Below are 70,465 nucleotides of genomic sequence, written 5' to 3'. Positions count from 1 at the left end.
GGTATTCTTATTTCTTATACAGTGGCACATTTGATTTGCATAGATAATACTTCCTCTGTTCCTAAATATAAGACGTTTTGGCAGTTCAATTTGAGCTTCCAAAATGTTTTATATTTAGGAACGGAGGGAGTAGATTAGTGGTATATAGAGCAATGTGTTTTCCTGTCCATGTGTTATCTGTACACATATCTGGCTAATTATTAAGTTCTATCTAAATATGTAGAGGCCATGAGATCAAAGTGGCTCCTTGGGATGATCGTGCAGCTGACTTCAAAGTTGAGGCCTTGAGGGGGGTATGTATTAACCATATTTTTCCTTGTGGTGCAGTCTTTCACTCCTCTTGATGTCTATGTTCCTCAGGGCAGGATGCTCTTTCAGCCCGTGTTGAAGAACCGGTCGAGAAAACCGTCAAGGAGCAATGAGCTTGCTGAATTTGATCCTCTTAAGGATATCTCCTTTGTTTCCCTCCTTGCAATGCTTCTCTTCCTTGTCACTTTTGTTTCTTATACCGTGTTTCCTTCTTTGTACATAGAAGTATAGAACAAGCGATTCTTCTATATTCCTACAGAGATTGCTCGTGTATTTTAACTTTATTTCTTTGGGGGATTAGGGTCACATGAGGATAATTATGTAGATGAACCTTCGGGCTAAAATTTTGAAGTACTCAACGTACTTTTATTTGTGGTAGTTTTCCAGGAACTTTGTATGAATTAAGATTAAGGGTATGTGCCCACAATGTTTGAGAAATCGTTAATCGTTAACTTATCGGTCGGTCTCAAAATGGAGATTAATCGCTTATCGGCCGATTAATCGATTTTATCGGTCTGATATTTATCGGCTTATATTTTTACAAAACCTAATTTTCGGCACTAAATTTTCTATAATATGCTATGTAAAAATAATATTGGAGCATTGAACATAAGTATTTACCTTGATTCCTTGCATTTGAATCAATAAAATGGAAAATTTGAGCTAATGCACAGTTCTATAAGACAAAAATATCGACCGCTAGATCGAATTCACTGAAAATCGGCCGAATATCGATGCAGGCGATAAATCAGCTGATATGCGAAAATCTTATCGATTACCACCAGATTCATGATAAATCGGTATCTCGGTCGATTTTTTGAACAATGTGTGCCCTTATTTTATTATTTACTAGGAGAGCTGTTATTCTGTTAACAATTTTTAGTGGTGACAAGATTTGAGATGCCCAAAGATATTTTTAGCTAGCTCAATGCTTATTTCTTTAATATTGCCTGCAGTTGGGAATAGGAATGTTTTCTTTGCTTCTGTAAAATAGATCCAGTTTAAGTACTGTCCAAGCTATAAAGCTAGAAACGGCTATATATATTTTCCGTAAGAATTTTTTGTGTTCAGTAATTTTTGCCTTCTTATCTATGTGTAGTTAATGGGAGCATCATTAGAATGTTACCTTACAGTTTAATCAACATTTAAGTATATAAACTGGTTGCCACAATGAGACCATATACAAGGTTTGAAATAGTTGATTCTATCTTACCCACAGAATTTCCATGCCTCTTCTTTTATTCTTTTTGACTGGTTATTCGAAAAGGTAACGACTAACAAAAATAGTACAGCCCAAACAAACTTGCGGCTTCAATTTGAATTTGGAGAATGTGTACAATGCCTGATGTTTAATTGCATTTCCTGCTAAGAAGGCACATGTCTTGGATAGATAGGAGGCGCACCTTGTCGCATGGCCCTGGTAACGGGCAAGGCGATTACTGCGGACTAGCCGTATAGAGCACATGGCAGACAATGCGATGTTCATGCAGCCATGGTACAACTCTTTTAGAGCCTCGATCCGAGTCCTCTTCACTTGAATCCTGAGTATCGTTACTCGCCATCGATTTGTTTTAATTATCATAAGGCTAAATGAACTTTGGTGATTTTTTGATGCACCTGCACTCCATGTTGATCATTTCATTGTAAAGAAACAGGGCATCATACTGAATTAATATATTTATGTTGTTGATCATGATGGAAGGTGGCGAACGACGTATTGTGTTTAGCCGATTCATCTTGCTTACACTATTTGTGCTGGTATATCTAGGCTTTGGTGCTAGTGTGATGATATGGACGCTGGTCTTGTGAAATCAAATTGATGAGCCGGTGACTTGTCCTTGGCCATTGCAAACTCTTGCAAGCATTTAACTTATCGTTTCTGTGAGTACTGACCAACCAGTTTACTAGTATTTGGTGCCATCATCAGTGTGTGGCTTCTTCCGGCTCTTGCTAGCTGGTGCCATTTCTGTTGCTAAATTATTACTAGTACCATTATAAACAAATTCGGCCGAGTCGGCAGCTGGCCGGAAAGCTGCGTGGGCGTAGCGTTCCGTCCTTCAAACCATTTCCCGGAAAAAAGGTTACGCTGCCTGTGCTGCTTGCGATCTAGTCAGCGTCTGTGCGATCGCCCGGCAGGCCGGCAGCATGGTCTGCGTCCTCACCAAGTCATGAACTCATGATCTACCTACCTATCTTCCAAAACGAGTTGCTGTACCATGAACCCATCATGACGCTACCTCGCCCTACAGCGTTCCTTGAAATCAGGGGGGATTTCCATACTTTTGTGCCTTGACGAAACTGGGAAGCAACCAACTCGTAGGTTGTAGCGACCATGTGGTACTAATGCGCCGATGGGTCCCCTGAAGCCATGCCGGCCGGCCGGCCCTCTGCACGGCCTCACCGTCGCCGGCCGTCCCCAGCTCCCGCTCGCCAGATGCACACGCATTCGAAATGCCAGTGTACCGCCACAATTTAATTGCGTCAACTAGCCGTTCAGCGCCCCTAGTTTTTGTTCATAGTATGATCTGCTCACACGGTGGTGTGCTTGTGCAACGTCCCAGTTACCAGAGATGGATTAAACATTGCAAGTTTGCGATGAAAAGGTCACCTTAGGGCTTGGAGGCGTGGCACACCATGGCCTCTTGTCGGTTGGAGGTTTTCCGTTCTTTGTTTAGTTTTTTTCGAGTGTCTTCTTTGAGATGGTGAAGCGGCGGCTAGATCTTGAAGTCGGAGTCATCGCTACGTGGTCCAAATACCTATATATAATTTTTATTACCTTTTAGATCTTTTACCATTGTTGATGATTATTAATAGATCGACGAACTTTTTGCAAAAAAAATGTCGTTAAGTTTGACGTGCCCAGTGTTGGTGTTGCTGGCTTAAATATCATTGTTTCACATCTTTCTGAATGGCCATTGCGCATCGCTAACTCCAATATCCTGAGAATGTAGAGCTGGTTTCGTTGTAATTTTCGTTTTTATTAAGGTGATTTGTATTGTTTGATATTTCTCTTAATGCTAGGGTTCTAATCGTAATTTGTTTTATCTTCTGCACTTACATGTATTGTATTACTGTATATTCCTCTGTTTATTAGGATGTTCATGTCCCCCCCCCCCACATGGGCGACCGAGGCATCCCCAACTTCCGCAGCCACATCCCTCGGGCTCTCCTCGTCCCCCACCACCATCGGGCAAAGCCCGGGAGGCACCGATGGCTGCAGATATCCATTCCTCACGCGTTAGGAGGGTCCCGCGGGGCAGTTCTCAACCTAGCAGCCCCACCAGCGTAGTTCCAGCTAGATGCGGCGGAGGCGTCTCGCACGACGCCTCTGGCCACCGGAGGTGGCGGGCGTGGGCTTGCGGGTGACGGCTAGATCGGGGAGGGGGAGCGGGGTCTTTGAGATCCGAGGGTGGTCTGTAGGTCCAGTTTGTTGCGGTCGTTGTAGGGCATCCTCAGCCACCATGTCTTCTAGCAAAATGTTTGTACGCGGAGCCCAGCTGGTTTTTCAAGGGGCTTTCGACAGGCTGGCATCGTAGCTTGGTCGACGTCCTACACAGCTTTCTGGGGTAGGGTCCCTGGCCCGGCGCGTGCTCGCCGAGGTAGACAAAAAATGTACGAAAGCATGTTTGCGCATTGCTAACTAACTTAACTGAGTCTGTAGACAAAAAAATGTTTCTCCCCAACTTAACGCAGGACAAAAAATGTACGAAAGTATGTTGGCAACTCTTATCTTTGCTTTGGTGAACTCACATCTTTCTGAAAACTCAATTTGCCCTACTTCGAGAATGTAGAGCAGGCTATGCTATAACTTGTAGTACAGCTGTACGTAGACGCCAATGAATTCCGCATACTGACCAACGATGGACGCCGATCGGCACATAAAAGCAAAGTCAATTCGGGGATGCTGTTCCATTTTGAATTCGTATTTGGTCGTTGGAAACTTAGATCAAGCTCAGGGGAGACAAGAAGTTAATTACAGCTTCTAAGTTGTAAAAGAACATAAGCGAATAACGTTCGAAAGATACCTGCCAAGTCCAAGTGCAGATCTTTCTTTTTTTCCATGTTCGTTATGTACAAATATGATCTATGACGGGCTTCAAAGTTGAACGAAATTTCTGAATCCCTGATAATTTCGATATCTTCAGGATATTGCTTCCCTGAAATTTTCAAATTATATCGGCAATTTTAAACGAGTTTCAAGTCAGACAGATTTCATACAAAAACAAACTCGTAGCTAGGGTTTTATGTGGAGGACATTACAATCATGTATAGAATGATCTTATAAAAATTGTCCAGGTCCCTTCCGCAGGGAGCCGGATCCTCTGACTTACAATCATGTGTAGAATGATCTTTTTAAGTATATACTAATTATCTAAATTAATTAATTATGGCACATAACAGGGTACTTAGGCTTTGGTACCCTGACTCCCTTTACTTGACTTTGCTCTTGCTCGTTAGAGGATCTGGCTCCCTTCGTCAGTGTTTGGGCATCCACAATGTAGGTCCCATAAACAAAAGTGTGATGGTCATTGTTATTACAATCACGACAGTCGAAAAAGGAAGAAGTAGATTGAACAAAACACGGAGCACTGCCGTGGAAAATCCCTTTAGCATGGCGAAAAAAATATCACGGGTGATTTTACTATTGTGGGAAGAATTAGATTGAATAAAACTTGATTAACTCTCATTCCTCTCGTGGATGTTGTGATCTTATAGGTTGTGAGTATTTTCAGAAGTTAAGTGGGTCCCGACTTATGAAAACGAATCAACCTTGCACATTAGTTGTGTACTTTACCAAATATATGAGCCTTAGCTTATAGCAAATGTGATCTTATAGGTTGTGAGTATTTTCATAAGTTAAGTGGGTCCCGACTTATGAAAACGAATCAACCTTACACATTAGTGATGCTCACAGAAAAACCGCTTGCTCTGATGCGCAATAGTCCACCTCCACTTCTGTATTGCTCAGCTATGTTACTCCCACGCCAACTAGTTTTTTCTACGACGACTGCCCCCTCGAGCACCCATATGTCTCTTTTGTCATATCTCTCCTCCCTCACAATGAAGGTATGTTGCCATGGGTGGCATCACATGGTTGGAGCTCGAGTAACGCCGCCGAGCTCGGGAAGTTGGAGTGCCAGAAAGGTCGGTAAATCGGCAACGAAGTGGCTCAGGTAAGTTAGATTCATCGCCGCCGAACTCGGGGCCAACAAGCTTGGTGCTCCAAATAGAGGTCAATAGATTCATGACTTCTGTGTCGCATAGGTTTTTTCACATTTTGTAAACTCTTGTGTGTTTTGCAGTAGACAGATATAACAATGCTACGATTACTCTGGTTGTGCGCTGCAGCTTTTTGCGTTCATGTTGTAAGTATTTTCTTGCGTTGGCTTTTATGTTGCATACATGCAATAAATTTTAGACAATTTGCGGTCAAAGATGGGGAATTATTGTATACAAATATAACTTTTTGATCTGTTTTTTAAAATGCATTTCGTTATTTTTCACGCTTTGGCCAAAAGACTCACATTAGGCTTTGGGGGATATATTTCAGATTGATCTAGGTTTTGCTCACATGTCGCATGTAGTACTGGTTTGTCATTAACTTGGGAGTTTTTTTTTTCATGTTCCACCTGAAAACGCAAAGGTAGGTTTAGAGGCATCTTTCTCCACTTATTTTTAAAAGATACGAGTAGTATTGTAGCTATTTGTTGGAAAAAGGTTTGCAACACCATTATAATCATTAAAATATGCAATGCAAAGATTTGGAAGAGAATATATGCATTGTTAGGTGATAGTACTCCATCTGTTCTTAAAAATATGTTAAAATTTATCTAAGTTTGAATGTATATATACGCTAAGAAAGTGGCGAGCTGCGTCTAAATTTAGGTAAACTTAGGACATCTTATCAACAGAAGCAGTATTTCAATTTTGTTCCAAAGTATACATCTTGAAAATCTTAGAGTTGTCTGACCGGATGACTTTCATTTTTTTTTTAAACGCGGCCGGATGACATTTTGCTGACAAGCAAAGATCAGACCACTAAGATGCGACGGCAACACAGAACTCCAGGTCAAGGGGCGCGTGAATAAAGACGCTTTGCGATCTTCAAACGCTACGCACAAGGGTACAGCCTACAGGGTAGTCTCTGAAAATGTATGTCGCATCAAATCATATCACATCTACTGTTTGCTTTCTTTCTATACAGACTTTTTCGGGAGATTAAATGATCCCTGTATCTGGATAATGTTCATGCAGGTGCAGTGAACAGGCTTGGTAACAAGGCACAGTTGATCAATCAGCAAAGCTTAAAAAATGGCGCAAACATTTAGCCGGCAGTATAATGTGTCGTTGTAGCAAGCAAATGTAAGTTTTGAAATCACTTTGGGATTGGCTTCTTTGTTTGTAACATGTCTAATCTAGTGGTGCAAGTGATTGCACATCACATCACTTTGAGTCATATGACTTATCGCTGTCCCCAATCACGGAAGCAGAATTGGTAAATAAATGAAGATACAAACACTTCAACTATACGAGTAGTATTATTTATATATCTTCTAGTGTCGTCTAGCACTGAGCTACCCCTTGTCAAGTTACATGAAATTCTACAAGATCAAAGACCAAACTAAAACAGAAAGGAACCAGTAGCATTTTTGTCAAAAGAAAGTACACCCATTTGCATGATACGAAATATGTTTCCGAGATCAATTCACATTCTTACAGAACCTCTGCGAGAGAGCTGAAAAGAAATGTAGAATCCAGGCGTGTGTGTGCAGACGGCCGATTTGCACAAAAATAACCTAAAAGTGAAAGAAAAGCACAGACTGACCTTCCGGCGAAACTATTTCATCCATCTAACCCTTTTGTGTGGCGTCCCACACATCGGCGCCACACATGCCAATGTGGCGCCCCTCCTGCCGGCGCCACACACTCAGCCGACGTGGCGCCATCGACGCTGAGCTGGTGCGCCCATCCGACGTGGCAGCATGTGTGGCGCCCCTCCCATCGGCGCCACACATGCCCTTACAATTGCCCAAAACATACTGTGAGACAATTCGTCTGGGACTTAGCCGTTTTGCGAGCCTCTACGTGTGGCGCCGATGCCACGGGCGACACACTAGCATGTGTGGCGCCGATGCCACGGGCGCCACACAAAGAGCATCGCCAAAACGGCTAAGGACTTATCGTCCGGAGCCCCTGGATGTTTTCGACCCAATACTGGATATAAGTTGGCATGTGTGGCGCCGATGCCGTGGGCGCCACACAGTGCAGTGTGGCGCCACTGTGGAGGGCGCCACACGTTGACTTGTGTTAAAAACATGAAAAATCCTACCAAACTCCAACAGTTTTGAGTACAACATTGGACACAACAAGTAGCAATTTCAGAACATACACATATAACACTTCATAGCTCACATCGTAGGAAGTAGATTCAAACAACAAGTATCATTACAGACATGGTTCGAAATGACATAGGGTTCACAACTCGATACTTATGAAGATATAGTTCACAACAACACGGAGCACATCCTAGTGTCGTCCTCGACGTGTCGTCCTCACGGGCTGCTTCCGGACGGCCATCCTCTTCGTCCGCTGCCGTGGCTCTTGTTGCTGCTCCTCCTGCTGCTCCTCCTGCTCATCCTGCTCCCGCTCTGCTCCCATATAATCTCGCACTGCTCCCATATAATCTCGCACTCGTCAGCTGTTTTTTAGATCTCCGGCCGCTGTGACAAACATAGCATACACAATTTAAGCGAGCACATGGCAATCTAGATGATGTACTAGTTAATGAGAGAATCCATTACCACGAAGTTCAGCTTGGAAGCAATAGAAGTCGATCTCCCTCTGCGAGCATAGGTGTCGTGCTGGCTTTGCGCAACCTCATCGAACTCGATGGGGTCATCCAAGATGTAGTCAGCATACGCGCGCTTCACTAACTCAATACGCGTGTTTTCATGGAACCACTGGAGGTAGTTGTTGAAAGCGGCCAAGTCATGAGGCACAATCTCCAGAGGGCCAGCAGTCCGTGTCGCTTCCAAACAGTGTTGGAACGCTGCGATGTGGCCGCTATGGTGGACTGGCCAATTTGTGATCTTCCTCTGCCGCTGCCTATCAAGGCTGCAAGAATCAAGAAGTTAGATTCTACCTCTTCTATCAGGAATCTTCCGTCGCATGATTCCAGAAGTTTACCTATGAAGCACCTTGTCCGTGTCTTGCCACTGAGGTGGGCACTCCTGATACAGCCCAAACTGTCTCATCACTCTGTGCGGCTGGTGGTGTTCAACTAGCCACATGCATATGAGTGGGCAGCGCATCCGCCGGAACAGCGCCTCCTCCGTGCACTTGCGGTTGAGGTCAGCCATCCCCGCGCCAATACGGTAGTAGGTACCATATGGCTCCCATTCCACCTGCACCATACAAATATTTCAGAATTTAGAACATGCCAGTACAATCAATGAAAACTAGGATTGCAAAAGAGTGATCGGTTACCTGCTCAGCGGTAAGAGTGTCCAACTCCGCAGTGTACTGCCTGTACATGACCATTGGATCGCTTGTCATCTCCGAGACATTGTCCCAAAGGTATGCCCAAGTCGGCTCCCGGTCAGGGTTGTCCGGGTGATGATGCCAATGCCTCTCGTGGAGTATCCTAGGCTGCCCAATGATACGTCTCCAACGTATCGATAATTTCTTGTGTTCCATGCCACATTATTGATGTTATCTACATGTTTTATGCACACTTTATGTCATATTCGTGCATTTTCTGGAACTAACCTATTAACAAGATGTCGAAGTGCCGGTTCCGTTTTCTGCTGTTTTTGGTTTCAGAAATCCTAGTAACGAAATATTCTCGGAATCGGACGAAATCAACGCCAAAGATCTTAGAATCCCCGGAAGCATCCAGAACACACGAGAGGGACCGGAGGGGGGCACAGGCCCACCACACCATACCCCGGCGCGGCCTAGGGGGCCCGCGCCCCCTAGGGTTTGGCCAGCCCTTCAGCCCTCCGCGAGCCGCCTCTTCGCCTATTTAAAGCCTCCGTCGCGAAAACCCCGAGGCGTTCGACGAAAACCACAAAAACCTTCCCGAGCCGCCGCCATCGCGAAGCCAAGATCCGGGGACAGGATCTCTGTTCCGGCACCCTGCCGGAGCGGGGAAGTGCCCCGGAAGGCTTCTCCATCGACACCGCTGCCATCTCCACCGCCATCTTCATCACCGCTGCTCGCTCCCATGAGGAGGGAGTAGTTCTCCATCGAGGCTCGGGGCTGTACCGGTAGCTATGTGGTTCATCTCTCTTCCATGTACTTCAATACAATGATCTCATTGAGATTCATATGAGTTTGTATCACTACTATCTATGTGCTACTCTAGTGATGTTATTAAAGTAGTTCTATTCCTCCTGCACGTGTGTAAAGGCGACAGTGGGTGCACCGTGTTAGTACATGGATTATGCTATGATTATGATCTCTTGTAGATTATGAAGTTAACTATTGCTATGATATATTGATGTGATCTATTCCTCCTACATATGCATGAAGGTTACGGTGTGCATGCTATGCTAGTACTTGGTTTAGTCTGTTGATCTATCTTACACTAAAGGTTACTAAAACATGAGCATTATTGTGGAGCTTGTTAACTCCGGCATTGAGGGTTCGTGTAATCCTACGCAATGTGTTCATCATCCAACAAAAGTGTAGAGTATGCATTTATCTATTCTGTTATGTGATCAATGTTGAGAGTGTCCACTAGTGAAAGTGTAATCCCTAGGCCTTGTTCCTAAATACTGCTGAGTTACTACTGCTTGTTTCTTGTTTTTCTTGTGTTACTACTGCTGCAATACTACCACCATCAACTACACGCCGGCAAGCACTTTTACGGCACCATTGCTACTTGCTCATACTTATTTATACCACCTGTATTTCACTATCTCTTCGCCGAACTAGTGCACCTATTAGGTGTGTTGGGGACACAAGAGACTTCTTGCTTTGTGGTTGCGGGGTTGCATGAGAGGGATATCTTTGACCTCTTCCTCCCCGAGTTCGATAAACCTTGGGTATCCACTTAAGGGAAACTTGCTGTCTGTTCTACAAACCTCTGCTCTTGGAGGCCCAACACTCGTCTACAAGAATAGAAGCTCCCGTAGACATCAAGCACTTTTCAGGCGCCGTTGCCGGGGAGGAAAGGTAAAAAGGCACTCATACTACGGTCCCAGGTAAAGTATTTTTCCGGCGCCGTTGTGTGTGTGCTCAAAGCTATTTCCTTTAGATCCTGCAATTGCATCTTTTTGTTTCTTGTTTACACTAGTTTGGCATAATGTACAAGAGTGAGCTTCTTATTCTGTTTCCTCATTTAAAACATGGATTGTTTGATGCGAAAATTAAAAAACCTATGGAATCTTATTTGCATGCTGGTAGTAATATTAGTATGAACGCTTTGAACACCATTGTTGATAATGATATAGAAAGTTCTAAGCTTGGGGAAGCTGGTTTTCATGATATTTTTAGTCCCCCAAGCATTGAGGAGAAAATTTTCTTTGATGATACTTTGCCTCCTATTTATGATGATTATAATGATAGTGGTCTTTTGGTGCCACCTACTATGGAGAGTAAATTTTGTTGTGATTATACTATGCCTCCTACACTTGATGAGAATAATAATGATAGCTACTTTGTTGAATTTGCTCCCACTACAACTAATAAAATTGATTATGCTTATGTGGAGAGTAATAATTTTATGCATGAGACTCATGATAAGAATGCTTTATGTGATAGTTATATTGTTGAGTTTGCTCATGTTGCTACTGAAAGTTATTATGAGAGAGGAAAATATGGTTGTAGAAATTTTCATGTTACTAAAATGCCTCTCTATGTGCTGAAATTTTTGATGCTACGCTTGTTTTATCTTCCTATGCTTGTTACTTTGCTCTTCATGAACTTGTTTATTTACAAGATTCCTATGCATAGGAAGCATGTTAGACTTAAATGTGTTTTGAATTTGCCTCTTGATGCTCTCTTTTGCTTCAAATACTATCTCTTGCGAGTGCATCATTAAAACTGCTGAGCCCATCTTAATGGCTATAAAGAAAGAACTTCTTGGGAGATAACCCATGTGTTATTTTGCTACAGTACTTTGTTTTATATTTGTGTCTTGGAAGTTGTTTACTACTGTAGCAACCTCTCCTTATCTTAGTTTTGTGTTTTGTTGTGCCAAGTAAAGTCTTTGATAGTAAAGTAAGTACTAGATTTGGATTACTGCGCAGAAACAGATTTCTTTGCTGTCACGAATCTGGGTCTAATTCTCTGTAGGTAACTCAGAAAATTATGCCAATTTACGTGAGTGATCCTCAGATATGTACGCAACTTTCATTCAATTTGAGTATTTTCGTTTGAGCAAGTCTGGTGGCCTAATAAAATCCATCTTTACGGACTGTTCTGTTTTGACAGATTCTGCCTTTTATTTCGCATTGCCTCTTTTCCTATGTTGGATGAATTTCTTTGATCCATTAATGTCCAGTAGCTTTATGCAATGTCCAGAAGTGTTAAGAATGATTGTGTCACCTCTGAACATGTGAATTTTTATTGTCCACTAACCCTCTAATGAGTTGTTTCGAGTTTGGTGTGGAGAAAGTTTTCAAGGGTCAAGAGAGGAGGATGATATACTACGATCAAGGAGAGTGAAAGCTCTAAGCTTGGGGATGCACCCGGTGGTTCACCCCTGCATATATCAAGAAGACTCAAGCGTCTAAGCTTGGGGATGCCCAAGGCATCCCCTTCTTCATCGACAACATTATCAGGTTCCTCCCCTGAAACTACATTTTTATTCGGCCACATCTTATGTGCTTTACTTGGAGCGTCCGTGTGCTTTTGTTTTTGTTTTTGTTTGAATAAATTGGATTACATCATGCTTGTGTGGGAGAGAGACACGCTCCGCTGGTTCATATGAACACATGTGTTCTTAGCTCATAATATTCATGGCGAAGTTTCCTCTTCGTTAAATTGTTATATGGTTGGAATTGGAAAATGATACATGTAGTAATTGCTATAAATGTCTTGGGTAATGTGATACTTGGCAATTGTTGTGCTCATGTTTAAGCTCTTGCATCATATACTTTGCACCTATTAGTGAAGAATACATAGAGCATGCTAAAATTTGGTTTGCATATTTGGTTTCTCTAAGGTCTAGATAATTTCTAGTATTGAGTTTTGAACAACAAGGAAGACGGTGTAGAGTCTTATAATGTTTTCAATATGTCTTTTATGTGAGTTTTGCTTGTACCGGTTCATCCTTGTGTTTGTTTCAAATAACCTTGCTAGCCTAAACCTTGTATCGAGAGGGAATACTTCTCATGCATCCAAAATACTTGAGCCAACCACTATGCCATTTGTGTCCACCATACCTACCTACTACATGGTATTTTTCCGCCATTCCAAAGTAAATTGCTTGAGTGCTACCTTTAAAATTCCATCATTCACCTTTGCAATATATAGCTCATGGGACAAATAGCTTAAAAACTATTGTGGTATTGAATATGTACTTATGCACTTTATCTCTTATTAAGTTGCTTGTTGTGCGATAACCATGTTCATCGGGGACGCCATCAACTACTCTTTGTTGAATTTCATGTGAGTTGCTATGCATGTTCGTCTTGTCTGAAGTAAGAGCGATCTACCACCTTATGGTTAAGCATGCATATTGTTAGAGAAGAACATTGGGCCGCTAACTAAAGCCATGATTCATGGTGGAAGTTTCAGTTTTGGACATATATCCTCAATCTCAAATGAGAAAATTATTAATTGTTGTTACATGCTTATGCATAAAAGAGGAGTCCATTATCTGTTGTCTATGTTGTCCCGGTATGGATGTCTAAGTTGAGAATAATCAATAGCGAGAAATCCAATACGAGCTTTCTCCTTAGACCTTTGTACATGCGGCATAGAGGTACCCCATTGTGACACTTGGTTAAAACATGTGCATTGTGATGATCCGGTAGTCCAAGCTAATTAGGACAAGGTGCGGGCACTATTGGTACACTATGCATGAGGCTTGCAACTTATAAGATATAATTTACATGATGCATATGCTTTATTACTACCGTTGACAAAATTGTTTCATGTTTTCAAAATCAAAGCTCTAGCACAAATATAGCAATCGATGCTTTTCCTCTATGGAGGACCATTCTTTTACTTTCATTGTTGAGTCAGTTCACCTATTTCTATCCACCTCAAGAAGCAAACACTTGTGTGAAGCTGTGCATTGATTCCTACATACTTGCTTATTGCACTTATTATATTACTCTATGTTGACAATATCCATGAGATATACATGTTACAAGTTGAAAGCAACCGCTGAAACTTAATCTTCTTTTGTGTTGCTTCAATACCTTTACTTTGAATTATTGCTTTATGAGTTAACTCTTATGCAAGACTTATTGATGCTTGTCTTGAAGTGCTATTCATGAAAAGTCTTTGCTTTATGATTCAGTTGTTTACTCATGTCATACACATTGTTTTGATCGCTGCATTCACTACATATGCTTTACAAATAGTATGATCAAGATTATGATGGCATGTCACTCCGAAATTATCTTTGTTATCGTTTTACCTGCTCGGGACGAGCGAGAACTAAGCTTGGGGATGCTGATACGTCTCCAACGTATCGATAATTTCTTGTGTTCCATGCCACATTATTGATGTTATCTACATGTTTTATGCACACTTTATGTCATATTCGTGCATTTTCCGGAACTAACCTATTAACAAGATGCCGAAGTGCCAGTTCTCGTTTTCTGCTGTTTTTGGTTTCGTAAATCCTAGTAACGAAATATTCTCGGAATCGGACGAAATCAACGCCAAAGATCTTAGAATCCCCGGAAGCATCCAGAACACACGAGAGGGACCAGAGGGGGGGCACAGGCCCACCACACCATACCCTAGCGCGGCCTAGGGGGGGCCCGCGCCCCCCTAGGGTTTGGCCAGCCCTTCAGCCCTCCAGAGCCGCCTCTTCGCCTATTTAAAGCCTCCGTCGCGAAAACCCTGAGGCGTTCGACGAAAACCACAAAAACCTTCCAGAGCCGCCGCCATCGCGAAGCCAAGATCTGGGGGACAGGATCTCTGTTCCGGCACCCTGCCGGAGCGGGGAAGTGCCCCCGGAAGGCTTCTCCATCGACACCGCTGCCATCTCCACCGCCATCTTCATCACCGCTGCTGCTCCCATGAGGAGGGAGTAGTTCTCCATCGAGGCTCGGGGCTGTACCGGTAGCTATGTGGTTCATCTCTCTTCCATGTACTTCAATACAATGATCTCATTGAGATTCATATGAGTTTGTATCACTACTATCTATGTGCTACTCTAGTGATGTTATTAAAGTAGTTCTATTCCTCTTGCACGTGTGTAAAGGCGACAGTGGGTGCACCGTGTTAGTACTTGGATTATGCTATGATTATGATCTCTTGTAGATTATGAAGTTAACTATTGCTATGATATATTGATGTGATCTATTCCTCCTACATATGCATGAAGGTTACGGTGTGCATGCTATGCTAGTACTTGGTTTAGTCTGTTGATCTATCTTACACTAAAGGTTACTAAAACATGAGCATTATTGTGGAGCTTATTAACTCCGGCATTGAGGGTTCGTGTAATCCTACGCAATGTGTTCATCATCCAACAAAAGTGTAGAGTATGCATTTATCTATTCTGTTATGTGATCAATGTTGAGAGTGTCCACTAGTGAAAGTGTAATCCCTAGGCCTTGTTCCTAAATACTGCTGAGTTACTACTGCTTGTTTACTGTTTTACTGTGTTACTACTACTGCAATACTACCACCATCAACTACACTCCAGCAAGCACTTTTCTGGCACCATTGCTACTGCTCATACTTATTTATACCACCTGTATTTCACTATCTCTTCGCCGAACTAGTGCACCTATTAGGTGTGTTGGGGACACAAGAGACTTCTTGCTTTGTGGTTGCGGGGTTGCATGAGAGGGATATCTTTGACCTCTTCCTCCCTGAGTTCGATAAACCTTGGGTATCCACTTAAGGGAAACTTGCTGCTGTTCTACAAACCTCTGCTCTTGGAGGCCCAACACTGTCTACAAGAATAGAAGCTCCCGTAGACATCACCCAACCGATATGCGGTCCCAGCTCCATACGGAAAGTAGGAGCAAGCATCCACCAATACCGCCGCTCCCAGTCCTGCGACAAGCTTCGTCCAACTGCGTACATAAGACATTTGGTTACTACTTTGTCTACCACACTACTATAGGAAAATAGTACATAGAACAAATCATACAACTCTCTCCTTTGGATTTGCTGGCGCCGGAGGAGCCCTGCCAATAAGGTCCTCCATCTGTCTGCGCCACCCATCAGAAGCTGTGTTCATACACAGTGGCTCGCCCTGAATAGGTAGTCCAAGGATCATGGAAATATCCTGAAGAGTAGGGGCCATCTCGCCGGCCCTCAAGTGGAAGGTGTGAGTCTCCGGCCTCCACCGGTCGACAAGGGCGGTGAGTGCAGAGGGGTTCATGTTCGGCCCCCACGGCTTACAAGGGATATGAACGGCATAAGACCGGTAGGCTGGATGAACTCCGTGTACCTCTCGTCATACGGTATATCCACTGTGCCATGGTAACGAATCTTCAAAGGGTGAAGATCCGTTCCCCTCTCCGTCATATGAACAGCCCGGTGCTCCTTGTCATACTCTTCATCCAGAAGCCACACCATCCTACATGTTTACACAACCATATTATGAGTCATTCCACTAACAAAAATGAGCAACACATACATGAGAATATATCTAACTTTCGAATCACCTATACATCACACATACATGAGAGTTCATATCCAAATACATCACACATATGAATTTCATAAGACATACCATTCCTAGGCACATAATAGACATATGTAAGACAATAGAATGCATTTGCTAAGCTCCAATTTTGCCTTTCACCACATACATACATAAGGTTCCATACATACACACATACATCAAATACATACATATACATTCATATCTAGGGATAGAACACCATATGAGTTATTCCTTCACATACACATTCATGAAATTTGATGCCTAGGGTTCCTCCACAAATCTAGGATACATACATATCTAGGGTTCCTTCAAACATCTTTGGATACAATGCATATAATCTAGCAAAATTTAACATCTATGGTTCAAACACATGCATATAATCTATGGTTCCAACAAATCTATGGTTCAAATCTATGGTTCAAACACATGCATACAAATCTATGGTTCAAACACAACCAACATTTCCAATCTAGGCAAAACGGCTAAATTGAATTAAACCGGAGCAAATCTTGGATGAATCGAAGGGGAACGAAGAGGAATACCTTGAGGATTGTATGGGGATGGATTTGGCCGGCCAGATCTGTCCAATCCGTGGAGGATTTGGTGGGGGGCGACGGAGAGGCGGCCGGCGGCGGCGGTTGGAGGAGAGAAAGAGAGGAGAGAAAGAAGAGAAAGAGAGGGTCGGGCTGGAGGCGGGCGCGGGCGCCACACTTAAGTGGATGTGTGACGCCCGTGGCATCAGCGCCACACATGCTAGTGTGGCGCCCGTGGCATCGGCGCCATAAGTAGAGGCTCGCCAAAACGGCTAAGTCCCAGACGTCCGGAGCCCCTGGATGTTTTCGACCGAAAACGTGATATAAGTTGGCATGTGTGGCGCCGATGGGAGGGGCGTTGTGGCGCCGGCAGGAGGGGCGCCACACTGGCATGTGTGGCGTCGATGTGTGGGACGCCACACAAAAGAGTTAGATGGGTAAAATAGTTTCAGCGGAAGGGTAGTTCTGTGATTTTCTTTCAATTTTAGGTTATTTTTGTGCAAATAGCCTGTGCAGACATACGTACTCTGTTCACGTCCTATCGCATCAGATCAGAGTGGCACCCATTTCCATGCTGCAAAGAAGAAGTAGCATGCAAGAAACCGAAAGGAGGCAAGTGCCGCAAACCCAAAGAAGAAACATAATTTACATACTCATCGCGTCTAGTCTACAACTCCAACATGTACGTACAAAGTAATCACATTTTATACAGGGCGAACATACGTGCTCTGTACTTCTACTGACGGGACGCCGCTGCAGCCTTGCCCCAGCTCGTCGGCTGCAGTGCAGGCTCGGACGCGACGGCGCCGTGTTGGCCGTGGGGCGGTGGTTTGGCGAACACGGCCTCCCACACGTCGCCGAAAGCGTCGACGATGTCGCGGCGGTGGCGCTGGTCGTTGAGCGCGAGGAAGCAGCGCAGCAGGCGCTCGAGCCCGTCGGCGTCGTAGATGCGGCGGGTCACGACCATCTCCGCCATGGACCGCCGGAAGTCGGCCCGGGGGTCGTCGGAGCGCTTCACCACCGCGAAGCTCCCGGCCACGTCCGCCTCCGCCGCCGCCACGGCGCCGGAGCTCCCGGAGGAGGTCTCCGTGGCGGTGGACGTCACCACCGTCGTCTCCGCCCTGCCACCGAAGCCGCGGCTGTACGCGTCGCCGGGCTCCTCGTCGGTGCTGAACCAGCCGCTGTCGCCGGACGAGAAGCTCGCGAGGGCCGCCTTGCGGTGGAGGCGGCGGCGGCGGCGGGAGCGCCGCAGCCGGCGCTGCGCGTCGATCTTGAGGCGGGGCGTGTCGTCGCCGTCGGTGGCGGCGGCCTCGATGACGTGCCAGCGGGAGCTCTTGAGCCAGCGGTAGGCGGGCGTTCCGGGGGCCGGGGGGAGGTCGTCGGCGGAGTAGTCGGCGGCGCAGCCTCTGGCGCCGAAGGAGTCCGGTGGGAGGGAGCGGCGGCGAGGGAGGACGCGCGGGCAGCATGCCCCGGCGGGGGGCGTGAAGGGCGGCGGGTGGTGCTGGGTGGTGGGGATGACCACGTCGGCGGCGGAGGGGGAGCGGCAAGAATGGAAGAGGCGCTTGGCCATGGGGAGCAACGCACACGGTGTGAGCAGTTGCACTAGAGTGGTGCCGTGTGGAGGTGCTGTAAATGTGGCGGGGTTTTGGGGAGTTTTTATATCGGGAAAATGTGTGAGGCGAGCGAGGATGGGGTTTGGAGGAACCGGCAAGGGGGACATGGCCTTCGTAGGACAGGATGGGAACTGGGAAGAAGTGATCCGTGATAGCGAGTGTCTTTGTGGAGTGTTTTCGTTGTAGCTCTACATTCATACTGATTTTGCTGGTACCGAGATTAAATAAACAGTGAGTATGTCGCCTACCACTAAAAATGGAGTATCCATCTTTGTGAGACACACAAGATGTTTGATTTAGGCTTTGATCCAACGGTTCTGGTAGTTTTAGGTTGACTGGGAGTTAAGTTAGAGCTTACTCAATCTGGAACCGTTGGATTTGCACTGTGATTTATGCGCATCGAAGTTGCACCAGGGTTGATAGCACATGGGATGTAATTGTAGCCAAAATTTTCCAATTGCACAATCTATTTCCATGTTGTCTAAAAAACATGTCCCTTTTTTAGAATTGAATCGAACAAACAACAATTTACTATTGGTCCCACTCCATCTAAGGAACTGCCACGATATGAAAATACCCACTAGAAATGAGAAAATAGTAAATGAAAATAAATTTGGAAATTGATGTATACTTGGAGAGTAAACCAAATTGAAAATAGAAACTAATAAACATTTCTTCATCGTGTTGGTGAAGTTGTCCTTTCTTTGTTTTGAATGCATTTTAGGCTGTAAACTTAGCGGTCTGAGGTGATTGAGATTTATGATAATTTCACAAAACTGGAAATAGAAAAGTTTCTAGCGAAGTGATTTATAGTTTTCAACTAATGAATATATTTGCAATAATATTTAGTAGTAAGTGATTTATAGTTTTCAACTAATGAATATATTTGTAATAATATTTAGTAGTATTGTAAATAAGGACAACCTCATTTACTTAAACCTTATTTACAAATATATTTGTTTAGTTAGCTATTTGTGGTAATATGTAAAAAAAAATCCATGAATATATATAAATAAATCTTCATGCTTTTGAAACGGGGAATAATCCCAGCCTTTGCATCAATTGATATACACAACATTTTTAATGGAAATTTATCATTCAGAGTATTACTTTTGTATGGCGAGGCTCCTCCATCGATGGTTCAAAAAAATTGGAGGAGCATTCATAAGTTTGAGTAGTGATGTGTATCAAGTAAGTTTAACACAAGAAAATTCCGCAACATCACCATCAACGAGTTTATTCGAAAGATGCATCATTTAATTTTATGTCAAAAAATATGTACATATATTCTACTGCTATGGTGTTAAAGACGGGAAAAAGCATGACCAAACGTTAATACTCATGAAGAAATGTAACTTCGTATATTGCTTGATTTATTTGTCGTGGCATGTATGCTTTGATTGTGTGGAGTAATTCATCCTTCCAATTGTTTTGCCATGCCCAATAGTTCCATATTATTTTTAATAGTTGCCTGATTTCGTGCCCGAGCATGCCTATATTTTCACTCAAGTATATATTCGCCTAAATCAACCAGAACCGCAGTTATAACTTTTGTATGTAAAAGCGTATATTCTATCTAATCGAATGGCGGTATGCTTCCCTTTTCCTAAAGAAACAGTAGCTGACCAATTTTTCTTTATAGGAAACCCCCATCCTAAAGATATATGAGTGTTTCAGCAGTCATCCGTTTATGAGCGCCAACTGGTCTCAAGTACTCCGTATGATCTTTTGCTGCTTGGTGCGTATTTGCTGGCCAGTAGTTAGTTTAAGATGATCGGTTTGTGTGGTTGTTTCTTTCTTTTTCGTCGGCTAGTCCCTCTCTAGCTTCTACCTCAAACGTCTTTTTTCCTGCTCGATTAAATGGGCAGACACCTGCCATTTTCCTCAAAGAAAATAGTATGGTGGGCAACCAAACACAAGGCCTTATTCATGTTCACACTTTTACAAAACATATTTGGACAAAATCAGACCCAAAATCAAACTGCCTAGTTGTGGACTTGGCATGGTGAGGCGTCTCAATCGTCTTCCTAGTATTGTAGGCGGTGGATAGAATCTCACGCATGTGATGCCTCCGCACTCGCATGCCTGTTTTCAGCTGTATTCATGCAAAGGAAAGCTTGCATTTCCTAATGCTACCAGTTGCAGTCACTTATCCATAGCCAATCGTGGTTCGGTCACAAGAAGAAGCTGACTAGATCTAGAACATCTGACTGACTGAATCAACCGAGAGAGAGAAATAGGTGTAACCGTCGCCCAGCGTCACCGTCAGTGAGAGCTGGTACCGTTCCCGTTCTGAAGCCTTTGTTGCATGAGAACCGCGATGTCCCGTTGCCGGACTCCCCGGCGACGAGCGTTTCTACCGCTACGATAGGAAGCGTGGCATCGTCTCTGAGATCTAACTGAACAGCTCGTGGTCCCTTGTCAGCTATCACCATTTTGCGATGCAGCTCACGATCCACTCGCTTTCAACGAGTTATTACTGTACCTGCCAACTCCGCCGCGTCGGCCATGGTTAATTTCCACGACAAACCGGATTGCCTCGGCAGCAAACCGTCCTGCTACAGCTCGATCTGCAGGTGAAAATTTCGAAATTGAAAGGCTCCCGTCCTCGCCATTTAACTCCCCGCTTTCATTGCCTAGATCTCGTTTTGCGCCTGTACTGCCCACACCGCCGATCCGGCAGCCGCGGTAACATTTTTGCCCAATCCCAGCTTAACTGTAGAGCGATTGCAAGAGAGGGCGAAAAAGGACGATGGGCTTGATCATTTTTCCAGTATCAGGAATGGGCGCGATCACTGATGCAGATGCACGAGCGCGTCGCAGAGTGGTGCTCTGCAGCTAGGACTCACAGGAACGCAGCGAGCCCCGATGCTCATCAGTCCCTTCCAGCTGCAAAACCGAGCGTGCGCGCGCGTGCGTTCGGCCAGTGCGCGACTGCGCCGTCGGCGTCGCCGTGGCGGGCGCTTCCATGGCGGATTTGATCGGGGCAGGTAGCAGCAGGCAGCAGCAGCGCCCGTGCGCGCGCGCGCTCTGATGCGGTCGAGGCCCTCGACCTGTCCCGGGGCGTTTGTCCGCGCTCGCTTGTCGCTGGTGGCTGCGTACGTCGCGGTCGCGCACGGCCGGCGCTCCAAGTGGACACGGCGGAAGGCGCGTCCGGGTCACCCCGGCGGCCCGGGCCCCCTAGTCGTACTCTGGGCTTGGTTCATGGTTGTGCGTACGCCGGGAGGGAGACGGGGCCAGGTCCGGAATTCCAGGTTCCATCTTGGCAAGCGGCATCGGAACCGCGGTGCATTCGCGCGAACCTGGTACGAGTGTGCTCTGTATTCTAGCGCGCCTGAGAAATTTAGAATTTCGAGTGCAGCTGTCCACTGTCGTACCAGTCAAGATCGATTATTGAGTCAACTTACTCGAAGGCAGCAGATTGTTGGAGTGTTGGGTGGCCAGACTACAAAGGCAAGCGATTTTGTTGAAACTGAACGCAGAATACAGCCGCATCCTCCTATACGATCTCCACAGCCTCTATTTTATCACCAACCAGACGAAGATCTTGCATGTTATATCATGTTATAATTGCAACGGAATTGAGTTCATACGAGTAAACAATTTCCAAAGAGCGTCACAAATAACCTTGGCAACATGGTGAAAACGATGCAAAAAAATAAAGAGTTGCATCGTCGCTATAGCATTTGAGAACATCCGCCGTGAGGGCTACAACGTGCTAAATTGCGCTATTTTGGAGGCAGTCAAAACTGAAGCCCGTCTATTTTACACGTCATGCCAGGATTTACTTGGATATAAGGACATGTGCATTAGAGCCAGGGACGGAGCCAGCTTTCAACCTTGAGGGGGGCAAAATAGTGTGGTAAATTTCATGAGGGGGGCAGAGTAAGCTAAATCAGCAAGAAATTACAGTTCTAGTGAGAAGTATTCTTCATAAAATCCAAACCATAGGGGGGGCTGAGCCCCCCCTCGTCCCCCCTTGTCTCCGTCCCTGATTAGAGCATCTCCGATCATGCCGTCGCAAATCACTGGAAATCAATGTCTAGCAGACCAAAAAGGGCGCACGCCGGCCGGTATTACATAGCCACGGATATCAAAGGGTGAGATCATCCATTAGGGTAGTAGGCACCTCCTCCGGGGTTGCCGATGGCGGAGTAGCTGTCGCGTGAAGGCTCGATCACTGATGGAGTCGAGGTTACCGGTGGTGTAGCGGTGCTGGCCTAGGTTACTGGTGGAGCTCTACACTCGGACATGTTCGTGGCGTGCTTATCCACGCACCACATGCTCACCTCGTCGTAAAAGCCCCTTGTGTCTACCAGCAACATAACCAAGTCCTCCCTCCTCTACTTCGCTGCCATGTTGTCCTTGATAAGGTCAAGCTTGATGTTCTTCCTCTCGATGATTGATGCCCACCTTGCCGTTGTAAACTCCTCCATCTTTGCAGCCCGCTTTGCCTGCTTGGCGGCGTGCGAGGTAACGTTAGCCATGCACACAATGATGGACGAGTGCAGCTTCTCGATGGTCGGCACCGCGTCTGCCGTCCCTTGGTGCGTTGGACTTCTTGTTGCCAATGGGCTGACCGTTAGAGGTTGGCGTTAGCATCGCGACGGGGTTGAACATGGTGTTGGCCTTGGCGAGAGCAGTCCGCGTATCCATCCACTTCTCGCATGTGTCAATCCGAGCGAAGACATGGATGAACTTGAATTCTATGTTGTCGCTGTCCTCGCGGTAGCCGGCGATCATGGTGCGCATCTCCAATGGACGACAATGTAGCATCACACAACAACCTCAAAAATGACCGACAATGCACAATGGAGGCTTGTTTGCTTACTTGATCGTCGAAGTTGGTGTCGCTAACATGGACACTGCGACATCGTGCCACTTGTTACAAGAATGTTGGCTCATATGCCAATGGTGATACATGGCCGAGTCGTTGCGATCGTGGCGCAAGGTCTTGAAATATGGATCCAAAATCCATCTCTTGTGGAACGCCGCCTTCACCCTCTTCCAATAGCACTCAGAGTTTTTGTTGTTAGAGCCGGTGAAAGGGTCAATGCTCACCGTTTTGGATTTTCTTGGCAGCCCAGCAAGAACGAGAGAGATGTGGTGCGTTGTTACCTTGGCTTTCTTGGAGCACCGGGCCTAGCGCCGGCGAGGGCAACGAGACGCTACCTTGCCCCCTCCCCCCCTCCCAAGCGGCGAGGATGTACTGGGGCGGTGGCACCACCGTCCCTGCCATGGCAGCGGCCCTCTGCACTATGGTCGCCTCCACCGCCAAAGACTTCAGCTCCCTCACCTTCTGATGCCTCTACCGACGTCTTCTTCTTAGGCTTACCCTTCTTCTTCGGGGGCGCGTTCGCCACCGCACATGGGGGAGGGGGTACGTACCTTTTCGGCACCATGGCGGCGCAACGGGGTTTCATTTGGTTGGGGGAATGGTGGGATTGGACGGCGAGGTGGAAGAATAACGGGGTGACGTGGAGGAGGTTTGGAGGGAAATGAAATGATTTTGGAGGGAATAATTGCAATGTCTCGCAGACACGGCTAGACTGCCCACTTTTTGAGCTCTAGTTGGCGCCCCCGCTAGGGTCCCTCCGGATTAGGTTCGGCCTAGGGGCACCGAATAAATAGTATTCATGCGTCGTTGCCAATACAAAATTGAGAGACGCGGATGGGCACGATTTTTAGCGCCAACGTGGACATCCGCGGCAGCATCCCGGAGTTGATGGCAGGCAACATCACAACCATCTTCGCAACTACAAGTATGCCACCAGTACATGCAGCCAAGTTCTTGTTGGGTACTCGTCAACCCTTTACGTGACACCTACGTCATGGTCATTTCAGGCCCGGCCCTACGGTTTTCCGGGCCCTTGGGCGAAGTCGATAAAAGGGCCCCTTGAGGGTATATATATGTAGGTACAACTAGTAGATATATAAATGTATATGTACCTATTTTCATTTAGATAAAGATAAGAGTTAAAAATATAAGCAGACATACTTCTGTAAGATGTATATAAATAATATCACTTAAGAAATAATAATAATAAAATGGTAGCAAAATATAAAAATTATTTCCTACTAGTTTGACTACCTTAAATAAAATGAAATTACATTGACTACAACGATAATTATGCTTCAATGCTTCACAAAAAGGATTCTTCATTCATTCCTAAATGCAAAATTATTGGCCATAATTTTAAGATCAATGTTGTCCAAGATATCCTCTCAATACAACATGTAGCCAATCCATTCAATGTATCTTGTAACATAATTGACCTCACATAATTTTTCAAAATACTTATTTAAATATTCTCTTTTCGATTCAATAAACTGATTCTCTAGTTTTTTTTCACATCACTAGATACTTGATTTGGCATTCTAACTGATATAATGGTGAAGGAATTTACATCAAATTAGAACCCTAATTAGGGGTAAATCGTTGATTAGATGGAGGGCATGGACTTACAGGGTGGCATGCTACCGATCGGCGAGCGGGTAGGCGAGGCCGAGGCGATCTGGCAGGGAATCGATCGCTGCATGTAGTCCTGCCTCATTTTTTTTCCAGATCAATGTAGTACTGCCTCGTAGGAGAGATGGGGCAATGGACCGATCGGGTGCATCTTTCTTTACTGGGTATGTTCACTTGTATTAAATATTTTCTTCAGCCCATACTAGAGAAAACCTGTGATTCTGGGGCCCTCCATGGCTTGGGCCCTAGGCGGCCGCCCATGCCTGCCATGGGTCAGGGCCGGCCCTGGGTCATTTGTGATGTCGGTCCATATAGAATTTTTATGTTACTCTCTCCGGTTCACAATAATTACTTAAAAACGTATCTATTTGTACATATTTTACTGCATTGAATCGAAAAAAGTACTTTGTTTTTCACTACAATTTTAACATGAGACTAAGGCTTATCTAAGTCTAGTACTCCATCCATGTCAAAATGTGTATGCGAAAAAATGATGCGACATGCTAAAGATGCGGCCCCATGGTGAAGTATTGTGACCAACCTGAGAGAATCGGGACATGTTTGACACTTACTATAGTTACGTGTGAGCTGGTCAATTCTATCCTGCAAACCTCGGTTTGTGCAGTTGTTTCGAGAACCGTCCATGAAGATATCTAAAGACTAAAATAGACAAAACATACAAAAACCATAGAATGAATCTTTCGTTTGTAGATTCATGAGATTCTATTGTTATTATGTTTTACTCTACATAGATTCAAGTGGAGTTCAATTCTCGAAGCGCCCGCAACAACACCAAAAATCTATCGTCCCTTGCGTCGCCTAACCTAGGCGACTCGGGGGCGATCTCCGCCGCCGGCCGCCTGCCAGCCCTCTCCGCGCCCTCTCCCCCTCGCCGCCGCCGGAAGACCCGCGGGGCAAAGCCCTGGCGGCGACGGCGGCGGCGGGGGCTCCGTCCCACGCGCGGTGGCGACTCCCCTGGTGGCGGCGGCGTGCGCCTCCAGCGGCTGCGACATCGAGATGCCGTGGCTGTGCGGCGGCGTGGTTGTCTCCACGGTGGTGGATCGGCTTCCTGCGTGATGGGATCGCCCTCCTGGCGACGGATCTTCGGACCGCCGGTGGTGGGGGCCCCTAGGGTCTCGGGAGGCGCTGCCGAGATGGTGGAGGCGGCGTCGCGTCAGAATAAAGGTGCTGGAGCTCGGTCCCCATCTCGGCAAGGCCACGTGTGGCGGCGCCGGCGAGCTGCTGGCCTGGCTTCCTATCGGATCGGTGGATCTGGGGAGCGTGGTCTCTCCGGGCAGGGTCGTCTGTCGACTCTGTCGTGGAGCTTTGGGAGTCGGAGGGTTGTTGTTACTGTTGTCTTCCCCTCGGCCGGCCGTGGAGGCGAGGGAGTGGAAGGGTACGGTACAATCGCCTTCCTCGTTAGGGTTTTTAGGGTCTTTTTCTTGAGATGCGACTGTCGCGTCATGAAGCTTTCTCCGGCCGGCCATGGTGGCGAGGGGAGGAGGTGGCTTGACGTGGCGTCGATGGTTGGGACCTACTGCTCGGGGTCCGTGGTGATGTAGCCCCGCTCGCCAACGACACTACATCAAGGCCAACAAGTCCCCCAAGTGGACCAATGACACGGGCTCGAGCCAAAGCCATTCATGACAAGGTGAACTCGCTCCTCACTACCCTCGACCTCGATACACCATTGGATGGAATGCTACCTCATGCCGAAACACTTTGTGTGATTAGGTACGTGGAGCATCAAGACCCCGGAGAGTATGAGACGCCATGGTCAAGGAAAGGAGAGGAGCAGAGGAACCTGGAGATGAACATGAAGCCGAAGCCGACGTCGCCCGAGGAGCGCCAAGGAAGAGAAGGACGCTGGCCGGTCCAGAGCCCGGTCAGACCGGACCCACGACCGGACGCCCCAGTCACAGGCCCGGTCAACCGGGCGCCAACCGGGCCAACTCCCTCGTACCGGACGACGACCGGACCCAGGACCGGACTCTTCGCAGAAGCTCGGTTGGCGGCCGGTCGACCGGACCCATGACCGGACAGCCCGGTCACAGGCCCGGTCAAACCGGACCCCTGACCGGACAGCCCGGTCCCAGGCCCGGTCTGACCGGACGCCCGACCGGATCCGACGGGAATACCCCACCAAACTGCCTTGACTTATCCATTCGCATACCTGTTCGCCCTTGCTGGCTGTGCTTGCCTATTTAAGTAGCTGGGACCCCTCCTTTATTCCTTAGACTTATTTAGAACTCAAACCTAACTTTGAGCTTAGTCTCCCTTGGGTATCATCCCTCTGTAATCAAGGCAACCCTTGTTGTTGTTAGGTGAATTGCTATGTGAGATTCTAGTGCAAGGCACTCTCTCTCCCCTACCAATTCCCTTGCTCCAACACCGATCTCTCCTCCGGGATTCTACCTCGAGTCTCTCCCGGGTGATTCTATTGGCGTGGTCCATCGAGCCACGAGGGTAAGTATCGGTTGTATCGGGTCGGTGTGCGTGCGTGAGTCTCGTGTTCCTCGTGTTCCTCGTGTTCCTCGCGTTCTCCCACCTTTTCCCCCTCAAACCTTGGGTCAATTCGCGAGATCGGGCCAAACCCTAGATCTCAGATCTCATCATATGGTATCAGCAGCTTTTGGTTTCCGCGGATTTGACCCTCCACCCACCCAATTTGGTTTCTAGAAAATTTTCCAAAAAATAGCCCAAATTGCCTTTGGACCGATCTGTGATTTGGTTGAGTTTTGAGTGGTTTTGCTCCGTGGATCTGGTGTTGTCGTGCTCGATCTACTATTTCCCCAACTTTTAGCCTCCAATTCCTTCGTTTCCTCTCGATTTGGTCGATTTGGTTTTGGTTTGGGGAAGAACAGGAGAGAGAAAGCTCCAAATCGACGAACCCGGTTTCAAACCCGGTCAACCGGCCCCCAGACCGGACCGCCCGGCGCAGAACCCGGTCAACCGGCCGCAAACCGGAGCAGCCGGTCCAGACGCCGGTCAACCGGCCCACCAACCGGAGCAGCCGGCGCCACTCCCGGTCCGACCGGACCACCGACCGGGCTCCTCGTCTTCGACATCGTCTAACACCACCGCCGACCACCACCACCACCACCATCTCCACCATCGCAGGTATAACTTGCAGTAACCCTTGTAGCCCTCTTCTTTTTGCGATCTATCCCACGAGCGAAGCTTCCGAGTGTTGCGAAACATCGCACGAGGTCCCGACCGTGAGGGTGTGCGTTGTGTGAGCAAAGCTTATAAGTGGAGCTCGTGAGTGGCCAGCAAAAGAGTAAGAGCATAGTGTGCTAGTGAAAAAAAAAAAAAAAAAAAAAGAGAGAAAAGAGAAAAGCAAAGTGCAAAGTGCCACCGATACAAAAAGAGTAAAAAGCTTTTAAGCAAGCAAGAGAGATAGAGAAGAGAGACCACGTGCGAATCTTGGTGTTTCTAATCTATGCAACCTAGCTTCGATCTCTTCTTGCGTTAGTGTGACATTGAGCACCCTTACTTAGGGGTTTTTCATTTTTCCGCTCGTTCCTTGGTTGCACTAACCCCGTTCATCTCGTGTGTGAGTTCCACATTCTTCCGTGTTTATAGTGATCACCACTTTGACACTTGGATTTTTGGACCTTACCCACTCTTAACAACATACTCGATTTTGGATTTTGTCTTTTGGCTTCCCACCATCCACTCCTAACACCATATTTGCTAGCTTTTGCGTGTGCATTTGTGTGTGTGTCCCGATACAATTGGTCTTACTTTCGGCTTGGTTGATTGCCTCAATACTATCTTACCACGGTAAGAGTGAGAGGTAGTCTCCTTCCACTAACATCCACAACATAGTTCTTGTCTTGTGATCATGGATAGGCATGGAGACCAAGCAAAGGAGGATGAGGTCCTACGCCCCTCCGAGAGGTTGGCCACCCAACACAACCTATGGGTGCAACGCCAAGAGTTCAAGGACCAACTCAACTTGTTCGAGACACGCATCGATGAACAATATCAAGAAGTGGCCCACAACTTCGGCCAAGTGAACCAAGATATGAATCTTCTCCGTGAAGCTACGGACAACTTGCATGACCAAGTGACGGCCAATGATGCGAACATGGAGCGGCGCATGGATAGCCTCGAGCGCGCCATCAACAACTTGGGTCGTCGACATCGACATCGCTCTACTTCCTCATCGTCATCGACATCATCACATGATGACTACTCCCGTGATCGCCATTCGTCCTCAAGCTCCGACTCAAGGCATGGAGATCATCATCACTCTCGTCGACCGCACGCTCGTCATGATGATTCTCGCTCCAACTCAAGGCGCGGAGAGTTTCATCGCCATGCTCGTCCTCATGAACGTCCGCAACAAGAACAAGCTCTTCACCAAGATCGTCATCAAGCGGCTCGCCATGCCCACCATGGGCATGACGACCAACCCCACGACAACGTCCTCCACAACATGGACCCGGCACCTCATCGTCAAGCACATGTGGATGCTCAAGACCAAGGTCATCAAGATCCACCAAGGCGTGACCTCCGGAACCATCCTCGCCATGACCAAAGGGGCCGAGGACAACCTCAACATGATCAAGATGAGAGAGCCAACATTGGACAACGTCAACAACCTCGTCAAGATCCGCCACAAGATCCTCAACATGAGCCAAGTGAAGCTAGTGTTCACCTCCAACGCCAACCCAATGCTATGGTTGGTCGTGGAAGACCTCCTCTACCACCTCAAGTCGCAAGAGATGAAGGCATCCGTCCTCGCCGCCGCAACTTGGAAGATGAAGAGAACATGTATGGGAAACTCAAGTTCAACATGCCCAAGTTCAAGGGTGAAGACGATGCCGAGGCCTACCTCTCATGGGCACTCAAGGTTGACAAGATCTTCCGCATCCATAACTACTCCGGTGCCAAGAAAGTAGCCATGGCCTCCCTCGAGTTTGAAGATTATGCCAACACTTGGTGGGAACAAGTTGTCACTCTTAGGGAAGAAAAGGGTGATCCTCCAATTGATACTTGGGAAGACATGAAGGAGGAGATGGAAGCTCGCTTTGTCCCTAAACACTACAAGACCGACCTCTTCAACAAGCTACAAAAGTTGAAGCAAGGCACCAAGACCGTTGAGGAATTCTTCAAGGAGATGGAGTTAACCATGATGAGAGCAAACATCCAAGAGTCCGAGAACCAAACCATCGCTAGGTTCTTCAATGGCCTCAACTACCCCATCAAGAGAGTTGTGGAGTTCCAACAATACTCCAACATGGTTGAGTTAGTTCACCAAGCTTCCAAGGCCGAGCGTCAAGTGAATGAGGACATCAAGTACTCGAAGTCCAAGCAATACTTCGCCTCCAAGCTTGCCACATCAACTCCTACAACAAGTGTCAAGCCAACCGCATCCTCTACACCTTCCAAGCAACCTTCCATACAAAGTCGCATGAAGCAAACGGTTTCCTCCACCGCCTCCTCTAAGGCCTCTACGGGACCCTCCAATGTCACTTGTTTTAAGTGTGGCACCCAAGGCCACAAATCCTTTGAGTGCAAGAACACCAAGGTCATGATCACTATGGAGAATGGTGACATAGAAACTCTAAGTGAAGGTGAATATGAGGCCCTAGTGCAAGCCGCCGTTGCTAATGAGGAAGACTATGATGAAGAAAGTGGAGAAGACCCTCTCTTATGCACACATGATCCAAGCCCTTCTCTTGTGGTCACTCGAGTGCTCACCACTCAACCCCAAGCTATGGAAGACCAAAGATGCAACATCTTCCAAACACGTGCCGGCATTGGTGGCAAGTCAATCAAGGTCATCATCGATGGTGGGAGTTGCCACAACTTGGCAAGCACCGAGCTATGTGAGAAGCTCAACCTCACCCTCCGCAAGCATCCTCATCCATACCATGTTCAATGGTTGAGTGACAAGGGCAATGTCAAGATTCAACACACCGTCACCGTCAACTTCAAGATAGGACCCTATGAAGACACCGTCGAGTGTGACGTGGTGCCTATGACCGTGTGCCACATGTTGCTTGGCCGCCCTTGGCAATTTGACAAGAAGGCCATACATGATGGTTTCTCCAATGCATACACCTTCAAGGTCAAGGACAAGAAGTTCGAGCTTCGCCCAATGACTCCTAGCCAAATCATCGCCGACAATGCGAAGGCTTTAGCGAGGGCACAACACCACATCCACCATAGTGAGTTGAGAGGAGATGGAGCTACCCACCAAAAAGAGAGTGAGCGCCACCACCCACATATGAGTGAGAGAAAGAGTGTCCTCTTAGCCACAAAAAGTGAGTGGAGAGAAGTGAAAGACAACCCATCCACCACCATACACTACGTGCTCATTTGCAAGGGCCTCGCGGAGGAGACTAATGACTTAACCAACATTCCTTCGTCTTTGTTGTCTCTTTTGAAGGAGTTCCAAGACGTCTTCCCCGACGAGCTACCTCATGGACTACCACCGCTTCGGGGCATCGAGCATCGCATCGACCTCATACCCGGCGCTCCGCTACCAAACCGCGCCGCCTACCGCACCAACCCCGAAGATACCAAGGAGATACAACGCCAAATTCAAGACCTCCTCGCTAAAGGGTATGTCCGAGAAAGCCTTAGCCCTTGTGCCGTTCCCGTGATTCTTGTGCCTAAACCGGATGAGACGCAACGGATGTGTATGGATTGTCGCCCCATCAATGCCATTACCGTCCGTTATCGCCATCCCATTCCGCGTTTAGATGACATGTTGGATGAATTGAGTGGTGCCACCATTTTCTCTAAGATTGATTTGCGTAGTGGTTACCACCAAATCCGCATGGCGATTGGTGATGAATGGAAGACGGCATTCAAGACCAAACTTGGTCTATATGAGTGGCTCGTCATGCCATTTGGTCTTTCCAATGCTCCTTCGACTTTCATGCGTCTTATGAATCACATTTTGCGACCTCTCATTGGCAAGAGCGTGGTTGTCTACTTTGATGATATTCTCATCTATAGCAAAAATCTCGAGGACCATGTTCAACATGTGAGAGAAGTCTTATGCATCTTGCGCCACGAGAAGCTCTTTGCCAACCTTCCAAAATGCCATTTCGCTCAAAACAAATTGGTTTTTCTTGGTTTTGTGGTTTCCGCCAACGGGATTGAAGTTGATTCTTCCAAAGTTGAGGCCATCCACAATTGGCCCACTCCCACAAATGTTGGTCAAGTGAGAAGCTTCCATGGACTTGCCGGATTTTACCGCCGTTTTGTCAAAGATTTCAGCACCCTCGCTTGCCCTTTAAACGAACTTACAAAAAAGAATGTTCCGTTCGTTTGGGGCAAAGCACAACAAAAAGCTTTTGATGAATTGAAAAAGAGACTCACCGAGGCACCATTACTTGCTCTTCCCGACTTTTCCAAAACATTTGAGATCGAATGCGATGCAAGTGGCCTTGGAATCGGTGGTGTCCTCATGCAAAATGGAAAACCCGTGGCATACTATAGTGAGAAGTTGGATGGCGCACGCCTCAACTATCCTATATATGACAAGGAGCTTTACGCTTTGGTTCGTGTTCTTGAAGTTTGGCAACATTACCTTTGGCCAAAAGAGTTTGTTATCCATTCGGATCATGAGTCCTTGAAGTATTTGAAAAGTCAACACAATTTAAACAAGAGACATGCTAAGTGGGTTGAGTTCATCGAGTCCTTCCCTTATGTAATCAAATACAAAAAGGGCAAGGAAAATGTGGTTGCGGATGCACTTTCCCGCAAGATTACTCTCCTACTCACCCGCTTGGAGTTTCACATTTTGGGTCTTGAGGAGATCAAAGAACTTTACCCTTCCGATTCTTTCTTTGGACCAATCTTTGAAAAGTGTTCCATTGACCGAGGCTTTGATGATTTCTATTTGCATGATGGCTACTTGTTCAAAGCTAACAAAGTTTGCATACCCGAGTCTTCTCTTCGTAAGTTGCTTTTGCAAGAGTCACATGGAGGTGGCCTCATGGGTCATTTTGGACGCGACAAGACTCTTTCGATGCTATCCACACACTATTATTGGCCACGCATGAAGCGAGACGTGGAGCGCCTTTGCAACCGTTGCACCACTTGTTTACAAGCTAAGTCAACATCCAATCCCCATGGCCTTTACATACCTTTACCTATTCCATATGCACCATGGTCGGATATAAGCATGGACTTTGTGTTAGGCTTACCAAGAACAAAGCATGGGCATGATTCAATCTTTGTGGTAGTGGATAGGTTCTCAAAAATGGCTCATTTCATACCATGTCATAAGAGCGATGATGCTTCACACATTGCTTCATTGTTTTTCAGGGAAGTGGTTCGCCTACATGGGATACCGGCAAGCATTGTGTCGGATCGAGACGTCAAGTTCATGAGTTATCTATGGAAGTCGCTTATGGCAAAGTTTGGAGTCAAGCTCTTGTTCTCATCGTCCTCGCACCCTCAAACCGATGGACAAACCGAAGTGGTCAATCGAAGCCTCTCCACACTCCTTCGCACACTTGTGAAGAAAAACTTGAAGTCATGGGAAGATTGCCTCCCCCACGCGGAGTTCGCCTACAATAGAGCCAAGCACTCCACAACATTACGAAGTCCCTTCATGATCGTCTATGGATTCGAACCTCCAACGGCACTCGACATCCTCCCACTCCCTCTTCATCAAAGAACCAACATGGACTTCGACGAGCGCACCACCGCCATGAAGAAACTACATGAAGAAACAAGAGCAACCATACAAGACCATGTCCTTCGCCAAGCTAACCGCCTCAACGCCAAGAAGAAAGAACGAGTGTTTGAGGAAGGAGACCTCGTGTGGGTGCACCTAAGGAAAGAAAGGTTCCCTCAAGAACGCAATTCCAAGCTCAAGCCAAGAGGAGATGGACCTTTCAAGGTACTCAAGCGCATCAACAACAACGCCTACGTCATCGACATACCAACATCCAAGTACTTGGTGAGCAACACTTTCAACATCTCGGATCTCTCCCCACATCATGGAGATGAGGAGGAACAAGAGTCGAGGACGACTCTCTCCCAAGGGGGGGAGATGATGTAGCCCCGCTCGCCAACGACACTACATCAAGGCCAACAAGTCCCCCAAGTGGACCAATGACACGGGCTCGAGCCAAAGCCATTCATGACAAGGTGAACTCGCTCCTCACTACCCTCGACCTCGATACACCATTGGATGGAATGCTACCTCATGCCGAAACACTTTGTGTGATTAGGTACGTGGAGCATCAAGACCCCGGAGAGTATGAGACGCCATGGTCAAGGAAAGGAGAGGAGCAGAGGAACTCGGAGATGAACATGAAGCCGAAGCCGACGTCGCCCGAGGAGCGCCAAGGAAGAGAAGGACGCTGGCCGGTCCGAGCCGGTCGGAGACCGGACCCACGACCGGACGCCCGATCCACGAGCCCGGTCAACCGGGCGCCAACCGGGCCAACTCCCTCGTACCGGACGACGGCCGGACCCGGGACCGGACTCTTCGCAGAGCTCGGTTGGCGGCCGGTCGACCGGACCCATGACCGGACAGCCGGTCCACGAGCCCGATCAAGCCGGACCCTGACCGGACAGCCCGGTCCCGAGCCCGGTCTGACCGGACGCCCGACCGGATCCGACGGGAATACCCCACCAAACTGCCTTGACTTATCCATTCGCATACCTGTTCGCCCTTGCTGGCTGTGCTTGCCTATTTAAGTAGCTGGGACCCCTCCTTTATTCCTTAGACTTATTTAGAACTCAAACCTAACTTTGAGCTTAGTCTCCCTTGGGTATCATCCCTCTGTAATCAAGGCAACCCTTGTTGTTGTTTGGTGAATTGCTATGTGAGATTCTAGTGCAAGGCACTCTCTCGCCTACCAATTCCCTTGCTCCAACACCGATCTCTCCTCCGGGATTCTACCTCGAGTCTCTCCCGGGTGATTCTATTGGCGTGGTCCATCGAGCCACGAGGGTAAGTATCGGTTGTATCGGGTCGGTGTGCGTGCGTGAGTCTCGTGTTCCTCGTGTTCCTCGTGTTCCTCGCGTTCTCCCACCTTTTCCCCCTCAAACCTTGGGTCAATTCGCGAGATCGGGCCAAACCCTAGATCTCAGATCTCATCACGTGGATTGGAGGTTCTGCTTGGTCTCCACCAGCTCCCGCCTGCCCGATGGTCTGGAAAAGATTATTAGCTCTCACCCCTCGGGGTGGGCACTCCTGCGGTGTTGAAAGCCCAATGTGGCGAAGGTGGCGGCGGTGACTCGATGGTGTCTGAAGACGGGCGGCTTCCGGGTTCGGTCTCTTTACTTGGGTGGTGACGATGAGGACGATGGGCTTGACTGCGATTTGGGAGTACGGTGTGTGGTCTTCGGGGTCCATATTGTATTTTCCTTTTTTTTGTGGAGTCGTTTGTAATCGGTTTCGCCATTGTTGAATTCCATCAGTTGTTATCTCAAAAAAAAAGTGGAGTTCAATTCAGCCAAATGACACATATAGATATTTTACAAATGACACCTTTGATAGATAAAATACAATTCTACTTTACCATTGAAGCAAATGTGATGATTTATGTCTGAACTGGCAATGTGCATTGTGTTTTTTTTTTTTTTGCTTATTCAAAATAATTATGTGATTATATGAAAATCAAACTAAAATGTAGAAAAATCATGATATATGAACAAGTAAAAATGTTTATTGTAAATAGGTGAGTACTTCATAATCTAATCTTAATAGTTCTTGGATAACTGAATAAAAATCATGTAGGTCATTATCTAATGTTTATTTACATTGTATTTATGAGTTTTATTATTTATGAGTTTTCTTATATAGTAAAAAATGCAACCAGGTGATTCAGGTGTATAAAATGCGAAACTTGTTAGCCGTGTCTTCGGAAGTTAGATTGGTGTTGTGCACGCATTACTATTAGTTGGTGTTACGAAAAAGACAATAATAAGTGTTTTCAATCTTAAAATTTAGGAAAAACATTTATGTGAGGAAAAAGGTGATGGGGGAGAATATGAATTTGGTATGATTAAAGGCAAGAAATATTAGACATCAGCCGGTAAAATTCATATGGTGTAAAGAATTAAGTTCTATGTATTTGTTTGTACTTATCTCTCCTTTATTTATTGTTGTTGGACCAGCCTTCACTACCATAGAAAATATATTTAGTGATAAATCTTTTTTATCAATAAAGATTCAGTTTACGTCACAAAAAATGAGTTGGTGAGAAATATCATCATCACTCGCTTGTCATGTACGCTGGTCTAGTGGGTGAGTCGCGATCGCGCATGTGGACACTACCAGTGAGATCCGGTCTCCTCTCCCACCTGCCGCTCCGACAGCAGGAGGGATGGGGACCTCGTTCCTCTGTTCTAGTCTAGTTTTTAGGGTTTGGGTCTATTTGTTGTGGTGCGTCGTTGGGTGGTGGGAGCGGCTGCCAGTAGAATAAATCTTCCTCAACGCTAAGTCTCGGTGTAGTTGGCATGCGACACAATGTCATAACCATCTACGCAACAACAAGTATGCCACCGGTTAGGTTTTCTCATTTTACAATGTTTTAACCATGTTTCAAACTGTGTATTAGTTTGTGTAATGTTCCTTCTCTCTACTGAAATAAAAATTCAAAAAAAAAGAGTTATTTTAATGTTTGGGGGTGCGTTTGGGAACCCCAAACGCAGCACGAAGAAAAAAAACCAAGAATCCCACCAGTGGGACGCAAGCCGAAGGTCATCTTTCCAAACAGCACAAGACATATTAAATAAACGGAGGGGGATTTCTGTAAACGAGTTAATGGCACTGGGAGTCACACAACTTGTTCCGCATGTGCAGATAAGTCACGGAAGTTGTGAAACGTACAAACCAGTCATATAACTTTACCGTCGTGTGCACGCGAGGTCACAAAACGGTTTGCCGCCCGGTTCATACCAAAAATCGGACATGTGCGTTGCACGTGAGTTGGAGAGAGACAGAAAATTTGCAACAACCCCCTCGCTAACTCTATTCTCCTCCAAATCGATTCAGGCACAGGTTAAAAAAGAAAACGTGGATTCAGTCTGGATATCTATCTGTGCGTATGCTTGCCCAGTTCAGAGTTCATGGCGACGGAAACGAACGCGGCCTCAGCGGCCGCCGCGAGTTCGTCGCCGGCACCGCCGCCGGCTGCAGAGAAGACGCCGGCCGATGATGCTCCTCATCTCAGGCTTGATTGGCAGGAGACCCCGGTCCACGGTAAGTTCAATTTCTTCCCCCATTAGCTAGGGTTTGTGCATCCGCCGATTTTGATTGTGGTGGATTCCCTCGCTTCTGCTGTTAGTAGATGTAGGGGATTGTTAAGGGAGTAGATGCACGGGATTACCCTAGTTCAAAGATCTAATTTTTCTCCGATTTGAGCCGAATTTTTGTCAAGTTCATCACGGGAGTAGATGCAGGCCGGGGACTGTTTTGCTGACTGGAACGTATGAATGTCTAGTGTGTCGTTTTTAACTGAATTTAGGTTGTACTGCTAACTCAACTTAACTGAATATTCACGGTATCTATAACTGAATTTTATTCTCCTTTTTGTAGGTATGGATTCAAGTAAGTTTAGTGTGCAAGTTCACCACGGTGGATATTTTGTGGGATCTGGAGAGACTGTTAGCTATACGGATGAGAAAGGAATTGCATGGTTTGACAACTTGGACAGAAACAACTTTAAAATGGACACTATAGACCTCACTCTCGGCACCTTTCTTGGCCTCGCAGTATGTTGAGATGTTCAGAGACAATGACAGAATGTCACTTAAAACATTTGCGAGAAAAGCTCAAGAGGAAGGAAAAGAACACAAAGTAGCAAGATGAAGGAGCATGTTGAGCATCTTTTGCAGATAGCTAAGAGGAAAAAATCAAAACAGATTCTAGATGAAAATGGTGATATTGACTTCCCTGTGATTAGAACTGTGAGTATTATTCATGTTTTGCCATATTTCTTATTTATATTATTCTCAAAGCAATACTTGACATATTTCTTATTAAAATGAATAGCACATTCATAAACAAGAAAGGGCAGATCTACATGGTTGACATTCTGTCACGTGAGGTACATTTCACTGTCCAAATTCTTTCACATGTGTTAAATAAATATTGATGACATTATATGTGTGTCTAAATAGGGGCCTGCACAAGCAATGGCTGTAATTGTAGAGGAAATGCCAGAAGAAAGTTACTTTGTTGCAGAACATAGAGCCAATATACCTTCAAGAAGAGGTCCACTTGTGAACACATCTGGGAGAGCACTAGGATCAACAGGAACTAGAGGGGCAAGAGGAGCAAGAGGAGCAAAAGCAGTTTAAGTTATCTATATATGGCAGTTTAATTGTGATGACAATGTCTTAATACTGCTCACTTTTGATGTTATAATAGACCATGTATACAATTATATTATGTACACTGGCTATTATCGAAAAAAATGACTAGTATTGATGCCATTTTGCTGTAAAATATGATGTTGATTTTCTTTTAGGGAAAACGTGATGTTGAATTTGTGTCCATAGATGCTGTCAAAAATTTGGACAAAAATGTTGTCAAAAATCTGGACGGAAATGCTGTAAAAAATCTGGACGGAAATGCTGTCAAAAACATGTTATTTTGCTGTCAAAACTAAATATGCTGGATATTCCAGTCCTAAAATAACCGCAGCAGGGGGTGAAGTGCAATAAAACAGCCCCTCTCCATCTCACGTGCAACGCACGTGTCTGGTTTCTGGCATGAACCGGTGGTTTTTGGCATGAACCGGGCAGCAGACCGTTTTGTGACCTCGCTTGCACACGAGAGTAAAGTTATGTGACTGGTTTGTCCGTTTTGCAACTTCCGTGACTTATCTGCACATGCGGGACAAGTTGTGTGACCTCCAGTGCACTATTAACGAGTGGGCGTGTGCCTTTTTCCAGTGTGGCAACACCATATGTCAACCTCACAACGATTTTGTATAAAAATGCATCTAAAATACAAGTTGTTGTACCACGGAAATACATGTTGCAAGTTTTCGTATAATTTTGCACCAGGAGGACAAGTTGTATGAGTGGTGCAATAAACTCTTAAAAAATCAACAGGATTATATAACCAATTATGTTTGCACTACAGAAAATTAACTCCAACAGTTAGTTTGCCATTTTGGTTTTGTTCCTGTCCAGATATTGCCCAACAATTACTGCCGGAAAGATCTGAATGCTCTGAGCTGTCCTACATGCTCCTACGGTCCTACCTCGTCTGAGAAGTTTGAAGCATAAACAACGAATCAAACACTTATTGTATCCAGAAAGTTTGTACTACCTCTATCCCGGTTTACAGGTCATCCCTAGATCGCCAACTTAAACAACTAGATCGCCAACTTAACCAACGTAACAAAAGATATATTATACAAAACATATATCATTAGAAAGTTGAGATCTTGTATATTTCAATGGTATAATTTTTATAATATAAACATTATATTATATTAATTAAATTGACAAATTTGGGATACGCGTCACGGAGGGGGTGCATAAAGAGAACTAAACTAAAAAAACAGATAGAAATTCCAATAGAACATACAAATAGAGGGTATATATGATGATAAAGCGTGTATGGCTCAGATATATAAAACACAGTTTTCCAGTCATGAATTCTCAGAAGCAGAACTGGCATGTTTGCTGAGACCGCCGCCATTTTATTTACATTTTCTATGTTTATTCTAGCAAGTTTGTTTGCCTTTCGGAAGCTTCACCACTCTGCAGCGAGTTTGTTTCTTCTCATGGCGGCCAAATATTTGGCTGCAAAGATCTGAATTGGCCAAGCTGTTCTACTCTCCAGATGATTCTGGCATGGAATGGGTGTCGTTATTTAACTCACATCTCGTAGAAACAAGTGACGAAGCTGATGACAACACATACTCTCCCGGAGTTTTTCAGCCTCATCCACAAATCTGATGTGCTTGCGAGAGGATAGTTAAAATTGGGCAACGATCATGTACAACTACTAAATTATCGAATCAAAAGTTCTATGTTACCATAGACTTGCCCGTGATTGTCATGTGGATACAGGGACTCCAGGTAGGTTCACCTGTAAACAGGATCCTCGAGCCGTCTGCACCTCCAAATGTTGGGCAAGATGCATCATTAGATGATAAAGCAGGAGTTTCAAAACAGAAATGTATCTCATACTAATGTCAATCTATTTAATGGTTTACGATGTGCATAGCTCAGATATATATAACAGGTTATTCAGTCATGAATTCTCAGAAGCAGAACTGGCGTGTTTGCTTAAGTGTTTATCATCACAGCCATGTCATCAAACGAGGATCAAAGAAACAGAATGGTTAGAGAAATCAAGCAGAACAAAACGAGTTGATATTTGTATGGCTCATATTAAGAAATTCAACCCTGATTTTCCCTTGTACTTCATGAATTAATCAGAACCGCGGGTAAGATTCAAATCAGCGCCACAAATCAACTTTAATTCAAAGAGGATTTAAAAAAAAAGAAAAACGACTGAGAAAGACCAGTAAGGTGGGCTGAAGCTGATGGGTGGCATCAGATAATAAGCGGAGTTTGTAAACATATCAAAGATTCAGCGTTTAGCATATAAATATTTCACATCATTTGCCACCCAGTGCTACACGATAAGGTTAATGAATTTGTAAGGTGAAATTGCAGAGACAGAAAATGAGTGTCTAGTGCAAGGCATCAGAAAATAAGAGGAGATTATTGATCCACACATACTAGTTCCCATTGAGAGTGTAGGATATCTATTCATCACTTGACAGCAGGAAGAGTTTGAGAACATTTATATTGCGCTAGATTTTTTCGATAAATCATATAAATTTGTGAGGGAAAATTTCGGTTAGACCATTTGACTCCAGAGCAATGGCAAACGCTGCTAAGGGTTGATAAGTAAACCATCTAGCTATGTGCACCCGCTTTGCCCTCTCAGATTTGAGTCCAGTAAAAAACTGAACTCCATCTAAGAAGAATATAATGAGCTAAGCACAATCATGAAAAACGAGATCAGGTTTCTAATGTAGGAGAAAGTTGGGACAAGGAAAATCTTTGGCTTCCCTCCGATGTACATAAGAGGACATGCATCGTCCACCTTTGAAGCTGAAACAACAACACTGCCAACTCAACTCTCCTGATCATTCGTATTACGATGGTCGCGCAAATTGTTGCTCCTGGTTCTGGTGAAGTACATATATTTTATGTCTCAATTTGCTTAAAAATGAAAAGGGGGGTCACACAGTTAAATCTTCATTGTTGAATAATTTATTGAGATTGTGAGATTCATTTAAATATATAAGATGTTTGCCTATACATCGGCTGCAAAGATCTGAATAAACCGAGCTGTTCTACATGCCAGATCATACAGGCAAGGACGCATAGACGAATCACATGACAGTTATTTAACTCAGACCTCTGCTGATGCCAAAGCTAATACCAAGAACTTTCCACAGTTCAGAGATACTGTTGCATTCACCAATGTACATAAAGAAGAACAAACAACTAAAACCTCATATAGAAGTTTCATGTTAATCAAAAAAAATGATAACAAGGGAGTTTTAGAACAAAAATATCTAATCACAATGCGGATCTATTAAATGGTTCATGACGCTGATGTGCATGGCTCAGATATATATAACAGGTTATTCAGTCATGAATTTTCCGAAGCAGAACTGGCGTGTTTGCTTAAGTGTTTATCATCACAGCCATATCATCAAACCAGTACCAAATAAACCGAATGGTTAGAGAAATCAAACAGAACAAAACGAGTTGATATTTCATGGCTCATATTAAGAAATTCAACCATGTTTTTCCCTTGTACTTCATTAATTAATCAGAAGCGCGGGTAAGATTCAGATCAGTGCCACAAATCAACAGAAATTCAGAAAGGATTTAAACAAAAAAACCAAAGAGAAAGATCTTGGTAACGTGGGTTGAAGCTGATGGGTGGCATCAGATAATAAGCGGAGTTTTGTAAACATATCAAAGATTCAGTGTTTAGCATATAAATATTTCACATCATTTGCCACCCTTTGCTACACGATAAGATTAATAAATATGCAAGGAGAAATTAAAAAGATGGAAAACGAGTGTCTAGTGCAAGGCATCAGAAAATAAGCAGAGATTATTGATCCACACATGGGAAGTTCCCATTGAGAGTGTAGGATATCTATTCATCACTTGCCAGCAGGAACGGATTGAGAAAATTGATATTGCGCTAGAATTTTTCGCTAAATCAAATATTTTGCAGAGAGAATTTAGGTACACCATTTGACTCCATCTAGCTATGTGCACCCGCTTTGCCCTCACGGATTTGCGTCCATTAAAAAAAACTGAACTCCATCTAAGAAGAAAATGAGCTAAGCGCAATGATGAAAAACAAGATCGGGAATCTAACGTGGGAGAAAGTAGGGAAAAGGAAAATCTTAGGCTTCTATCTGATGCTATACAAGGGTAAGCACGGAGATGCAGACATAAGAGGACATGTGAGATGAACTCTCCTGATCATATGTAGCCCGCTACTTCTGATTTATATATCATCCATAGTGTTCTTAATATGAGGTCACGGAAATTGTTGCTCCTGGTTCTGGTGAAGTAATTTTTTGATGTCTCAATTTGCTTCAAAATGAAAAGGGGTGCCGCACAGTTAAATATTAATGTGGTTTCATTGTTGATTAATTTATTGATATTGTGAGATTTATTTAACGTAAGTTCACTTGATTAAATGTGGACGTACAACGTACAGAATTTGTCCCAGTTCTTGTTAGAAACTTTTTCTATCCGGATATGGTCGAACAGCTCTGCTGCAAAGATCCGAATAAACCGAGCAGTTCTATATGCCAGATAATACAGGCAAGGACGCATAAAAGAATCACATTACAGTTATTTAACTCAGAAGTCAGAACTCCTCTGATGACGAAGCTAGTGCCAACAAAGACACCAAAGCCCGTAAAGAAGAAAAAACAACTAAAAACTGATTTAGAAGTTTCATGTTAATCTAGAACATAACATACAAATAGAGGTATATTACGATGATAAAGAGTACAAATGTATGGAAACAGCTTTTTCACTCATGAATTCTCAGAAGCAGAACTGGCATGTTTGCTGAAAGTGTTTATCATCACAGCCATTTTATTTACATTCTAGTCTGATTATATGGGCTTCAACTTTGAATCGTTTGTTTATACAGATACCGTCCAAATATTCGGCTGCTGTTCTACTAAAACGATCACTCTGCCAGGGATGAACAGATGGATTTCGTGTCGTTATTTAACTCCCATCTCGTAGAAACAAGTGACCTGATGACAACACAAGCTCTGCCGAGATTTTCAGCCTCTTCCGCAAAATCAGAGGTGCTTGCGAGAGGATAGTTAAAATCGGGCAACGATCATGCACAACTACAGAAGTTACACGAATCAAACATTCCATGTAATCACAAGAACCTCAAACTGCCCGTGAATGTCAAGTGGATACAGGGACTCCAGGTAGGTTCACCTGTATTAAACAGGATCCTGGAGCCATCTGCACCTCCAAATGTTGGGCTGGATGGATCCCTGGATGAAAACACAAGGAGTTTCAGAACAGAAACATGATGATCTATTAAATGGTTAATGACGATGATGTGCATGGCTCAGATATATATAACAGGTTATTCAGTCATGAATTTTCAGAAGCAGAACTGGCGTGTTTGCTAATGTGTTTATCATCACAGCCATGTCAACAAACCAGGACCAAAGAAACCGAATGGTTCGAGAAACCAAACAGAACAAAACGAGTTGATATTTATATGGCTCATATTAAGAAATTCAACCATGATTTTCCCTTGTACTTCATGAATTAATCAGAAGCGCGGGTAAGATTCAAATCAGCGCCAACAATCAACACAAATTCAAAGAGGTTTTAACAAAATAAAACGAACAACTTGGAGATGGATGGTTTGAAGCTGATGGGTGGCATCAGATAATAAGCGGAGTTGTGTAAACATGTCAGAGATTCAGTGTTTAGCATATAAATATTTCACATCATTTGCCACCCAGTGCTACACGATAAGATTAATAAATACAGAAAATAAGAAGACAGAAAGTGAGTGTCTAGTGCAAGGCATCAGAAAATAAGCGGAGATTATTGATCCACACATAGGAAGTTCCCATTGAGCGTGTAGGATATCTATTCATCACTTGCCAGCAGGTAGAGGTTAAGAAAGCTGCTATTGCGCTAGATTTTATTTTCTAAATTTGAGAAATTTGTACTGAGAGATAATTTCGGTTAGACCATTTGACTCCAGAGCAATGGCAAACGCTGCTAAGGGTTGGTAAGTAAACCATCTAGCTATGTGCACCCGCTTTGCCCCCTCAGATTTGAGTACAGTAGAAAAACTGAACTCCATCTAAGAGGAAGAAAATGAGCTAAGCGCAATGATGAAAAACAAGATCGGGAATCTAGCGTCGGAGAAAGTTGGGACAAGAAAAATCTGTGGCTTCTCTCGGATGCTATCCACAAGGGTAAGCACGGAGATGCAGACATATCAACACGGCATCAGTTCAGACCGCCCGTCTGCTTTTAATCTTCATCGAGAAAGATTTCAGAACAAAGATCATGGAGAAAACCAAACGAAACTAATAAAAACAGGCGGACGATCTACCCAACAGAGCGAACAGAGACAGAGGAAGAACCGACGCCGCCGACGCGAGCAGGCGGAGGCGATGGCGGCCGTGTTGTTGTGTTGGTGGAGGTAGGAGACGTATATAGAGGCGGGGGTGGCTAGGGTTTCGGTAGCGGGCGGAATAAATCTGACGGGCCATTGGCACAAATTTATAAGTGGGCCAAAGAATGATTCTAGCCCATTAAAAATTAATGGTGACGACTGATCACATAGCGGGCTAAGGTCCACCCAGCCCATATGAGATCCATCCAGGCCCAGTTTGGCTGGAGTGAAACCACACCAAATCGTCCTCGCCCTCGCCGCCGTGGGACTCGTGAGACGCCTCCGCCGCCGCCGTGGGCGCACCCGCCGTCGACTGAAGAAGAAGAAGCGGCGGCTACGTACATGGGGAAGAAGCTGGGCAACGCCGGCCCTTCGTCGGCATCCAGGTCCACCAACCAGGCCGTGTCGCTCCGCGAGGAGACCTCCGGGAAGACGCATGCCGACGCGGCCTCCCTGCTGAGGGTCCAGCACCTGCAGCGGCTGGCCGCGTGGGCGAGCGGGGAGGCTGCAGTTGGACCCATCGGGGCACTGCTAGGCCACCGCCTCGCCACGGACGCCGAGGCGGCCGGGATTCCCATAGGCGCTTCCTCCTTCCTTTGCCAGAGGTGAGAGTTTACAGCTGACTCGATCTGTAGCTCAAATTGATACATTCTCGTGTCTAATTGTTACGATTTACTACACAACATACTAGTGAAGGTATCAATCTTCCTAGTATTCTCTTCGCATTTAAACCTCTTTTGCTAGTATTTACTGTGTTCGGCTTATTGTACCATTACATTGTTTTAGGACAAATTCCTCTTCTAGCCTGTCTGCATATTTTCATCTGGCAACCTAGCTGAGACTTTAAGGAACAAAAATCATAATGTTAGGTTGACATGATTGCTGCGTTTGTTGGCCCTGTCCTTGATTGGAGTGCAATGGGAAAGTTTCAGGCCTTATTACCCGAGCTTGGTTTATCGGTGCTGAACTCCTAGCGCTACAAGGCAACAGTTTTTTGTTGACTTACATTGATCAAGTGGTACCACTATGTTTCAGTGGTTTCTGTTCTATTTTCAGCACACTAGTGAGTGGTACTATTTTGTTTCCCATTGTTTGTAGAACAACGATTTTAGAGCATTTTTTCATCTACAGATAACCTTCAGATGGGTGGTCGTAATGCCAAGAAAATGATTCAACGTACAGAATTTCAGTCAAATGTTTTGTGCTCGAAATATGAGTGAGTTTCACAAAAGTGAGAGAAAAGATGGCAAGTTTATTGGTCATGCATTCTGTAGGACCAACATTTTGCATGTTGCCATGTTCCATTAGCTGATTCTTCTGGATCCTCGTGTTCTCAAAATGTGACTTTACTACCATCATGCTTTTTGAGTTGTTGTATAGTCCCGGTATAGTCGCCTAGTCGTTTTCCAAAGATAACAGTGACTTGTGGCAACTATACACTGAGTCGCAGCGTTGTCGACTCAATTTTGAGTTGCGACTCAAAAATCATGACTGCCATACAAGAAATAAGAAGCCGTTCTGGTAATGTTGTATCAGTATTCCTGCTTAGAATAAATTACTGGCTGTCTTGCTTAATCTTTGATCTCAGATCTGTTATACTGCTATGTATGTATCATATTTATTTTTATATGCCTTACCTGTTAGAAGTCAGCTTTTAGTAATCCTGATGAAAACTGTGGTGTCTAGTGAATATTGGGAATTATGTGTTGCTCACGACACCAACAACAATGCTTAAAAACAAAACATCTCCAGTCTGCAGTATGAATGTATGATGCCATATTCTACCAGTGGCCAGGTTTAAGTGGATACAGTATTATTTTGCATTTTTAGATTGTGTATGTGGTCTTTCTAGTTTGTTAGTTATGCTGCATTGTCTTTTCATATTTGTAGCTTTTGTCCATGTCAATCAGCCTTATATGGAACTCTGAAGAAAGAATCTCTTCAAATATTGCAGGTGTGAATCAGTTTTACAGCCAGGCTTCAACTGCACAATCCGTATAAAGAACAACAAAAAGAAAGCAAAGAGGCGGAAGAAGTCAAATTATTGCCAAAACAGCATTGTCTATGCATGCCATTTCTGTGGAGACCAAAACCTAATACGGGGTAGTGGAAAGGGTATCGTGAAGAGCCTATTGTCATCAAGAAAGCCTGCTAGCATGGACATAGCCAGCATAATGTTGAAAGGAGATAGTATGAACATGGCAAGAGTAGCTACGGAAAAGGGGATCGAGTATTCTTTAACGGCAGTATCACGACTGGAATCTGACAGGTTGAAAACATTTACTCTTGAAAAGGATAAACATGGTAACGGGCCAAAGTCTAATCTTCCTGAAGATTCTCAAATAGAGAAAGGGGTTGTTTTTCCAATGATGGATCGTGGTCAGTTGGCATCTGCAATGGTTCAAGACATCCCGCTGAAAATTGTAGAAAGCACCGCGCATGATAAATCTATGAATGAAATCGAGCCAGTGTCTGATATTACTTCTCAAGAAGAATTTGTAGTTGGGTCAAATTTTGTTACTCCTCAGAAGAAGAAACTGGGAGAAGTGACTGCACCTAAAGGTTGGGCAGAACAATTGAAGACAAGAAGTACACTGAACAACAAAGGGCAGAGTTGTGTTTCAATTACTGGCAAGGCCCCTAGAAGTCATAGTAAGTCAGCTTCGAATACTAAATCTGCACTAGGTAACTCTACACAGCCTGCTGGCAGTTCAAGGAAGCGAGCAAGAAAAGGGTGGACTACGCTAAAGCAGATTGCTGAAAAGGAGGAGCTTGAGAGAAAAGTGAAGATGGATAACTTTGTAATCCCATTCTTCATGGAGTAAATTGTCTTGCAGTTTGCACCAGCTGTACACATTTGCCATCACAAATGGTTACATTCTTGTATGGTATTATTAGTTACTCTCTCCATTCCTCCAATGAAGCACCCTTATTTTCCATGTTTTATCTTTGATCAAAAATCGCTGTTCAAAAACTATGCCGAATCAGCGATTAATAGGCTGATTAATCGCTACTAGGGGCATGACCGTGTCGATTACCTCTAATCACACTTGTTAATCTTCAGCCCGATTAATTGCTTTGGCAACTCGATTACTAGGAATGTTTTCGATTAATTAGTTCACTTTAGTCAACAAAGTTGCAAAAAAACTTTTTGACACCTAAGTTGCACAATTTTCTACATAGATCGCCCGTGTAGCCGCTACCCTATCCAAATCAAATAATAAGTTTGCAAAGCTTCAATTCGATTTCCGCCTCCAGGAGCTCGATTCCCGCAGTTGCTGGAAAATTTCTCACCATTGCTGACCAGGCCTTGGATACAAGATCTCGATCGCTTTGATGAGCTTGTCAAAGAGCTCTAGGATGCCTTCAAATAGGGTAGGTGGTGGAGGTGGTAGAGGGGCAGTACACTAGGTAGGTGGTGAGAGAGAAACTTTAGAGGGCAAACGAGGAGAATCAAAAGGAAGGACATGGTGGCTGACCTAGAATATTAGGTCACAGAAGAGAAATGTACATGTTTTAATTGGATTTTGGGATCTAGAGAAGTAGGCATGAGCGGAGGCAAATGAGTGCATGGGTGTACATTTGTACACCCATTATTTTGGCCAAATGCTTATGTAGCTAGCTGTAATTTACAAATACAGCAACATGCTAAATATTTTCATGCCAAACTTGATTTAAATTGTTATTTTAATGGAATATGTACACCCATTATCCAGATGCTGGATCCGCCAATGGAAGTAGGAACGATTAATAGAGACCCATATATTATTTGATTCTTTCTTATACAGACGTGTTTTGGGTGCTAATTTGTCTAGTTTGCATCGATTAATAGCCGACCGATTAAATAATCATCCGAATCCCGATTATTTACTACTTCCAAGCTGAACGAGTAGTTAACGATTACGATTTTCTTACCATTGTCAAAAATTATTTTGAGTGTTAAAATTGTTCACATAAAATTTACATTATTATTCAACATGAATCCAACAATACTAATTAGCCCGTCGCAAGTCGCAACGGATAACTAACTCCGGGCCGCCGATGCCGACGTCGGCGTCAGACGCCGCTGCAAAAACCGCAGCCATGCGAAATTCCCAGCGACGCTCCCCGCCACAAATCCCCCACGACCACCACCTGCTCGACCATCCTCCGCCCTGCCACACGCGTCGCCATGGCCGGCGCCGGCGCGCCGCCGCGCGGGTCCGACGTGGACTTCGCCGACGTCTTCGGCGGCCCGCCCCGCCGTTCCTCCGGGAGCGAGCGCGTGCGGCGCTCCTCGCTGGACTCGTCCGCGTCGAGGGCGCGGAGCGGGGCCGAGGAGAGGCCCGTGTTCGGGGACCGCACCAGCTCCGGCTCGGCCTCCAGGGCGCGCAGCGGGGCAGAGAGCGGGCTCGGCGAGAGGCCCGTGTTCGGGGAGCGCACCAGCTCCGAACGGAGGCAGCTCGGGCAGGAGTTCTACAGGGACATATTCCCGGGCGGTGAGCCCATGTCCCCCAGGCGGGGCGGCACCTCCGGCGATCGGGACGTGTTTGGCGCGCCGGCGTCGCCCGGGCCCACGACCCCGGGCCGCCTGCGGTCGAGGTATTTGGCTTTGTGCCTAGCTACCGTGTTTTTCATACTCAAGTCATTTGAACAATATATATGGGTTCCCATTGTACTTATCAACAATTGTAGATATTCTCACGCTAAGAAATGTGAAATCCTTATATGTAAGCTATGACATAATTCATTTTCGATCAGGTAATTTAAACACACAAATGATTGAGCATTGGAACACTATTATCTGTTCTAAATCGGCTGAGATGTCTGTCATGGTGACAATGAAGGCATTGACCATCTCCTAGTTGGGTCTGCTGGACTGGCTGGCTTATGCTGATTAAGGGCCTTCCATCCACTTGAGTTCAAGGATTTGTGGATGAGTGTAAATGAACTTCCATAAAGTGTGCAGACGTGGTATCGACAGTTTCGCCATTCTGAAGTCATGGCGTAAGGAATGACACTATAGACCTTCATTCCTTCTATAACGTGGCTGCGTTCCCTGTCCCATGTACCTAGATGATCAAAGATTATTTTGCACTATGAGCACAGCCAAGGCGAGGGAATTGGGTTGTCCGATGGCCTAGTATAGTTTTCCGTTTCCTTTTCTTTTCGAGTCTGCTGGACTGGTTGGCTTATGATCATTAAGGACCTTACATCCACTGGGTCCAAGGATTGGTGGATGAGTGTAAATGAACTTTGATTAAGTGGCAGGAGTGGTATCGACAGTTTCGCCATTCTGAAGCGTAAGGAAAGAAACTGCAACACATTCATTCATTCAATTCCCTGTCCCATGTCACCTAGATAATCAAGGATGATTTTACACTATGCAGCACAGCCGGGGCAAGGGAATTGGGTTGTCTGATTGCGTAGTACACTTTTCCGTTTCCTTCTGTTTTTCCTTTATTTGGTTGAGATGTTATTCACTATTTTAATGATTGAGGTGCCCTTCCCATACGTTGTATCTAAAGTAACTTCTATCTCGAACTATACATCATACTTTATATAATTTTACTGTATTCGCTTGCAGCTTCTCCATGAAGTTCACCAGAGGTGTGGACAATTCGGTGTCTACTTCTCCATCTCGGCATACATCCAACAAAAATGATGATGACACATCTTATGCTTACAGTGTCCCAGCTTCACCCAATTCATCCACGAGCAGTTTTCTTGCCCAAGGGGCATCGCAGCAAGATACGAAAAAGAATCCTTTTTCATGGCATCGCTATCCTTTCCTATCCCGGTTCCGTTCTCAAAGTGGAGATAAGAAGGACACCTCTCAATACGAAAACTCTATGGCCAGTGAATGTGAATGGACTCCTGTTGGCTCAGAAAGCTTCATCAACAGTAACAAGTTCCATTTTTCATTCTATAAGTGGGCTGGTAAAGGAGCTTTGTTGATGTTGCCAGCTAGTGTTCAAGAAAAAGATGGGAATATTATTGGAGTTAGAAGCTTCCCTCAAGTTGTTGTGCAAGGCATTGACCTAATCGACGAGGAAGAAAGCATGTCAACTGCCACGGCTGCATCAAAAAGTCAGACCGACTATGAAGATTACAAGTCTGGAAAGGATGGGTTGTTTGAAAGAAAACATAGTCTAAACTCAACAACCAAGGATGAAGCTATTTCTTTAGTCTTTGATGAGTACATGCAGGGTGCTAAAATCAAAGAAACAGGTATTCTTTTATTTAGATTCTACACACATGTCATTACTGAAGCATATTTTAGCTAGTAATTTAGTCTTTACTTGTTTCTCTGTCACCTCTTGTAACTTCTGTACCAGAAGAGGGCATGCCTTTTTTCTAACAGAGTACTCTAAACTGTATTCATGTCATTTTGATATAAATTTGTGGATAGAAGGATTGAAGCTCATGTTCTTTCTGTGCAGGAACAAAGTCTGGTACCAGTAATGCGAAGAGCAATGTATCAGCAGCTAGCCCTAGCACACAACGTTCACGACCACCTTCAGGAGAGAAAAGTCGTGGTACCAGAGTGCTGAAGGATTTCATCAAAATATTTAGTCCTGAGAGCTCACCAAAACGAAAAGGAGCACCTGAAGCTCAAGATCAGATATCCAGTGGAAAAAATGGAAGCAAAGGTGGAGTTGAAGATAAATTTAGCATATCTGGTTTGGAGGCTGATGAGGATATTAAGACAGATAGAACAACCAATCGGAATGCATTTTCTGCTGCACCTTCTCAAGTAAGTCAAAACCGGGTTGTTATATTGCCTGGATACTTGGGTGAATGCCGATCAAGCTCGGAATTACAAATGCGTTAAATTTTCGTTTTTACTAATTTTTAATAAGATAGGAGGTTTGACATTACGCAGATACTTTATTTTGATTAATCTGTTATATCTGTCAGATGAGTGAAGTACAATCTAAGACGGAGAAACCGGTCCTTACAGTGGATAATGAAATGCACATCAGAACAAGCAAACCTGCAGGAAAGGAAGATGTTAAACCACCATCTCCTGATGGTAAGTATACCTGTGCTGTGAGGCTGTGAATGAATTAGTGAATCCAACCTGTGAATTATTTTTGCTTTCTAGGAATAAGTGAATAACTTTAATCAGTAAGTCTTTATTTTGTTTCCAATATTCCTGCAGCCTATAAAACCATATCATAGCTCTTTCCTAATCTTTGGATGTTCAACTGTAACATATTGGGGGCTTGTAATATTCGGTGTAGTACTGTAGGTGGTTTATTAATATTTGATTGTAAATTTCTCCTCATGTTGGTTTGTAAGAGCATGTTTGTATGATAGTTGGCATCATTATTTTATTACTGAACGTGTGTTACTAGTGTAATCTCCAAGAGCTCACTCATGCTTGTTGTGTTTGTTAGAGTCGATCCATGTTGAAACAGAAGAAAAACTGCGTGACACAATAGGTCGTGAAGAGAGTCACATGGAAGATCTTGAAGGATGTGTGGTATGTGCAAAGTCTCCCTGTCATTCAAAAAATTGAATTGTTGTAGGTCTGAACAAATATCATTGGTAATGTTGGTCTGTCACTAAACAACGATGCTAGCCAGCTATCTTGTTAACACAAGCTGGTTACAGTAATTGGTATGCAAATAAATCCAAAGGCCTTGAAAGTCAAAGTTCCATCATTGGACTGTTATTACCATAATAGGTCTACTACACAAGCTGACTGATTGATTTGCATCTAGTTAATTGCTGACCGACATGTCTTTTAATGAGACACTGTGAAAGGTTGTGGCATAAGCCCATGACATTTAGGAATTGGCCAATTACATTGCTAATTGACAGTTTTCGCTGGCTTGCAGAGCCCTCTTGACTGTGTAAACGTTTTAACACCTTTTCACTTTTAAAAGGTATTACGAAAAAGTATGCCTAGACGCAAACAACACAAATATTGAGCATAACCATATAGGTTGTCATCTGAAAATTGCACGGCAATGGCATGGAGAGCCCTAACTGTAGCACCAAACCTTTCTTGTTTAACTAATGTCTGATAGAGGCCTTCGGTGAGTAAAACTGGTTACATTTGGATAACTTGCTACCCTCCAACACAATAGGACAGCACAGGTCCACTCCCAGTTATGCCTGTGGAAATCCATTCAAGTCTCATACCTGCTATATTTTGCAATTTAATTCAGGGCCAACATGGGAAGGAACAATATCAACAATAGGAAATGGTGTGAGAAATTAACTTAAAATATATTTTCTTAATTTATACCATGCAACCTACAGTGATAGTTCATTCTCAGAAACGACCAGCATTTCAGCAGTTCGTCATTAAATTTTGGAAACCAGACTAATGAAAGTGCCTGACTCCCTAACAAAGGATAAATAGTTGCTCAGCCTCGTGAGTTTTTGCATAACCAAACAATTTTGTGTTTTACTTTATCTCATTTTACAAACTAGGTTGAACAGTTCGACGAAGGTCAGATTCTTCAAGATGACAAGGAAAAGGAGCAAATAAAGGTACTACACAGAATGGGAATCGGAGTACACAGCTTGTTGCTTCTTTCCCATTACCTTTCTGTTCTATTTTTCAGCTTTTTTTTGCTTGTTTCAATGTAGATATCTGAATCGAAAATCCGGGAATGGTCACGGGGAAAAGAAGGAAACATTCGGTCATTGCTTTCCACACTTCAACTTGTAAGTGCAAGAGTATCTTTAGCATGTAATCTATAGTGTATGCAAACTCTGAATTCCCTACCGCAATGTTCCAACCCCACATTTGCAAAAGAAATAACTCATCTTTTGCATTAATCAGTTTTTAAAAGAAGTTACTATTTTCTTATACTTTCATGGTGCATTGAAGATCAGGGCCCCATGTAATGTGCATGCTGTTTTCTCTATTTCTTCCTCGCTAACATTTTTCAGAAGAAAGATTTTTCCTCCAATTTTTTTGTTTAGAGTATGATATGATGACATCAGGGTTAAGTTTGTTTATTTAACTTCATTCGCTTCTGTAGGTTCTCTGGCCTGAGAGTGGATGGAAACCAGTTCCATTGGTTAACATAATTGAAGGAGCTGGGGTTAAGAAAGCTTATCAGAAGGCACTGTTATGTCTTCATCCAGATAAGTTGCAACAGCGCGGAGCTGCTGTGCATCAAAAGTACATAGCAGAAAAGGTTTTTGACATTCTACAGGTACCTGGATTTATCCCAAATACATATATGTAAAACAAAACAAAAGAAAAAAAAACACCTTTTCTGAATGGCTGGTAGTTCGTAACAACTGGTGACATTACATATACGATTTGTTGCCCTCTTTTTTGAGAGAGTGAAACTCTTAACATCTAAACCGGTTCTATAGAGGTGATCGGCCGTAACTTCTGTTATGTAGATATATTTCTGTGAGGACAAATTAACAGATTTGTTTAACCAAAATTTACGTGATACTCCTTTTGTTTATGCAGGAGGCATGGAAGGAGTTCAATTCAGTCAGTTTTGGATAGTATTTCATAGCTTTTACATTGGTTTGGTTCCACCATACTTCCTCGGGACATGGTGCTTCCTGTCCAGCGTGTCTGAACTGTCTCCAGCAGTGCCAAAATGAAGATGGATAAGCTTAACTAAGATATTTGTATATGGGTAGCCATGGTACGACGACATTTTTTTTAAGATGATGAACCGTGCTCTATGATTTTCGTTTTCGTGTATATAAGTGTAAATCTGGAGGACCGGCCAATGCTGCCTTTTTTTTCTTCAAAACTCACAATTTCAGTGTTTTTTTAAACAAACGCAAAGGGTTTGTCTTATCTATTAATTACGCTGGGTATGGGGGCTCTTTTGTAGTGAGATCTACGGAGTACAATCCCACCAAACCAATTTGGTACCACTGTCCTATTCCTCGGTGAATGTTGTTGCTCTTGGGTTCCTTCGTGCTTGGTGTTTTGATTTTTGAAGCTCCGTGGTCGTTATGGTTTCAATTAGTACCTAAAGTTATCTTGTCTCCGTGAAACTTGAAGTTCAAATCTGTTTGAAAAGTAAGGAGCTGAAAATTTAGTTTTCAGAAATAATCAAGGTACGAGATATATGTGATATCTAAGACCTTATTGCAAGATGATAGAATATAAATTTGGTGAGACTACATAAACTCATAAGTTTTATGGGAATGTACGAAGGTTGAAGACGCAAGGCGTCCCAATCCTCCAACTATTGGGGCACTAACGATATTCGCATATCCATGAAGTGACCATCCTTAATATGCACCGTTGCTAAGACTCGTAGTTTCGAAGCATCACGTGATGATCGGGTGTGATAGATTCTACGTGTGCATACAACGGGTGCAAGCTAGATTTGCACATGCAAATACCAAGGTTAAAACTTTACGAGCCTAGCATGTACAGACATGGTCTCGGAAAGTCGTCATGATATGATGGATAAAATTATGAGTGAAATTGTTCATCATATTACAAGGTTACTAATAGTGAAATCCGGAACACTTGTCATATGATGATCAACTTCAAAATAAGAACCTCAAGGTTATTGGTATCAGACCAACAAACCTAGAAGTTATTAATGTTGAAGTGTTTTTCTGAATAATGAGGAAAGCTAAAAGAGAAACTGCAAAAGATATTTTGGCAGAAAGAAAGAAAAGACTAGAAAGTCTAGCTCAGGTGTATATAAATGATATACATGTTATGATTGTATTCCTAGTTAGGTCACACTATGAAATTCTTGGGTATTAGTACTATATTGGTTGGTATGAAGTGTCATACAAAAACAACGCAATACAAGAATTCAATGGCCTAAGTGACCGACAAGGAATATGATAGGAATGCACGCCTGGAACAAAAATAAAGTGTTATTATGTTCATCGTTGGCATTCTATCTAGCCCTTAGAATTTATAATAAAGAACTTAATAATTGTTATTTTGCTCTGGTCAAATGAAAACAATGAGTTGTTTAAATTATGACATTACTCCATATACGATGGATAAGTTATTATAAATCTTAATGGTGAAACACACATACATAACACTGACGCTAAAATGCCATAAGGCAAATGATTTGAATTCCACTTATTTGTGGAACCGCCATTTAGGTCATGTTGGAAAGGAACGCATGAAGAAACTCCATGCAAATGGATTTTTGGAGTCACTTGATTTTTGAATCATTTGACGCTTGCAAATCTTTTCTAAAGAGAATGATTAAAATACCGTTCATAGGCAAAAAGTTGAACGGGCAACTAACTTAGTGGAAAAATACATGATGATGTATGTGGTTCACTGGGCATAGTTGTGTGCGGGAGATTCTTCTACTTCATGAAAACTTTCAACAATGAATTGAGTATATATATGTGGATATATTCAATAAGGAAGAAGTTTGAAACATTTGAATGGATTTAAATAAGTTTCAGCATGAAGTGGAAATCATCGTAATAGAAAAGTCAAATATCTATGATTGGATCATGGTAGAAATATTTGAATTACGAGTTTTAGCGAACATCTAAGAGAGTTATGAAATTGTTCTACAACTCACATTTCTTGGAGTATCATAATGATGATATAGTATCCGAGATATGTATCCAAACCTTGTTGGATTAATGATGAGATAAAATATTATGACGCCATTATATTTTTGTGGATTATGCTTTAGTGACTACCGCTTTTACACTGAATAGAGCATCATCATGATCCGTTGAAATGACACCATACGAGTTGTGTATGGGTATAAACCCTAATAGTCTTTCTTTAAATTTTGGTCTAAGAGTTTACAACCAAAATCGGATGAATGTCTTTGTTGGTTATCCCAGAGATTTAATTGGGAATTCTTCCCACGAGACAAAGACAAAAGTGTTTGTCAATGTTTCTTATTTCCGAGAAATTGTTTCTAGTGAAGTATTTGAGTGGGAGGACAATATAATTTGATAAGGTTTATGAAACTGAGCATAATGATCAGAGTAGCGCAGCATCGGAATTGGTTTCGGAAGCGGCCACGACGATCATGGCTCCCATGACTACAAAGTGTTTTAGCCATGGAGATCGAAGTACATATTGAACCTTGTAGGTATGGTTTACTTTGTAATCAAATAAATGATTTGTGAACAAAGGATTGATTTTGAATAATGATAAACCAACTACAAAACAAAGAAGTTATGATGGGCCCTGACTCCGTTAAAATGGCCATGCGCCATGAAATCCAAGATAGATGAATACTTTATGAAAGTAAATGTTTCTATGAAATTGATAGACTTGGATGAAATATCCTTGAAGAAAGCTTGACTTATCGAAAAATTGTTTACGACAAAGTTCAAAGAGTTGAATACGATAAGATTAGATCTTTCGTAGCAATGCTTATAGTCTATGTGGATTATTCTAGTAATCACTACATATTTCTTTTATGAGATATGCTAGTAGGATGGCAAAATACACTACTTAACAGAAGTATGTATACAAGATACAACCAAGAGTTTTGCTGGTCCGTGGAATACTAGATAGGTATACAAGCTTCAATTGGATGAAGTAAGTATCACGGAGTTGGAATCTTCACCAGATGAAATAGTCAAAGAGTTTTTTATTTCATCAGAGACGATGAAGAGGCTTGCATTTGCAAGAAATTAAGTGGGAGCGCTAAGACACATTTATAATACTTTATGTAGGTGACATATAGTTGGTTATAAATGATGTAATTATATACTTGATTAAAAAGGTTTCATTGAGAATTAACTTCAATGAAAGGATATGGACTGAAACAAATTTAGTGTCAAGATCTATGAAGATAGATTGAAACACATAAATAAGTTTAAGTCAAAGTACATATGATGGATATTGAAGTAGTTCAATATAGAAAAATTAAGAAAATGTTCTTGTCATGTGAAGGTTTAACAAGACTTGAGTGTATCTGACACTCAATGAGTAAAAACACATGAGTGATTATAGATCACGAATAATATGTACACAATCAGATATCATGTGCTATAAAGTGTTATGAGCATATACCGGAATGATTCATATGATGATCATTAGACAACAGTAAGAATATCCTTGAGTACTTTAGAAGAACTAAGGATATATATATATATATATATTTTTGTATGAAGAAATGACAAACAAATCGCTGTAAGGTGTTACACCGATATTGGTTTTATCACATATAAAATATAATTTCAATCTCAAATTAGACTAAGTGTTGTTTAAAAGGTAGCACAATGAGCTAGAAGTTGTCTATGCTAGATTTAGAAGATTTCTAAATATTGTGACGGAATCTACAAAAGAAGGCAGAGTATGTCATTGTTTTGACAATGACAAAGGATGTTAAGTCAAGAGGTTCTTTGAGAACTTGGTGTAGTTCCGACAGAGTCAGAACTTTGAAGCTATATTGTGTGTGACAATATTAGTGACATATTTCAGACAGCGGAATTAAGGTTCCACCAGAAGATCAAACATATTTAATGCCAACTCATTTGGAAATGAGTGATGCGTTGAGACGCAAATGAATTACAAAATACATACGTTTCTGAGCGTGTCAGATCCGATGACTAAAAACCTCTCCCGTGAGCAATACATGATAAAGCACCATAAGGCCAAGGTGTTATATCTTTACAAATGTAAACTAGATTATTGACTCTAGTGCAAGTGGGAGACTGAAGGAGATATGCCCTAGAGGCAATAATAAAGTGGTTATTATTTATATCTTTATGTATATGATAAATGTTTATATATCATGCTATAATTGTATTAACCGAAACATTAGTACATGTGTGATATGTAGACAACAAGAAGTCCCTAGTATGCCTCTTAAACTAGCTTGTTGATTAATGGATGATTAGTTTCATAATCATGAACATTGGATGTTATTAATAACAAGGTTATATCATTATATGAATGATGTAATGGACACGCCCAATTAAGCGTAGCATAAGATCTCGTCATTAAGTTATTTGCTATAAGCTTTCGATACATGGTTACCTAGTCCTTATGACCATGAGATCATGTAAATCACTTATACCGGAAAGGTACTTTGATTACATCAAACGCCACTGCGTAAATGGGTGGTTATAAAGGTGGGATTAAGTATCCGGAAAGTATGAGTTGAGGCATATGGATCAACAGTGGGATTTGTTCATCCCGATGACGGATAGATATACTCGGGCCCTCTCGGTGGAATGTCGTCTAATGTCTTGCAAGCATATGAATAAGTTCATAAGAGACCACATACCACGGTACGAGTAAAGAGTACTTGTCGGAGACGAGGTTGAACAAGGTATAGAGTGATACCGAAGATCAAACCTCGGACAAGTAAAATATCGCGTGACAAAGGGAATTGGTATCGTATGTGAATGGTTCATTCGATCACTAAAGTCATCGTTGAATATGTGGGAGCCATTATGGATCTCCAGATCCCGCTATTGGTTATTGGTCGGAGTGAGTACTCAACCATGTCCACATAGTTCACGAACCGTAGGGTGACACACTTAAAGTTGGATGTTGAAATGGTAGAACTTGAATATGGAATGGAGTTCGAATATTTGTTCGGAGTCCCGGATGAGATCCCGGACATCACGAGGAGTTCCGGAATGGTCCGGAGAATAAGATTCATATATAGGAAGTCATATTCCAAGTTTGGAAATGATCCGGTGCATTTATGGCAGGTTCTAGAAGGTTCTAGAAAAGTCCGGAAGAAACGCACTATGGAAAGTGGAGTCCCGGAAGGACTCCACAAGCTTGACCAGCCAAACCCTAAAGGAGGAGTCCCAGGTGGGCTCCACCTAGAGGTGGCCGGCCACCCCACCTCAAGGAAAGGTGGGAGTCCCACCTTGAGTGGGACTCCCTCCTTGAGTAGGTTTCCCACATATGGGAGGTTTTAGTGTTGGGGTCTTATTCGAAGACTTGGACTAGAACTCTTGGGGCTTCCACCTATATAATGAGGAGGAGAGGGAGGGGGCAGCCACTCTTGGCTCAGCCTTGGCCGCACTCCCTTAGAGGGCCGGCGCCCAACCCCTCTCTCCCCAAACCCTAGCGGTCTCTCTCCTCCACCACATCCCGCATGCTTAGCGAAGCTCCGCCGGATTTCTCCACCACCACCGACACCACGCCGTCGTGCCGTCGGATTCAAGAGGAGCTACTACTTCCGCTGCCCGCCGGAACGGGGAGGTGGACGTCGTCTTCATCAACAACCGAACGTGTGACCGAGTACGGAGGTGCTGCCCGTTCGTGGCGCCGGAACCGATCGTGATCAAGATCTTCTACGCGCTTTTGCAAGCGGCAAGTGATCGTCTACCGCAGCAATAAGAGCCTACTCTTATAGGCTTTGGAATCTCTTCAAGGGTTAGTCTTGATCATCCCCTCGTTGCTACCGTCTTCTAGATTGCATCTTGGCTTGGATTGCGTGTTCGCGATAGGAAAATTTTTGTTTTCTATGTAACGTTATCCTACAGTGGTATTAAGTTGTGCATATTGCCCCAACCTTTTTGTAAAGATTTCGGTCACCGCTTTTAAGACCAGAACATAGTGGAGCGTGAACTAACATTTGTGGTTGTGGTTTCTTCACTAGAAAATAGTCAGGGTGGGCATAAAAACCGTGAAACCGAAAACCGAACCGAAGCCGAAACCGAACTAACCGAAATCTCGGTTTTTTCCATTAACCGCTATTTTTTTCAGTTTCCATTTATACTAACCGAATTAAATTTGGTAGAATTCGGTTTTTAGCCTCACCAACCGAACAAGACCGAATAGACCGAATTGAGTAACCTACCATCAATTTGTGCATAAACCGATCATTCCATAGAAGCCCAATTGCGTTTGGTGTTCTAAAAATTGTTCATTCAACTAGCTTTTTCTGAATATAGCGTGAAGCCTGCATAATAGAACACGTCGCTCGAAGTCTTAGCTACCCCTTTTAATTTCTCACGAGTGATGCACCTGTACCACGAGTGCCGCAGCCTACCAAATAGCATCCCTCCACGATTGGTGCTCATTTATCGATTTCTTGCGCAGTTGATGCTTTTTCTGTTGATATGTCAATCACTATTTTCTTTCTTCGCTGATGCCTACTATTTGTTCAAGTGACTAGGTTCATTCGGTTTTAACCGAAAACCGAACCGAATTTGTCGGTTAACCGAATCTTCGGTTTCCTAAATTTTCATGCCAATTTCGGTTACCATTTTTGAAAACCGAATTTGTTCAAAAACCGCAAAAACCGAACCGAAATTTCGGTTAAAACCGAATGCCCACCCTGAGAAAATAGGGTGAGACTTTTGAGGCGTTGGTGTTCTTTGTGATGCAACACCCCATCTAAAGCTCCAACGTAGACATACTTCCCTAAAAGGAACGAACTACGAGAATCATCCTTGTGTTTCTATTGTGGTTACTTGAGAAAATTGCATGTACTAGTAAGAGAGAAGTCCAATTGACCCCCTTAAACTCGTCTCAAAATTCAGATTACAACGCTCAACTTTACTTTGGTTCGATCTTCAATCCTGAATTCTATAAATCGTTCGGAATTGAACCTTCTACCCTTTTTGACAAGTTTTGAACATGTTTTTCTCCCTATATACTGTGTCAACTCATCAACATACTTCCTCTCTCTCCATATCGCATGATCACCTCATGCCTCATCATGATCGTCTTCCTCCCTGGAACGAGGCCATGTCGACCACAAAGGGGTGCCTCCATCGGATAATAACACCCGACATCTGCCCTCTACATCACCTGTCGTGCCCAGCCTTCCGCCAGCACGGGGCAACCACCACGCAGCGAGCCGCGGGGGAGACATTTTTATTCCGGCGGGTGAAGAGTTGAAGATGAAGCATAGATTTGAAGATGAAGAGTTAAAGACATAGACTACATGTACGCACTATATACCAATACAATACATTACGTGATAAGAAACACTGGCTTAAAACAATGCAAGGGGTGATTCTGAACCGTTTTTAGAATTCAGGGTTGAAAGTTGAACCAAAGTAAAGTTCAGAACTGTAAGCTAAACTTTGAGACAAGTTTAGAGGGTAAATTGGACTTCTCTCTACCAGTAACTCTTGGGGCAAGTTTTGCACAAACCAGTGACTCAAATCTCCTTTTGCACACACCAGCAACTCTAGACGAGATGCATTGCAAGGAGCTGGTAATGATCCAATTAGAAAGTTTAAAAGCATATCTTGACAACAGAGGCCCACATGGCTGGAGTGGCGGAGCCAGGGCTCGGCTAGCCTGGGCAGCTTGGAGAGGGATCTCTCGGGCTGGTACATGGACGACCTGAACCATCTTCTCCCATAAAAGAAAATGACAAAGAAAACTGACCCTTTCCCTTCCAATTTGCGACCACCGGAGATGACGGCGCGGTGGAGGAAGGCTTGAGAAGGCACCGGACTACCGGTCCACGTAGTAGAGTTGGGATGGGAATTCCTGATCTCCTTCCAATCTCTCCGCGTAGTAGGCCGAAGAGGCACAAATTTTGCGAATATTATAAGGAAAATGCTCCGTTTCCTTCGGAGGCACAGCGCGTCGCGGCCTCCGGATCGCGCGTCGTCCATCGTCTGGAGATGCGTGGCTGACGTTGTGCCACGTCGCCCTCAGTTTCGGACCGGATTGCCCCTGGGTTTAATGCTGCAACGCCCCATGCCCGCACCGACCAGTGTCCATTTCGCACGAGCCGAAGCAGGGGTCGTTGGAGGAGGCGACGGCGGGGCGATTTCCGCCCGCCACCGGCGAGTTGCTGCCGCAAAAGGAGGGCGCCGTCGATCCTCGTCATCGGCGTGAGTTTTCGCACCTTCATCCCTCTCTACTTTTGCTTCCTTAGTCTCTGGTTTGAGCTCTCCCTGAAAACCTAGCTGTAGCGCCGCCGTCTAATCCGCCGCCAACGAGAAATTTGGTAGGGATCACTGGCGGAGCTCCATGAGGGCCAAACCGGGCCGTGGCCCGCCCAGCTTTGGAGCAAAACTAAAAATACCTATGCATAAGCCCAGGACACCAGCACCACTGCACTCGTCCATTCCCTCAGCGCCCTGATTCAGTTCGTTGTCTCAACCATGACGTAGTTTAGGGGCTTAGAGGAACAGCACGCAGGTTCAGCAATACTTCGCCAGCATCCTCGATTCAGCCAAGGGCAAGCCCCCAGCAGCGATTAGCGACCCAACGAGGGTGCCCAGCTCCTAAACCCCATACGACAAAATTGCTAAACCTAAAAATACTGGAGGTATGGGGTTCCGAGACTTACATCTTTTCAATTTGGCGCTTCTCGGAAAGCAAGGCTGGCGACTCCTTACACATCCACAGTCCCTGTGTGCCCGAGTTCTTCGGAGTAGATATTATCCAAATAGTGATTTCATGACGGTTAATCCGCCAAAAACAGCATCGAAAACCTGGAGGGCAATTTTAGCAGGGAGGCAGGCCCTTGAGACAGGGCTCATTAAGCGGATTGGAGATGGATCCACGGTGTCAGTTTGGGATGATAAGTGGATTCCTGGTATATGTGCAGCAAGACCAATGGGCAGGTTGATTGACACGGATGTTGAGCGAGTGGAGGAGCTGATTGATCCAGACTTGCATCAGTGGCGTTCACAACTTGTCCGTAATATATTCTTTGCTCCGGATGCAGATTTGATCTTACAGATTCCTCTTAGGAGAAGCATTGGAGCAGATTGGGTAGCATGGCATCATGAGAAATCGGGGGTTTATTCAGTTCGATCTGCCTATCGTGCAGCTGTGGCAAAAAAAGATAGGGAGGAGGCAGCGGCGAGTGATGAAGTTGGACATTCTCTAATGAGAGATGAAGAGAAGTGGAAGAGATTATGGAAGTTGGATGTACTACCGAGAGTACGAGTTTTTTGGTGGCGAGTTCTCAAAGGCATTTTGCCAGATTATGCAACTCTCACCAGGCGCCATATCAGAGATAATAGTACTTGTGCGGTATGTAAGTCATCTTAAGAATCTTTATATCATGCTTTGATGGAGTGTGCACATGCAAAACTGTTTTGGGCAGCTGCTGGTGACATATTCCATGTGAAGCTTCCAAGGTTGCATCCTGATTCGTGGACGGAGGATATTTTGTGTGGATCATCGTTCAATCAGGGAGAGCGTGAAAGAATTATTTCTATTATGTCTGCTATTTGGGACTCTAGGAACAGATGGACTCATGATTCTCATGGGTATGATCCTAGTAGTACAATGCAGATTATATCTGATACAATGGGCCACTTAGAGAATAAAAAGGAACATAAATCATCAATGGTTAAGCCCTTTATTAAGTGGCAGGCCCCAAGGCAGGGCATTGTAAAACTCAACTCTGACGGTGCAATCAGGGAGGAGTCAGGTGTTGCGGCGAGTGGTGGTGTGGCAAGGGATGCTAGAGGTTTTAAGGGTGCGTGGTGTCGTACCTACCATGCCATTACCGATCCACTGATAATTGAAGCTCTGGCGTTAAGAGATTCAATTTTATTTGCCAAACAACAAGGATTCATGAAAGTCATCTTCGAGACGGACTGTGAGCAGTTGGTGCGGCTATGGAATGATAGAAGAAGCCAGCGATCGTCGATCGCCCCTATCCTTAGTGAAGTTGAAGAGTATAGTTTTATGTTTCTGTCTTTTGATCTATGTTTTGGGAGGCGTACGGCCAACTCTGTTGCTCATGAGTGTGCACAATATGCTTGTGTACATGATGTAGAGGTAGAGTGGGTTGACGCTCCCCCAGATTTCCTTAGTCTAAGCTTGAGAGCTGATTGTACAAACTTGGCTGTGTTTTAATAAAGTGAATGGTGTTTTCAAAAAAAAAAAAAAGCTCCTAAACCCCATACTACACGAAACTGAGCGCTAGCAGCGTTGAGCCGGCGGCCCAGCGCGTCTCCTCTCCAATTTTGCTGCTGAAATCCTCCTATTCATTTAGGACTGTAAGACCACACATGTAATCAATAAACTCCCAATAACCCTCCAAGTCATTTGGGTGATCACTGAATAATCTCTATCTCTACTACTTATATCTCTACTACTTATAAAGGCACGAAGTGCCGTTGGAAAATTGAATCCATACCGTCCATAGGTCTATATCATATCTCTACTACTTATAAAGGCACGAAGTGCCGTTGGAAAATTGAATCCATACCGTCCATAGGTCTATATCATACGGTCCAAAATTATTTGGTCTCCCTCCCCCATTTTATCCGCAATAAAACAATCCCGCTGATTACTCCTACAAATCCGAAAATTACGATAGAAACTGCTCCCACATGCACGACTCTTCCGACTTCAAGATTGGACACCGCACGTCAAAAAAAAAAAGGTTGGACGCTGCCCTTCTCGGTCTAGCCGCCGCAGATCGAGTCCCTCCGACATGGACGCCGCCGCCTCCCGCTCCTCGCTCTGCTTTCTACGTCCAACACAGTCCGAGGGATACTCACTATACGTCGAGCCCTTTGGCCTCATGCCGTCGCCACTCGCTAATGCATGCCATCACCAAGGATGACCGTCTTAGCCGCGTCCGGAGCTAGATTCCGGCGTCGTTGCCTCCCTGGAACCGACACCATCGTCCAGGATGGAGCCGACACCGACGCAGTTCACCTGACGTGCTCTCCTTTCTATCATCAATTCATCATGTCGCACTGCAGACCATCTTCACCCATCAACTGGGCTCCAGCGGGCGGCGACAAGCCGATTAACTGCGATCCTACATGATGATTGACAACACCATGAACACATTTGGTGTCTGCCGTCCACCATCATCGTGGTCGTTGTAGTATGTCCAGATTGGAGCCGGTGCCATCGGTAAGGAAATACCGAAACAGTCCATAACTGTGGTGCACCATATCTTACCTACCGGATCATTGTTGTTGCTGGGTCAGCGATCAACAGGTTCATCCATTCTCCTAGCCTGGGCATAGATTAAATTGTTTATACATGTCGACTGCTTGAGAAAATCACAAGGTGGTTTAATTGTTGATTTCCTACTAGGAATTACCCAGCCGAATGATTTTCTTTCGGATGCCTGAGCACCTCCTCTTCTCAATCATATTTGTCAGATCTTGGCGTGATATATGCAGCAGGTATTAGCGCATCCATCTTCCGTCATGTGTACTTCAGTTGTGCTAATTTGGATTGTGCAAGTCCTATATTTTCCTGGCCGTGATTCATTAATTAGTCCTTACTCCGGGTTCACAAGATTTTCATGTTTACTTATAATGATTCAGAAGGAAAGTTGGGTGAATGCTCAGTTAGATACATATTATGCTAATTCAGTTTACGTTATTGTCTGCTAACTTGCAGGGGTTCAATTGTATGGCCATGTGATTTCCAAGTTCAGTAGTTGTTCGTGTCTACAGGGATATCATATGATTTATGCAATTTCCACTCTTAGCTTTTGCTTCACTATTCTAATTGTTAAGATCATGTAGAGAAGTGTTGTTTTGTTGTGTGTTTGGCTAAATAATATTTATCATTCACATGCTCATTTTTCTGCAGATAGCTATATTTATAAGCATTTACGCTATCCTTGTAAGTACATCATATTTTGTGAGCAATCAGTTTGGATAGTGTGAATATTATGCGGCTCTTCTCGGAAGAACTACTTTTATTTTGCTTGTTGAGGTGATATCACATAACATGTTTTCTAGCTATGTGAGCACACATTGCCCCATAACATATATACTACCCCCTAGAAAAATAAGTGTCTTAATTTTATCTACATACGGATGTATCTAGACACATCTTGGTTGTAAATACATAGAAAAAGTCGAGACACTTATTTTTGAATGGAGGGAGTATGAAGCAGATTTACATACAGCCCTTAGCCATATTGTTAACAGATCCTTATTCTTCCTGATTTGTTTGTCAGCATTATAATTGTCCTAGATAAAAGTTGTGTACGGATAGTTCGATTTTAATCTATTGATAATGGTCTGTTATTTTCCATTCAATATTGTCTAAAAGCTCTAGATGTTGTTCAGCGGCATTGCAAGTTTGCTAAAAGAAGTGGACATTGGCCAGAAGATATCAGGGTAATATTGATAAAAGAACTGTACGAGCTCCACATTTCCCAATTACCATGGTGTCAGACATCTTGATAGTCTCCACAAGATTATGGTTTAGAACAATTAAAATAATCTACTCTATTAATCCTTGAAAATCAACAAATTGGCATGTAAGACGAAAAAGGCTTTATATGTTTGTTCTTCTATTTCAAAAAGACGTTTTTCATCGATTTTTATCTTATATGTTTGATTGCAGGTTTGTCGAAATTTCAGTTTGTAAAACATGTGGATCAAATCTATGCTAATACTACTGTACGCTTTCCTTCTCCTGATAGATGAATTCGATTTTTATTTTGATAGCTGATGCGGGTGCTTGCTTGTTCTCAAGGCCCTGCATCGAGACGAATACCCTTCTACTACGGTCATGTTCATGGTAGAGCAAGGAGGAGCATAAAGAAGAAACTCACAATGGTGCTAGAATGATCGTCCAAAATTTTAAAACATTTTAGCTAAATGTTAGAAAGATTGCAGTCCGATCTCCTAATCAACGGCAGTGTTGTAGCAGTGTATACGGAATTATCACAAGTGCTCAGTCTAATGTTTGATTTCCTAGAAATAGACATGAGGATGTTACTTTGATAGTGCATGCATTCAATGTGCTTGGAGCTAACAATAGAAATAGACTTAGAGCTGCTTTTGATGGAGTGAAATTAGCAGCAAATAGTTTGGAAGTGCGTGATATATGCAGTTATCTACCATTTCTTATATGATAGAATTGTGTATTTAGACTTTAGAATTGAGGATATATAGTTAGTTACTATATAATGTATTTTCTGGGTACTCAAAAAGATCTATGATTAACTATTAGTAATTTACCATTTCTAATTTGTGTATGGCTAAATTCATATAAGACCAGAACGTGCGTGCAATTTTACTAGTCCTCCTAAGTTCGGGAACTGTAAGATGAAATAATCCTCTAAATTCGGAGACTGTATGACCTCGTGGGTAATTTAGTTCCATCAAATTTCACTTCATGGCATCATCTCAAAACTCAAATTTCAGTAGTGAAGAATAAAAGTATGGAGATGGCATTGAAGATTTCCTATGCACAGTTTATTTTGTTTGAGAGATATATGCTTGTTCTGAATCAATATGAAAGAGGTACGGAGCACTCTGAATCGATATGAAAGAGGTACTGAGCACTGACTTATGGCTAGGGAAGTAGATTTACTCTGGCTTGGCCCGCCCAATTATTTGTTCCAAGCTCCGCCACTGGTAGGGATACGACCTTGTCAAGTACTTCAAGTATATCTTTCACTTATGACACTGGTCCCGATGCCTCCCGCTCCCGCTTTTTCTTCATATCTCTTGGGTGTTGCCCTCATCCTCATGTAAACACCAGTTCCTTCATGTGATAAGCTAGTGGTAGTAACACACGAACTAAAGAACCCGCAAAAAAAATTGACCTAAAGAGTTCCCACACGAATACACGTAAAACTGTAGTGAAAGATGATCCTTGCTATATAATCCAATGAGCATGGATGGAATGAAATGCCCGGATGGAAGTTGGAGGATGAAACTTGTTGTTTGATTATAGTCTGGTGTGCATGGAGTCTGGTATATGTAAGGGGAGAACACATCATTTCACAACCAATATTTGATGAGTATTTATTTTTCATGAGGTAAATACCCACATCTCATAGTAGGTGTGTTTGGACGTAATTGCTAGGTAGAGCCAGTCCCAATGCACCGTCATGGTTCACCACTCCGGGATTCCCCTATGTATCGCAGCAAATTCTACACCCGCTCGCCCACTGTAGCTGCTTCAAGCGGATGGCCCAAGTACACAGCAGCCCACTAGTGAAAACTGTTCGCGTCACTCAGTCAGCTAGCTGGCGCGAACGGACGTCGATTCTATTTCTTTGGTCGTTGCTTTCCTTCTTCGCCCATAGGGGTGTTCATTTTATCTTATCAGTTCTTTCTTCTTCGCTCGCGCGTACGGGTAAACATTTTTTTTTTGGGAAAATTGTTCAGGTTTTCAAAATTTCAGTTTTGCAAATTGTTCATTCAGATTTTAAAAATTATTCATGGATTTAAAAAATGTTCACGACTTTTATAAATGAGATCTCATAATTCATTCACGGGTAAAAATATTCACGGAGATCAAAAAATATTCACAGGTAAAAATGTTCGTGGAGTTTAAAAATATTCATGGAGTTAAAAAGCGTGGCGCTTTAAAAAATAATGTTCACAAAGTTAAAATATTAAAATGTTTACAATTTCAAAAGTTACAGAGTAAAAAAAGTTCAGTGATTTTAAAATAATGTTAATTGGTTCATAATCATATATAACCCTCCAAAAGAGGAAAACAAAATACATGAAAAGGGAAAACTGGGAAAAAAGAAAATGAAAAGAAAATAGCAAGAAACAAAATAAAAGAATAAAAAACAAAGTAAACAAAAGAAACAAAAAAATGAAACAAAAAACTAAAACCGAAACTTAGAAGAGAAAAAGGTAACAACAAGAGAACGAAAAAAACAACCATAATGGGCTGTCGGTGCCTTCTTATGTCCACAGACCACAGGCGAGTCCTTTTCTTAATGATCACTATCTAACTCATTGAAAATGTACTATGATCTCAAGAACTTTGTGTTTTATAAAACTAAAACGAAAATTTACCAACAATTTCAGATGGAATATGAAGTCTACCTCCTTTTGTGTCCTATAATCTTGTCGGCCCATAACAGCCATGTAGGCGACCCGGTAGGCCAGGTGACGCCTAACGCAGCCTAAAAAGATGCACTCATGCACGTGGACCATCTTCGGCGATAGCCTGGTGTGGTCGCTACATCGGGGCCGAGTGGTTCCCAAGGCGGCATGTTCTGTTCTTGTTCGATATTCTAAGCCGCCTCCTGTTAGGTGCAGGCCTAGGCCTACAAAAGTGCGGCCGCAGCCCAAAATTTGGAGGGCCAATTTTTTTCATATAGGTACGAAGCAACCCATATGTTGACCGCTAGCTGCTAGGAATAGGCAAATCCTATACACCGACCAGGTCGGCCGCTACCGCGCGCCGCACACCCCCGCGCGCGGTATGGGCCGGCCTGGTCGGCCCAGTTCGCCTATTTTTTCTGTTTTTCTTTTTCTGTTTTTCTTTTTTATTTTCTGTTCCTGTTTATGTTTTGTTTCTTTTTCTTTTTCTTTTTTGTTTCTTTTTATTTCTGTTCAAATTTGAAGATTGTTTAAATTTTAAACAAATTCAAAATTGAAAATTGTTCAAAATTTAAAAAATGTTCAAATTTTAAAAACGTTTAAATTTGAAAACCGTTCAAATACAAAAAAATGTTCAAATTATAAAAGCGTTCAAATTTGAAATCCGTTCGAATTCGAAAAATGTTCAAATCCAAAAAATGTTCAAATTATAAAAGCGTTCAAATTTAAAATCCATTCAAATATATAAAGCGTTCAAATTTGAAAAAATGTCAAATTCGGAAAATGTTCATAACTAAATATGTTAGTTTTTGGAAAAAAATAAATTTTTCAAATTTTTAAAAATGTTCAAATTTAAATTATGTCCATATCCGAAAATGTTCAAATTTCGAAAAAAAATTAAATCAAAATCTGAATATTTTTAAAATTTCAAAAATTTCGAATCTAAACAGATTTTGAAATTTGTTCTCAGAAAATATATTTTTTTAAAGTTAGATATTAAAAAAGAAAAATATTAACAGAAAAGAAACAGCAAAAAAAAGAAGAAAAAACGTACCTACTCTTAATGGGCCGCGGCCCAACCTACCGACCTGGTCGCTGGAGTGTGCGGTGCCCCGTACATGCCGACCAGGTCGGTGTACAGCAGCCCCCCTAGGAATACGAATACGAAAGGAAAATAGGGGAGCTGCTTTACACCGACCTGGTCGGTGCCGAGCATGGAGCCGCACACCCCGGTCGTTGTTGGGCCCGGCCCACTATCCTCGACCGGCTATTTTATTTCGCTGTTGGCTGCGGTGGCTAGCTGGGCCGTGGCCCACTAGAAGGTAACTCTCATTTCGTTTCTTTTTTTTCTGCTGTTTATTTTTTATTTTTCGTAATCCGGGTTTTTCCAGAAAAATTTCTACTTTTCACAAACATGAAATTAAA

The 70,465-nt window shown here is 43.8% G+C and overlaps 3 protein-coding genes and 17 non-coding genes across 20 annotated transcripts; 2 read left to right on the top strand and 18 right to left on the bottom strand.

The window, feature by feature from the left end:
• Positions 1–17,392: 17,392 nt before the first annotated feature.
• On the bottom strand, positions 17,393–18,226 carry LOC124697200 (transcription repressor OFP7-like). The gene has a single exon (XM_047229825.1). It carries the CDS (start codon positions 18,224–18,226, stop codon positions 17,393–17,395), a length of 834 nt encoding a protein of 277 aa, XP_047085781.1.
• Positions 18,227–39,543: 21,317 nt separating this feature from the next.
• LOC124705006 lies at positions 39,544–39,647 on the bottom strand. Its single transcript, XR_007003857.1, has one exon. It is a non-coding gene; the product is annotated as a small nucleolar RNA snoR97 (small nucleolar RNA).
• Positions 39,648–39,724: 77 nt separating this feature from the next.
• On the bottom strand, positions 39,725–39,839 carry LOC124704900. Its single transcript, XR_007003766.1, has one exon. It is a non-coding gene; the product is annotated as a small nucleolar RNA Z278 (small nucleolar RNA).
• A 71-nt stretch (positions 39,840–39,910) lies between these two features.
• LOC124704832 lies at positions 39,911–40,004 on the bottom strand. The gene has a single exon (XR_007003711.1). It is a non-coding gene; the product is annotated as a small nucleolar RNA Z223 (small nucleolar RNA).
• A 70-nt stretch (positions 40,005–40,074) lies between these two features.
• On the bottom strand, positions 40,075–40,160 carry LOC124705037. Its single transcript, XR_007003886.1, has one exon. It is a non-coding gene; the product is annotated as a small nucleolar RNA U36a (small nucleolar RNA).
• Positions 40,161–40,241: 81 nt separating this feature from the next.
• Positions 40,242–40,325, bottom strand: LOC124704927. The gene has a single exon (XR_007003788.1). It is a non-coding gene; the product is annotated as a small nucleolar RNA R16 (small nucleolar RNA).
• Positions 40,326–40,394: 69 nt separating this feature from the next.
• LOC124704937 lies at positions 40,395–40,482 on the bottom strand. Its single transcript, XR_007003797.1, has one exon. It is a non-coding gene; the product is annotated as a small nucleolar RNA R16 (small nucleolar RNA).
• Positions 40,483–41,329: 847 nt separating this feature from the next.
• LOC124704838 lies at positions 41,330–41,423 on the bottom strand. Its single transcript, XR_007003716.1, has one exon. It is a non-coding gene; the product is annotated as a small nucleolar RNA Z223 (small nucleolar RNA).
• A 69-nt stretch (positions 41,424–41,492) lies between these two features.
• Positions 41,493–41,578, bottom strand: LOC124705034. Its single transcript, XR_007003883.1, has one exon. It is a non-coding gene; the product is annotated as a small nucleolar RNA U36a (small nucleolar RNA).
• A 79-nt stretch (positions 41,579–41,657) lies between these two features.
• Positions 41,658–41,742, bottom strand: LOC124704921. Its single transcript, XR_007003782.1, has one exon. It is a non-coding gene; the product is annotated as a small nucleolar RNA R16 (small nucleolar RNA).
• A 69-nt stretch (positions 41,743–41,811) lies between these two features.
• LOC124704933 lies at positions 41,812–41,900 on the bottom strand. The gene has a single exon (XR_007003793.1). It is a non-coding gene; the product is annotated as a small nucleolar RNA R16 (small nucleolar RNA).
• Positions 41,901–42,748: 848 nt separating this feature from the next.
• LOC124704836 lies at positions 42,749–42,844 on the bottom strand. Its single transcript, XR_007003714.1, has one exon. It is a non-coding gene; the product is annotated as a small nucleolar RNA Z223 (small nucleolar RNA).
• A 120-nt stretch (positions 42,845–42,964) lies between these two features.
• LOC124705008 lies at positions 42,965–43,064 on the bottom strand. Its single transcript, XR_007003859.1, has one exon. It is a non-coding gene; the product is annotated as a small nucleolar RNA snoR97 (small nucleolar RNA).
• An 88-nt stretch (positions 43,065–43,152) lies between these two features.
• Positions 43,153–43,263, bottom strand: LOC124704897. Its single transcript, XR_007003764.1, has one exon. It is a non-coding gene; the product is annotated as a small nucleolar RNA Z278 (small nucleolar RNA).
• Positions 43,264–43,335: 72 nt separating this feature from the next.
• Positions 43,336–43,429, bottom strand: LOC124704835. Its single transcript, XR_007003713.1, has one exon. It is a non-coding gene; the product is annotated as a small nucleolar RNA Z223 (small nucleolar RNA).
• Positions 43,430–43,499: 70 nt separating this feature from the next.
• Positions 43,500–43,585, bottom strand: LOC124705031. The gene has a single exon (XR_007003880.1). It is a non-coding gene; the product is annotated as a small nucleolar RNA U36a (small nucleolar RNA).
• Positions 43,586–43,660: 75 nt separating this feature from the next.
• Positions 43,661–43,745, bottom strand: LOC124704928. The gene has a single exon (XR_007003789.1). It is a non-coding gene; the product is annotated as a small nucleolar RNA R16 (small nucleolar RNA).
• Positions 43,746–43,808: 63 nt separating this feature from the next.
• On the bottom strand, positions 43,809–43,897 carry LOC124704932. Its single transcript, XR_007003792.1, has one exon. It is a non-coding gene; the product is annotated as a small nucleolar RNA R16 (small nucleolar RNA).
• Positions 43,898–44,743: 846 nt separating this feature from the next.
• On the top strand, positions 44,744–47,353 carry LOC124704040. The gene is made up of 2 exons (XM_047236278.1): positions 44,744–45,021; positions 46,371–47,353. The coding sequence occupies exons 1-2, from the start codon at positions 44,759–44,761 to the stop codon at positions 47,239–47,241; spliced, it is 1,134 nt and encodes a 377-aa protein (XP_047092234.1). The 5' UTR covers positions 44,744–44,758; the 3' UTR covers positions 47,242–47,353.
• A 1,219-nt stretch (positions 47,354–48,572) lies between these two features.
• LOC124704039 (J domain-containing protein required for chloroplast accumulation response 1-like) lies at positions 48,573–54,089 on the top strand. The gene is made up of 9 exons (XM_047236277.1): positions 48,573–48,997; positions 49,983–50,626; positions 50,839–51,152; positions 51,317–51,431; positions 51,799–51,884; positions 52,844–52,903; positions 53,003–53,080; positions 53,401–53,577; positions 53,847–54,089. Exons 1-9 carry the CDS (start codon positions 48,588–48,590, stop codon positions 53,883–53,885), a joined length of 1,923 nt encoding a protein of 640 aa, XP_047092233.1. The 5' UTR covers positions 48,573–48,587; the 3' UTR covers positions 53,886–54,089.
• Positions 54,090–70,465: the final 16,376 nt, after the last annotated feature.

The sequence above is a fragment of the Lolium rigidum genome, chromosome 3 (assembly GCF_022539505.1).
Source record: "Lolium rigidum isolate FL_2022 chromosome 3, APGP_CSIRO_Lrig_0.1, whole genome shotgun sequence".
Taxonomy (NCBI): domain Eukaryota; kingdom Viridiplantae; phylum Streptophyta; class Magnoliopsida; order Poales; family Poaceae; genus Lolium; species Lolium rigidum.
Note: the sequence above shows the minus strand (reverse complement) of the source record. Positions and strands in the feature narration are given on the sequence as shown.

Coding starts and splice junctions, on each gene's coding strand:
- LOC124704039 (XM_047236277.1), top strand. CDS start 48,588: ATGGCCGGCGCCGGCGCGCCGCCGCGCGGGTCCGACGTGGACTTCGCC. Junction 51,432..51,798: donor TAAACCACCATCTCCTGATG/GTAAGTATACCT, acceptor TGTGTTTGTTAG/AGTCGATCCATGTTGAAACA. Junction 52,904..53,002: donor AGGAAAAGGAGCAAATAAAG/GTACTACACAGA, acceptor GTTTCAATGTAG/ATATCTGAATCGAAAATCCG.
- LOC124697200 (XM_047229825.1), bottom strand. CDS start 18,226: ATGGCCAAGCGCCTCTTCCATTCTTGCCGCTCCCCCTCCGCCGCCGAC.
- LOC124704040 (XM_047236278.1), top strand. CDS start 44,759: ATGGGGAAGAAGCTGGGCAACGCCGGCCCTTCGTCGGCATCCAGGTCC. Junction 45,022..46,370: donor TCCTCCTTCCTTTGCCAGAG/GTGAGAGTTTAC, acceptor CAAATATTGCAG/GTGTGAATCAGTTTTACAGC.